Genomic DNA, 52,155 nt, shown 5'->3' on the forward strand with positions numbered 1-52,155 from the left:
TTGAATAGGTAGGGTGAGAGAATACAGCCCTGCCATACTCCTTTCCCAATCTTAAACCAGTCCGTTGTTCCATGGTCTGTTCTTACTGTTGCTACTTGGTCGTTATACAGATTCTTCAGCAGGCATACAAGATGACTTGGTATCCCCATACCACTAAGAACTTGCCACAATTTGTTATGGTCCACACAGTCAAAGGCTTTAGAATAGTCAATAAAACAGAAATAGATGTTTTTCTGAAACTCCCTGGCTTTTTCCATTATCCAGCGGATATTGGCAATTTGGTCCCTAGTTCCTCTGCCTTTTCTAAACCCAGCTTGTACCTCTGGCAATTCTCGCTCCATGAATTGCTGAAGTCTACCTTGCAGGATCTTGAGCATTACCTTACTGGCATGTGAAATGAGTGCCACTGTTCGATAGTTTGAACATTCTTTAGTGTTTCCCTTTTTTGGTATGGGGATATAAGTTGATTTTTTCCAATCTGATGGCCATTCCTGTGTTTTCCAAATTTGCTGGCATATAGCATGCATTACCTTGATAGCAACATCTTGCAAGATTTTGAACAGTTCAGCTGGGATGCCATCGTCTCCTGCTGCCTTGTTATTAGCAATGCTTCTTAAGGCCCATTCAACCTCACTCTTTAGGATGTCTGGCTCTAGCTCACTGACCACACCGTCAAAGCTATCCCCGATATTGTTATCCTTCTTATACAGGTCTTCCGTATATTCTTGCCACCTTTTCTTGATCTCTTCTTCTTCTGCCAGGTCCTTGCCATCTTTGTTTTTGATCATACCCATTTTTTCCTGGAATTTACCTCCAATGTTTCTAATTTTCTGGAAGAGGTCTCTTGTCCTTCCTATTCTATTGTCTTCTTCCACTTCCACACATTGCTTGTTTAAAAATAATTCCTTATCTCTTCTGGCTAACCTCTGGAATTTTGCATTTAATTGGGCATATCTCCCCCTATCACTGTTGCCTTTTGCTTTCCTTCTTTCTTGGGCTACTTCTAGTGTCTCAGCAGACAGCCATTTTGCCTTCTTGGTTTTCTCTTTCTTTGGGATGTATTTTGTTGCCACCTCCTGAACAATGCTGCGAACTTCTGTCCAGAGTTCTTCCAGGACCTTATCTACTAAGGCCAGTCCCTTAAATCTATTCTTCACCTCCACTGCATATTCCTTAGGAATATTAGTGAGCTCATATCTAGCTGATCTGTGGGTCTTCCCTAATCTCTTTAGTCTGATCCTAAATTTGTGATTGGAACTACAGTCAGCTCCAGGTCTTTTTACCGACTGTACAGATGTCCGCCACCTTTGGCTGCAAAGGATGTAGTCAATCTGATTTCGGTGTTGTCCATCTGGTGAAGTCCATGTATAAAGCCGTCTCTTAGGTTGTTGGAAGAGAGTGTTTGTTATGCAGAGTGAATTGTCTTGGCAAAATTCTATCAGCCTATGTCCTGCTTCGTTTTGTTCTCCCAGGCCATGCTTACCTGTAATTCCAGGTGTCATTTGACTGCCCACCTTAGCATTCCAGTCTCCTGTGATGAAAATAGCATCTCTTTTAGGTCTCTTGTCCAGTAGGTGCTGCAGATCCTCATAGAACTGCTCTACTTCAGCTTTTTCAGCATCTGTGGTTGGGGCGTATATTTGGATCACTGTGATGTTAGATGGCTTGCCCTGAATTCGAATTGAGATCATTCTGTCGTTTTTTGGATTGTATCCAAGCACTGCTTTAGCCACTTGACTATTAATTATGAAGGCTACTCCATTTCTTCTGTGGTCTTCTTGTCCACAGTAGTAGATCTGGGGGTCATTTGATGTGAAGTGGCCCATTCCAGTCCATTTCAGTTCACTGACGCCCAAAATGTCTATCTTTAATCTTGACATCTCACCAATGACCACATCCAATTTGCCCTGGCTCATAGATCTTACATTCCAGGTTCCAATGGTGTGTTGATCCTTAGAACATCGGATTCGCCGTTCACCACCAGCACCGTCGGCCGCTAGCCGTCCTTTCGGCTTTGAGCTAGCTGCGTCATCACGTCTAGGGCTAGTTGAACTCATCCTCTGTTCCTCCCAGGAGCATTTTGACCATCTTCCGACCTGGGCGTCTCATCTTCCGATGGTATACCGACATATCTCTGGTTGTACTGATCCATTTAGTTTTCAAGGCAAGAATACTGGGGTGGGTTGCCATTACCTTCCCCAGGGATCGCATTTAGTCTGACCTCTCTGTCATGACCTTCCCGTCTTGGGTGGCCCTTCACGGTTTAGCTCATGGCATCATTGAGGTGCTCAAGCTCCAGCACCACGACAAGGTAACGATCCTTTGCTGAAGAACATTAGCACGTGTTTGCCTAACATTAGCACGTGTTTGAAGTGAACAAGCCCTCAGGTTGAGACTGGTTGTGGTGATGCATCTGTGCAATCTTCTTTGCAGCATCATGGAAGCTCCCTTCTTCTCTGATGTTTTCTGGACCTCCCTGTCTAGCCTTCAACCCAGGAATCCCCAGCTCACAACAATTTACTCCAGTAGTAATTCCCTAACTTGGATTTACAGATTGCTATTCAGTGGCCCTGTTTGCACAACATGCTTACCTGTTATACGGGATAGGGCCAGCATGTCATGCACCCAGCCTATTAACCCCATAAAGGTTAGATTTAGCCCTAAAGTGATCTAGTCTTCCTTGGGGTTAACATAATCCCCTCAGTCAGTTGTGTCATGCAAACTGCTGTCCTGGTAATTAACCAATGCTTACTTCTACTGAGACTGAAAGGACATCCTATAAACCAACTAATCTGGAAGGCATCAGGTTGGGGAAGGTCTGCGGGGGGTGGGGAGGATTCCAAAAAATCAAGATTGTAACTGCAACTGGGTGATCAAAGCCCCATCCCTTTTCTGCATGTGTTGCAGGCATAATGCACATCAAAATGAGGTAGAGCTTCGGCAGATTTGGCACAACCTTCTGAAGAAAGATGAGTATATTTAACAAGGAACAATGAAGACTGTACAAAAAAACACCAACAGCTCCTTACGAAAATAACCTGCTGATCTAATGTTCTCTCTATGGTTGATATAAGCCGCGGGTGGCGGAAACAGGAACAATAGCAGCCTCTCTAGGCAACTCGGAGGTCCTCCTTTTTTGCGGGAGGGAAAAGCAGGGTATAGGTTGCTTCGAGAGGCGAAGCAAAAAGCAGGGAGGGTTGCGCCGAGCGTTCTCGCTTCTGAAGCAGTCATGGCGGAACAGCCTAAGTCCCCTCAAGCGCCTATTAGCCCCATAAAGAACTTCTTCGCGGGTGGCTTCGGAGGCGTCTGCTTGGTCTTCGTGGGACACCCACTTGACACCATCAAGGTGAGGGGGGGAAAGGACTACAAGCCCCGATAGACACTGCGCGAGTGGCGAGGAGAGCCCACTTAAAAAAAAAAAAAAGTCAATGAACTACCATTCCCAGAATGCAGTATGTGGAAGTATTCTCAGAATGGTTTTTCTCCAGGAAAAGAATTTGCGGTCTCCTCTTGCACAGGGACAGACTCGACACACCAGTTTAAATATGTCAAAGACCAGAGGTTTCTTTTAAAAAAAAAAAGTTTATTTACATGTCAGATTTATAACCCACCTTTCCTACAGGAACTCAAGATACATGTATAGTACTTCATCCTCCCATTTTCCCCTGCAGCAACAGCCTTGTGTGGTTGGTAGGAGAGAGAGAGAGTGTGTGTGCGCGCGCGCGCGTTTGTGTATGCCTGTCCAAGGCCAGCCTGAACTACTGTGACTGAGAGAATTTTCCCTGTCTTTATGTAATCCTTGTCAACACACTGGCTGTGGACCTTTGGATCACTACTCTTCATAATTGCTGTGTACATGCAGCAGACTAACCTATGGAACAGTGAATCATAGTTTGCTGAATCAGCCTAATTATTTGTTTTTGCCTAATACAGTGAATCAAAACCAAATTACCCTGGCTGTGGTCACAAACACACTGAGCTACAAACTAGCTCACCCATTTTAGTCTTATGATGGGCATGCCCAGTCAGTTGCTGGCATAATGCACACAACAGAATCTCTAGGCCAGAAGCAGTTGCTGGGCACAATGGTTTACAGGGCACAACTGAAGATGTTGGAATTGACTTTTAAAGCCCCAGGCAGCGGTGGCTCCTGCTATCTAAGGGACCACCTCTGTCCTTAAGGGACCTGCCCAGCTGATAAGATCTCCAGGAGACACCCTTTTGCCTTTCTGGCATGTAGGAGATCGCCTCCTGGTTGTTGTTGTTTTTTTATGTTGTAATCCTCCTTGAGCATTTGCCAGAGTAGAAAAGTGGGGCATAAACTAAATAAGTAAAAAGGTAGAAGGTAATCTTGCCTTTTAAAAAACAGAAATAAAAACATCTGTCATTCTTAGAATGCTCTGCCATTCGGAATTAACACTGACCAACTGATTCTTCTCCTTACAAGTCAGTCACAATGTAATAGATAACCATGTTTCAGACAACAGGTTAATCTTGTTCTCCTTCTATTGTTGTAAACAAATATGGAAAAACCTAGTTCCTGTGCTACAAAGCAATTTCACCATAATCAAAGATTCTTAGTGCAGTGTTGAGCCAAGCAAAATAGTTTGGAGAACTTTATATCGATAGTAATATTGCCATAGTCCCTGATTTGGAACAGATCATCCTCACAAATATTAACGTGGGGAAAATGTTCTCAAGCCAGGAGATTTTTGACAAGAAACATTTGAAAATTATTGAAAGCAAACTATTAAGACTCAAATCCATTTATTATTCAAAACCTTTTTTATACAGATGTGAAAAGATTGGATCTTAAAATGGTACAAGTATCAAATAAACAGTTTCATTTATGTCAAATGTAAATGTTAAAGGCCTGGAGTTAAGTACACTCTGGCAACAATGAAGTTTTCAAATGTATCCCTACAAAGATTTATTAGTCAGTCTTCAGGTACCTTCCAGATACACCATAATGCTGTCCTTATTGTCTTATGCTTGTATTAATTAAATGGGTGAGATAAAGTGTGGTTGAAAATATAATCTGTAAATACAAAGTCAATGATCCATAGCTGGAAGTTGAAGTTTTGTTGTGGGGTAGGCAGAGGGCTTGTGGATGACCTTCTTTGGCACCAAGTAAGCTGCTTTCCCCACCTCATACTGTGTTTTTAAAAAAATATATATTATTAAAAAATAAGAGGTGATATGTTGAAAGTAAACCATCAGCAATTTTTATTAATGCCTCAAATAGTTCCATAAGCATGATACAGTAGTACAGCACAGTACTTTACAAGCACGTGCATCTGCCTAGAAAAAGAACTGAGGTAACTAGGGTTGATGAGAGCTAGTTTGATGCAATGCTTAAAGGCACTGGGCTAGAAATCAGGAGATTGTGAGTCTTAGTTCTGTCTTAGGAATGAAACCAGCTGGATGATTTTGGGCCAGTCACTCTAGGAAGAAGGCAAGGGTAAGGCACTTCTGAAAATGTTGCCAAGAAAACTGCAGGGACTTGTCCATGTATTCATCAGAAATCAAGACTGACTTGAAGGCACATAAACAATGACGACGACAAAAACTAGGATTGATAGTGGGTGAGAGTTCAGGGAGTGTTATCATTACTTTGTAATTGGTTATGTCTCCCATGGCAACTGTTTTGTTCACTTAATTTAAATTAATTTAAGATCCTCAATCTAGGCACTGCTGAACTTCAAACTGACTCTGGGTGGTGTATAATTAAACCAAACAAAATAGAAAATATAATAAAATTATAAAAGATAACAAGAACTGATAGTGAGCCCAGGTAACAACACCCACACCCCCAAACAATCCAACAGTGGTCCCAAGCACCCACGCCCAAGGCCTGGAAGAACAGTCAGGGTTTTAAGGCTTTCTGTAATGCCTTCAGGATGGGAGCTACATGGATCTTGGGGAACCTCATTCCAGAGGTAGACACTGCAACAGAGAAGGCACTCTTCCAGGGTCCAAATGGATGACGTTGTTTAACTGAAGGTTCCCAGATTGCACCAACCCTGTTGGCTTGTACTGGCTGGGCAGACTCAAGGGAGATAGGCAGTCCCTCAGATAACCAGTCCTTATGCCATGTAGGACTTCATGGTCATAACCAGCACCTTGAATTGCACCTGAAGGAAACTGGCAACCAGTGCAGCTTGGGAGGCAGGGCTGTTACATGGGCATATCAAGGCTTGCCCATCATTATCCATGCCACTGCATTCTGGACCAGTTGAAGCCTCTGAGTAGTCTTCAAGGGCAGCCCCATATAGAGCTCAATGCAATAGTCAAGCCACGAGGTGACTAGGGCAAGAATGACTGCCTGAATTTTATCTATAGTGTTTGTAGGTGAAAGGAAGTAAGAACGTTCTGTTTTTTAAAAGACAGAGAATATCCTGTATGTATTGCTTGGTCATATATCCAACAACGAATTTGTTTAGAAGAATGTGATAATTAGTAGAACTCTGGCAATTTGTACAGATACTTTTTTGCCCCATTTCCTGACAGAGGAAAGCAGCATCAATAGGGGCATAATATTACTAGAACCATTAGTGGCAGTATGCAAATTTATCAATACTGTAATTACCCTATTAGGTGGATGTCAAAAGTATTTGGGGTAGACCACACAGGCATGCTCGAGTGCAAAAGTAAAAACTAATTTCTAGTTTTCTTAAATAGATTTCTTCTATGCTCATGGTGGGCATCCTCCAACGTATATGCATGGCTGGAAGCATTTTGGAAACAAATAGCATGATTGAAGCTGGGTGATTTGTTGGCAACATGCTAACTTCCCATTTGATTTTTAAAAATTAAAATAATGTAAATAAAATAAAATTGATGGACCATGGAACCTGGCAGGCAGGCAGGCATCAATTCTGCAGGCGCATTGGTTGAAAGACAGATCTATCTACTGTACTTCCTTGGGCACTGAGATTGTTAGGGATAGGCCATCCAGATAAAGAAGCCTGGGGCAGATCAACTTCCTCAGCTCACCCATCTAGGTCAGGTTGGCTTCCTCATCTAGAATCAAAGCTACTAGCATTCTACATTTCCTACTTCTTCCTAGATCTGAGTTTCAGGAGACACTACATTTAGGCGTTATACTAATCCTAGTAGAGAAAAAAGGCTATTTACTTCATGTCTCTTATCTCTGGAGATCTTCTAGTTGGCCTGAATGCCTATTGATAACAACTGTTTCTCAGATGAACCGTCTTTCTCCCTTCCCCTTCCTACCCCCATTTCATTAAAAAGTAACTGGTAGAATTGAGGAAAGGAGGTCTGTCAACTGTAGAGGGTATTCAAAAGGTCTTGGGATCAATTCTCTGTCTCCAGATAAGGTGGAAAAAAAGACACAACATGTTAACCCGAACCCTGTGAAGCTGCTGCTGGCCATTGAGTGTGCTGAGCTGGACAGACCAATAGCTTATCTCATTATAAGGCAGTTTTCTGAGTTCTTTGGAAAAGAAGAGGAATGGGTGGCTAAATTGGATGCGGATGGCCATCTTCACTTGGAATCAGTCTCCCAATAAATGGACTAAGTAACACAAGGAGATCTTTTGTATTCCTTGCATGTTCCTTATATTTTGCAGGTCAGACTACAAACTCAAACGAAACCTTTGCCAGGAGAGCCTCCTCTTTACGCTGGGACCTTTGACTGTTTCAGAAAGACTCTTATGAAAGAGGTATTTTGCCAGCTCACTTGCGGTGCCTGCCAGAGATGTCATATTCTCGTGTATGTTACTGGAATGAATTTGTGTGGGAATGATACTTGAGACTAGTAAATTCTTGGAGTGTAAGCTCGATTTTTTTTTCAATGAGGAAAACTAACTAATGGTAAGAGGGAAGAAAGCTGCCCAGTTTTTAGGCATAAGTACTTTTAAGGTAAGAGTTCTAACCCTTTGTTGTTCATACTTAATAAACCATGATTTATTCTTACATACGCAAGCCAGAGTATGCCTTGGGTTCATGCATCTATCTCCTCCCTGTTCCTCTATTGTATGAGAAGATGTGGAACCTGCTGTCTTTTTTTCCAAGGCAGTGTTTTTCAACCATGGCAAATTTAAGGTGTGTGGACTTCAACTCCCAGAATTCCTCAGCCAGGAAAGTCTTGTTCCAAACCTTAGAAACAAATTCTTACTAAAATGGAAATGCTGAAGTCTTGTTTTGTTTTGCTTTTTAAAAGAAGCTTAAGGGAGCAAGAGCATAGGTTGGTAGAATACCCCACCCTTGCTAAATATTGTTGTTGTTTATTCGTTTAGTCGCTTCTGACTCTTCGTGAGTTCATGGACCAGCCCGTGCCAGAGCTTCCTGTCGGTCGTCAACACCCCGAGCTCCCCCAGGGACGAGTCCGTCACCTCTAGAATATCATCCATCCACCCTGCCCTTGGTCGGCCCCTCTTCCTTTTGCCTTCCACTCTCCCTAGCATCAGCATCTTCTCCAGGGTGTCCTGTCTTCTCATTAGGTGGCCAAAGTACTTCAGTTGCCTTTAATATCATTCCCTCAAGTGAACAGTCTGGCTTTATTTCCTGGAGGATGGACTGGTTTGATCTTCTGGCAGTCCAAGGCACTCTCAGAATTTTCCTCCAACACCACAGTTCAAAAGCATCTATCTTCCTTCTCTCAGCCTTCCTTATGGTCCAGCTCTCACAGCGATATGTTACTACGGGGAACACCATTGCTTTAACTATGCGGACTTTGTTGTCAGTGTGATGTCTCTGCTCTTGACTATTTTATCGAGATTGGTCATTGCTCTTCTCCCAAGGATTAAATAGTAATCTTTGCACCTAGGAATACAAAGTCTTTCACTGCTTCTACATTTTCTCCCTCTATTTGCCAGTTATCGATCAAGCTGGTTGCCATAATCTTGGTTTTTTTGAGGTTTAGCTGCAAGCCAGCGTTTGCACTTTCTTCTTTCACCTTCATCATAAGGCTCCTCAGTTCCTCTTCGCTTTCAGCCATCAAAGTGGTATCATCTGCATATCTGAGATTGTTAATGTTTCTTCCAGTGATTTTAACTCCAGCCTTGGATTCCTCAAGCCCAGCATGTTGCATGATGTGTTCTGCGTACAAGTTGAATAGGTAGGGTGAGAGTATACAGCCCTGCCGTACTCCTTTCCCAATCTTAAACCAGTCTGTTGTTCCGTGGTCTGTTCTTACTGTTGCTACTTGGTCGTTATACAGATTCTTCAGGAGGCAGACAAGATGACTTGGTATCCCCATACCACTAAGAACTTGCCACGATTTGTTATGGTCCACACAATCAAAGGCTTATAGTCAATATAGTGAATAGTCAATAAAACAGAAATAGATGTTTTTCTGAAACTCCCTGGCTTTTTCCATTATCCAGCGGATATTGGCAATTTGGTCCCTAGTTCCTCTGCCTTTTCTAAAGCATATTGCTAAATATGCTTATTGGAAATAAGCCTTCTTAAATACAGTGCGGATCACTTTCCAGAAAATATACAGAGGACTGTGTTAAAAGGTTTCTTTCATCAGTTAGCAACCGTATGATAAACTGATGCTCATACCAAAGACTTATGAAAAAAAATCTTGCACTTTCCACACATATCTTGCATAATTTCCTTTCATGTGAAGATACCCAACAATTAAATACCTTTGTTTTTAATCATGATCCCCAAGGCAACGCAAGAGCATTGGGCCTGGAATGCAGCAGAGCAGCCTGGAGACTTTCCTTTGGAGGCTGTTCACACTGCCCACAAATACAGTCCATAAGTGATTGGAACCTTTCTTTTTCTAAAGTCTGTTTCTTCACAAGGATGGGCTGCAGATAAGCAATTATGTCTCCTTTTGCAGAAGGGTGTGTGCTGATGGTTCTCTTTCATCACGTCTGTCTGCAACACAGTTTCATTATGTAGGTATGCGTTTGTTGGGTTTTTAACTGCCACAACCAAGACTGTCAAAAATAAAAACATCTGTGATACAATAATAAAGTAATAATAAAAACGGTCCTAAAATATTTAAATATCTCAGTTGGAACATCTGGACCATTCCTAAGGTGCAATCTTATCTAGCTGAAATAACCCTGCAGAAGAGTTCTGTTTCTCTGGGCTCTGCAAGGCTGACACTGTCAGGCTTAGACTGATCTGCACTGGTAAGCAGCTACACAGTCTTGGGGCTGTGATAAAGAAGATCCGCTTCTCACCATGTTCCTTCTAATCACTTAGCAATGGGAGAATGCCAACGATTTTTCCAGAGTTGTCTGTATCAGATGGGTAAACTTGGGTTGAAGAAGGCGGTCTTGCAGATACCTGGCATCAAGCCGTATAAAGGTTTGTAGGTTAAAACCAGAACATTAAACTGCATCCATCTTGGCAACTGAAACAGATTCTGCAGCATAAGGGTTCATGGCATCTAATGCCAGTTAGCACAGAGGCTGCTGCCTTTCATACCAGCTGCAGCTTCTGAATATCTTTAAAGGCAATCCCATGAAGAAAGCAGTAGTTGGACTGGATAACCCTAAACAGCAACTGCTGTAAGTGACATCTTGGGAAAAGACAGGTATATAATTGGAGAATTGAATTCCCTCTGAACTGGGCAGAAACTGCAAGTAATCCTTGATGTTGTTGCAGGTTGGTTGCTCGGCTGCTATTTATATGATTCATAATTTTGTTTTATTGTTTTTACTGTTTTTAATTGTTAGCCACCTGGTCATGTAGTTGAGATGAGCAGCCATATACATTTAATAAATATATAAACAAATAATCCACTGACCTGCTGTTCCTCACAGGGTGTCCGTGGCTTGTATAAGGGGATGGCAGCCCCCATTGTTGGTGTGACCCCCATGTTTGCTGTGTGTTTCTTTGGATTTGGCTTGGGCAAAAAACTGCAACAGAAGACCCCAGATGATATCTTGACGTGAGTAATGAAGTTGTTCAGACTATTTAAAGGATGTGCTCTTGAGGTTTTCCAATCTGCTGTTATTTTTTAAAAATTACTCATTCTAGCATTGCAGCTAAAAATGAAATTATATTTTTCTTGATTATAAATAGTTTTTTTTAATTAAAAAAATAAATCTGGCAAGTTTTAAAGTTCCTAAAAACGTGGGACTGATTATACTGGCTATAAACAGATATTGTGTGGGTTGCTTCTGTGCAGTTCTCTTCCCAGGCAAAACAGATGTCTATTTAGGAAGGAATATGTTTTAGTTCAATATAGTGTGTTACATCATGAAAGGCTTGTAACACTTTCTCTTAATAGTGATTCAGGGTACAGGTAGTCCTCAATTAATGACAGTAATTGGAACTGGAATTTCTGTTACTAAGCGATGCGGTTGTAAAGCATGATGTCATGCAACCACGCCAGTTAGCAATGGAAATTCTGGCACTTCTGGTTGCCATCATTAAGAGAATCACCTCAGGTTGTTCAGCAAGGATGTCACATGGTCACCATTTGCAACCTTCTGACAGCTTCCCCATTAAATTGTAGGAAGCCGGTAAAGAAGGTTGCAAATGGTGATTGTGTGTCTGTGGGGACACTGTGACTGTCTTAAGTACGAGGACAGGTCATAAGTACCATTCGTTCGGCATCATCATAAGTTTGAATGGTTGCTGAATGAGTGGTCGTTAAGCGAGGACCACCTGTATGTAAATCTCATCTTTATACCATAGTAACTGTTCTGCAGGGCCCATTTTTGTGATGTACATCACCCATCTTCCTCACTATGTTATCCATCTGCCCAGCACATTCTCAGTTCTCCAACAGTTAATAACATCCAGGTCAATAGGAATTACCAGATTTTACAAAAATCCATTCTGCTTTGTCTTCAGTTCCTTGCATACTTACTTGAATATTAAGATTTTTTAAAATAGGTACTTCCACACAAACATGTAGAGTCCAGGTCATCTGGCTGTACTCTTAACTTTAGTTAATTAAAAGGGGCTGGTGAAATGAATAGGACTTAATTGTGTATGAATATGATTGTAGAAGTCATACTGTTCCCTGTGGCATGGCATGTTCGTGTAGCTGAAGTTTGGTTAAGGAGGTTTCAATTCAATGGCTTATAAAAACAAAGGGATAAATGAATTTTGTTTGTCTTTATCTCCCTTCTAGATTTGAAATTCTAGTTCAGAAATAAGGAAGATAATGCCCATAGGCATCAGGGTTCTCAGATACCTCCCTTGATGTCCACCAGGTTCCCTACCCTCACTTACTTTTTTTTCCATAAAATTGGAATCTGGCTTACTGCAAAGCACCAACTTCTAGCATCATATTTATTTGTAGCAGTATCTTTCAATACTGCAAGGGTCCCATAGGGATAATAGGCAACAGCCTAGAGGGCTAACTTACCCTTCAATAAATACAGTACTACAACTTTGTTTTACAACTCACCAGGCACATAATGGTAGGCATGTGAATGCACTCCCCATGTTGATGAGGTCCATTATCCTGGGTATTTCTATTCTGGTGTATTTGGCTAGGTTTGGCGTGTTGCGCAGAACTGCAGCCATAGATTCTTTCGCTAGCGCCGGGTCTATGGACGTGAAGAGAGCTGTAACTTCAAATGATACCATGATCTCATCTTCTTCTATTTTTATATTTTTGATTTTCTGGAGGCACCGTAGTGGGGAGTTGATTGAATGTTCACTCTCCTCTGTGAGGTGTCTGAGTTTCTTTGTAAGCTCTTTAGCTATGTTATATGTGGGAGTCCCTGGTAATGATACAATGGGCCGAAGTGGTATGCCCGGCTTCTATATCTTGGGGCGTCTGTAGAAACGTGGGAGGACGGGTCCACTGCTTTTCATCCGCCTCTGTTCTTCTTGTGTAATTTGGCCTTTCTTGGTGAGGTTGTTGAGAATTCTTTTTACCTGGTTGTCCAGTTTCTGTATGGGATTGGTTTTCACTGGGGTGTACGTTTCTTTGTCCTCAGGTAATTCTTTGGCCTTTTGTATATATTGTGATCTGTCCATAATGACAGTGGTGCGACCTTTCTTGGGAGGATGATGATGGTTTGGTCCATCTTTAGGTGTTTGAGGGCTGCTCTGTCCTTTGCTTTCAGTTGGTTCTGTTTCCACGTCCTTCTGATTTGTGGTATGACAACAATCCAACCTCCCACAAGAGAAGCTGTGTAAGAACATTATTCAGACGAGCACTTACACACTGTAGCAACCCAGAACACCAGAAAAAAGAAAAAGAACACCTGCACAGCATCTTCCAACAAAATGGATACCCGCTCAACTTTATCAAAAAGTGCCTCACCACCCAACCCCCTGCAACCTAACCAATGGAAACTATGAAAAGGATAATACTGCCATACATCAGAAACATCTCAGAAACCACCAACAGACTGTTACAACCACATGGCATCACCATAGCACATAAACCAACTAAAACTCTTCAAAGCATATTAAGCAAGCCAAAAGACCCAATAGCCCAAGAAGAAAAAACAGGAGTTATTTACAACATACAGTGCAAAGACTGTAACAGCCACTATGTAGGACAGACAGGCAGAAGACTAGCAGAGTGCATCCAGGACCACCAACTAGCAGTCAGAAGACACGATGAGAGCTCCTTAATCTCACAGCACATGGACAGACTCAACTATAGTTTCAACTGGGAAACTGTGAGCATCCTAAACCAAGCCAAATCCAAAAACGCCAGAGAATTCCTGGAAGCCTGGCACTAGACAAAGCAGCCATCAACAGACACACAGAGGTAAACAACACTTCCACACCATTCAAAAGAGACAATAGAAAAGCCAAAAGACCAGTACACTCCCTCGCCAGCAATCAACACCCAGATATGCAAAAATCAACACTAGGATTAACACCAGATGAACCATCAAACAGTTCAATACACCCAAACCAAGGAACTATTAACTCAGGCAATCAATCAAGCAGCAAACAACAGCCCAATCAAAGAACGCCCAAGGAGAGATCAACACCCCCACCAACACAAGCAGGGCAAGCCACGGTGTATAAAGTGAGAGCAAGGCCCACTCCCTCTTTGCACTGAAGATGTTGCCTAGTCTGGCAATGAAACGTCTGCAAGAAAACAACAAGGCTCAGAGAGCACCAAGGACTCCACAGTTCAATCCTGAGCTACAAATATTTGCTTCGATTTTTCATTTGTATTGGACACATATGCCCTGGCTATGGACATCTTTTTTTTACTATATTTCTGTTGTTTAAAATTAAGCTAAAATCTTGTTAATTCTGGGAGATCTCTACAGGTTCTATTTGTCTTGCTACTTCTAATGAATCCTGTTCTGTGCACAAAATATATAGGAAAACACAGTCACTTAGTTAACATTTAGACAAAGAAGCAGACTGACTTTTATTAAATAGCTTTAAATGATTTATAAATAGCTACATTTGATTTAGAGCAGTGTTCCTCAAACTTGTCAACTTTAAGACATGTGGACTTCAACTCCCAGAATTTCCCAGCCAGCATTAGATTCTTAGCCCCCCATGTCCCTCTCAGATCAGGTTTTCCTGGGGTGGGATTCTAAGCCTCTTCTAGATCTGCCCTTCCGTCTTCACTTCTCAAATCCCTCCTTGCAGTTCTTACCTCATTCTAGAATATAAACCAGGATGAGTTGTGTTGCCATGCTTTGATGGACAGTTCCCCTATCCAATCATCACAGTGTTATAGTTCATATAAAAATACAGTAATGACATATCTCATCTGCTTCTTTCTCTCCAACTATTTTATGTATCTGTATTTTTCTTCCTCTCCAAATGTAGACTAGATAAATACATGGATGGATGGATACATGGAGAGAGAGAGAGAGAGAGAGAGAGAGAGAACGGCAATGTTGGGGTTTGATGCTGGATTCATTCATCATGCAAAGCCATGGCTTGCATTAACCACTACTCATAAAATAAACTCAGTTCACAGATCACATAAATGATAGTTTGTAAGTCACAGTGGCTTGAGTCACACAACATTTGAATGCATAAATAAACAGCAGTATGAGTTAACATGATTCATGAATCATTCTCTTTTCTTCTTTCTTTCCACAGCTTCATAAACTATAGTCCAGTGTGTAAGCAGGAACATCATTCTCTTTAATTAAAGATCGATCACTAAGTGATGGATCTTTCTGTCTTTACCTTTGTTTAGAAAACATAGTTTTTAAAATGTCATTCCTGCTGTTTTAACACCCCCCATTGTTTTCATATAAAACATTAGATTTATTTTGCATATTATTCTGCCTTGTGGACTGCATTTGCCTGGATAAGTTGTATTGATACTTCAGACAAAAGTCTTGAGCAATAATATTTACTTGACCCATGTCTGTTTTGGCTGATTTTGACCAGCTGGAGGAAACTAGAGTAGTGAATACTTCTCCTTGGCTTTTTCTAAAGCATCTGTTGGGATATAAATGGAAAAAAAGAATAATGGCATGATTGAATTTTGCTGAGAACATTGGTTTTCATGGCACATAATTGGAACTTTTGGCTCTGAGGATGGACTATCTTTGTATTTATCTGTTATTTAATTTTTGGCTGAATTTTTTTTAAAATTTCTAGAAAAGGAACTCTTTGGGAGGAAGAATTATTCCTAACCTCTGTCTAATGTAGCCTGGCAAAGACTTACTGCATTTCATATGTTTAATCTATATCCCACAATGTCCTTTCCACTCTGTATAGATATCCTCAGCTGTTTGCAGCAGGAATGTTATCAGGGGTGTTTACCACTGCAATTATGGCACCAGGAGAGAGGATCAAGTGCCTGCTACAGGTAGGAGAAGCGTCACATGCTCTTTGCCATAACTGCACATTATCTTGCTGTCCACATTCTTTATTTATCATTCTTTAGCCAAAGGTTAGCATAGTGTCATATTCATAACAATCTCTTTCGACAGGACAATTTTCTACATATTTCGATGTCCCCATGAGGAGAGAGAGAGAGAGAGAGAGAGAGAGAGAGAGAGAATATGCAAACATGTAGATAAAAGTATTATGTGTGTGGGAGATAGAATGTTCAAACTGCAGAACACTATGTCTTTTCTCCTGGAACCATTGTTTCTCAACCTTGGCAGCCTGAAGATGTATGAACTTGTAACTCCCAGAATTAACATCCCTTCGCCTATAATTTTCTTTTCTGTTTTAGTTCTGTTTTATATAGTTTTTAATGTTTTTTAATTATTATCATACAATGGTTTTTAGGTAAGGATCATTTATATATTTGCTGTTTTATTGCATTGTTGTATGCCACCCAGAGTCCCTCTCATGAGATGGGTAGCCATATAAATTTGATAGATAGATAGATAGATAGATAGATAGATAGATAGATAGATAGATAGATAGATAGATAGATAAGATAGATAGATAGATAGATAGATAGATAGATAGATAGATAGATAGATAGATAGATAGAGGTAGCTGGGATTGATACCTGGGATTGTTCCGTTTCATTTATAGATCTCTTCTAGAGCAGCCCAACCTTCAGTTACCTTAATGTTTTGAATTGTTCGCCTTAATTCCTTGTTTTCCATGTAAACATCCTATCTCTTTATTTGCAGATATATTTTGAAAGTCTTCCAAGGCAAAGTCACAGTTACAATTATGGATAGTGCTCTTCCCAAAACTTCTACTGGGGCTTCTTGAATGGGTAGAGCTGTGAGAAGCCTGCTCTGGGTGCTTAAATGGCTGGAAAAACATTCTGGGAGAGATGGCAGCTTTTGGTTTATTTTTTCAATTTTCACTGTTTTGGTGCATAATCAATAAACCGACTGAATCTCATCCCACGGGCGATTTCTTAGGAAAGGTTTAGATGCACAGAATCATTTCAACAGTAGCTTAGATTTAAGAAGACTGGATTATTTAAAGAATAGTATCTTATAATTGATGAGGCCATCATCCTTGTAATCATTTAGATCCAAGCAACGTCTGGTGAAAAAAAATATGCGGGCCCCTTGGACTGTGCCAAACAACTATATCGTGAAGCTGGCCTTCGAAACGTGTACAAAGGAACAGTGCTTACCCTCATGAGAGGTAACTGTGGAGAATTGTTCTTAAAATCATTGAACAAGAAGAGCCCCCAAATGGCTTCTTTTTGACCCTGATTGCGTAATACACTTGACTAGGTCATGACAGAGTGGTGGTCGGCCTGTCATGCAAGTAGAAAATCTAAATCAATTCAGCCAGTTAACTCTGCAGGGATTAGATTTAGCCCCCAATACACCCAGTCCATGTTTCTAGGATCACTTTTCTACTGCCATTTTGCCTAAACCTAGACACATGGGGGGAAGGGTCAACAGTGAGCAGAAATGGGGGGAAGATGGGTAGGTAGAGCCCTCCAGACTTGTCCATGGGTGTTGTTTATGATCATGCCACCACAGTTGTATTTTCTTTTTTAAAAAAATGCTCCCTCCCTCCCAAAGAAACAGGAACTGAGGCTGGTAGCAGTAGCTTCCCTTGCACTAGCTAGAAGGACGAGGATGACAGCCAGGACATTGAAGAGCCCAGTGTGACTAGCTAATGCTCAGCCAGCTAACTGTGAGGGGGAATGGCAAGATCATTTCGGTTGTGTGGACATGGCTTCTATATCTTATCACAATATTCTCTTTCCACCTTGTTTTCTCCATCAATCAAACCAGGGCTTAAAGCAGCAGGTGGAGTGCATCGTTTTATGCCGTTTTTATAATTCTGCTTACAGGAAGCTGGCAGGATTTGTCCTTGCCCAATTTGGGCTTTTGCCTAGCCCTGCCGTTGTGTCTCTCCTTTCTCTAAATTGCCTCTGTTTATTGGAGCAGATGTTCCAGCCAGTGGGATGTACTTCATGACCTATGAATGGCTGAAAAATATTTTGACACCTCAAGGGCAGAGGTAAGGAGAATGCTGGATTTCTCATAAGAACAGCTAAGAAATTTTTTTTATTCTGGAGTGAGAGCTTCATAATAATAGTTGGTGAGATGATCAAAACATTATTGTGAATAATATAATTTGGCATTTATAAAATGTATTTCTAGGGGTCAAACCAATGCATCTCATAAGGAAGGCTAATAGGTTCATCAGTGTAATGTACCATGGACTATCTATTATGGCACAAGGGCAGAATGATTGGACTTCTATATTGTGATAAGCTGTAGTTTGCTTAAACATAGTTTGTTAAATAAACCAGTTAGCTATGTTCCAAAACTTGCTGACCTAAAACCAAACATTAGGCTTTGACTGAGGGATTATATGGATCTACATACAATAATTAACTTAGGAGCTTTTATGCTAACAACAAATTGCAAAAGGACATTTTCTTCTTTTAGTCCAGTACAGTTTGGAGGCTATCAGCATGGCTTCCTGCTAAATCTGTAGCAATTTGATCTAGATTGGCCAGCACTGACAATGCAAGTCAGCTGTCCTTTTAAATTAAGCTTGATGTGCCATTGGCCACAGGAGTAACTTTTTCTACAGGGATCCTGCAAAGAGGTAGACTTCTGCTGGGCTAATATAGCCCATTTTGGAGTAGAACTGCTGAATGCATTTAAAGGAACTGCTTACTGTGTAACTTTTGCCCTCTCGTGAGTCTGAACAAGATGTACTACATCTTTCTTTTCTCCTACTTTCTTAGTAGCTGTTCCTTTTAATCAATGCATGTTTGCCTTTTTCTGCCTACCCCCTGCTTTCCACAGTGTCAGTGACCTCAGTGTGCCTAGCATACTCTTTGCCGGAGGCATGGCAGGGATCTTCAACTGGGCTGTTGGAATCCCTCCTGATGTGTTGAAGTCACGATTCCAGACAGGTGAGTTAACTAATCCTCTCATAAAGATTATAGGAGGCAGTAGCAGATTTAAAGGTAGCATTTGTGGAGAAAAGTCTTCTGTCTTTTGATAGCTTTAGTCCTTGTTTAGTGACCACTTGCAATGATGAAAAGGAAACTTGGTGACCAATCCTCGCATTTATGACCTTTGCAAGTCTGTAAAGCAAAGGAAGGCTGAAGTAAGATGGTGAGCAGAATTGTGGTTTCACTTAGTGACTGCTTTGCTTAACGACCAAGTTGCTAGTCCCAATTGTGGTAGCTAAACCGAACACAAGCTAGAGCCGCGATTAAGGCCTACCTTGTGGCAGTAAGAGCGGCGAAGCGCCAGTACTTCTCCGCTATTATTGCATCCGCAGAATGCTGCCCGGTGGCCCTGTTTAAGATTACCCGATCCCTTTTAGGGAAAGGGGAGTCAGACTTCCATCTACAGGGCCGTGTGGAGGAATTTTCAAGGCACCTGCAGGATAAAATCGCTCGGATCCGGACCAAGTTGGACTCCAAGTGTGAGACGGAGTCGGAGGAGATACCCAGGGAATGTACTTACCAGGTTATCTGGGACCAGTTTGATCCTGTTGAACCTGAGGAAGTGGACAGGATCCTTTGGACTATAAATGCTACCACGTGCCAATTAGACCCATGCCCCTCCTGGCTGGTGAAAGCAGCACGGGAGGTGACATGTGGCTGGGTCCAGGCGATGGTAAACACATCCTTGAGAGAGGGGGTGTTCCCAGCAGCCTTTAAGGAAGCACTGGTGCGCCCCCTCCTCAAGAAACTATCGCTGGACCCTACTATACTGGACAATTTTCGCCCAGTCTCCCACCTCCCCTATTTGGGGAAGGTGGTTGAGAAAGTGGTGGCGTTGCAGCTCCAGAGGATTCTGGATGGAATGGATTATCTAGACCCCTTTCAGTCAGGTTTCAGGCCCGGTTATGGGACGGAAACGGCATTGGTCGCACTTATGGATGATCTCTGGCAGGAGTGAGATGGAGGCAGTGCATCCATCCTTGCTCTTCTTGACCTCTCAGCGGCTTTCGATACCATCGATCATGGTATCCTTTTGGGTCTGCTCAGGGAGTTGGGGGTGGGTGGCATGGTTCTGCGCTGGTTCACCTCCTTTCTCCAGGGCCAGTCCCAGTCGGTGTTGATAGGGAGCGAGAGATCTGGCCCACGGCCCCTCCTTTGTGGGGTGCCACAGGGTTCGGTACTCTCTCCGCTCCTTTTTAACATCTATGTGAAACCACTGGGCGAGATCATCTGTCACTACGGGGTGAGGTATCATCAATATGCAGATGATACCCAATTATACATCTCCATCCCGGGTGAAGTAAGTGATGCTGTGGCCACCCTTTCCGAGTGCCTGGGGGCTGTGGGGGCCTGGATGGGGGACAACAGGTTGCAGCTGAACCCAGGGAAGATGGAGTGGCTGTGGATTAATGGCTCCTCGATTTCTGGGAAATTGTCATCTTTAGTTCTGGATGGGGTTGCACTGCCCCAGACAGACCCGGTGTGTAACTTGGGGGTCCTCCTGGACTCAAGGCTCCTGCTCAAAGAGCAGGTGGCAGCTGTGGCCAGGAGGGCCTTTGAGCAACTTCGTGTTGTGCGCCAGTTATGCCCCTTCCTGGAGCAAGAGGCCTTTCGAACGGTCACCCATGCCCTGGTTATCTCCCATATAGACTACTGCAATGTGCTCTACATGGGGCTACCCTTGAAGAGTATCTGGAAGCTACAGCTGGTGCAAAATGCAGATGAGTGGGCGATCTTGGGTTTCCCAAGATCAGCACACGTCACTCCTTTGCTCCACAAGCTGCATTGGTTGCCAGTATGCTTCTGGGTCCAATTCAAGGTGTTGGTTACCACCTTTAAAGCCCTACATGGCACGGGTCCAGGTTACCTAAGGGACCATCTCCTCCCATCACATCAACCCGTCCCACCCGGTCGTGCAGAGAGGGCATGCTACGGACCCCATCTGCAAGAGAATTCCATCTGGCGGGGTCCAGGAGGCGGGCCTTCTCTGCAATAGCACCTGCCCTTTGGAATATCCTTCCCCCAGAAGTGAGATTGGCTCCCTCCCTCCTGGACTTTAGGAAACAGTAAAGACCTGGTTCTATAATTATGCCTGGAGCGGGAGGGAGAGTAGCCATTCTTGGGAATGGTTAGTTTCTTAGAAGGACCCAGCTCTGCCTGCAAATCATAAAGAACTTTTAGCCATCGAGGTTTTTATTATATTTATTGTATTTGTATTATAGGGTTTTATATTTTTATATTTTTATCTATGTTTTATTGTAAACTGCCCAGAGTCCCTTTTGGGAGATGGGCGGTGATAAATTTGATAGATAGATAGATTAGATAGATTAGATAGATTAGATAGATTAGATAGATAGATAGATAGATAGATAGATAGATAGATGAGGACTACCAGTATAAGGTGGTCAAAGCAGATCTCATTCCAAATATTTAATCCTTTCCTATCAAGTCAGGCAGAAAAATTGAACTAGAACACTGTTGGTTCAAGCATCTTCTCTACCTAATTGCAATTTTGTATATTTAGAGGTACATGGAGGGGTTGCTGCTAATATCCATGTCTTTCCCTCTCCCTTCTCCCCTCTTCCCCCCATTCTCTGAACTACATTGTCATCCCATGAGAATGCACGGTTGAAGATTAGAGCTTTTAGTGTTCATTTGCTGATAATCTTTCCTGAACCTCTTCTGAAAATCATTCCTGGGCAATAGTCTATGACAGTTTCCGATTTAATCTGGCATTAGATGAGGCACTTACATTTTTCATTGGTGTGTGTTGGCTGTGGCTGGTCGTGCAGAACAAATTCTCATTGTCCTACTCCATTCCCACCTCTCTTCTAATTGCTAGCTTTAATGTGTATGATTCTGGTCACCATGGGAAATGGAATAGACGGGGAGTACAGTACAGTCCTCATTTAGTGACTGCCTTGTTTAGCGACTGTTCGCAGTTGCAACAATGATGAAAAAGTAAGTTTGCAACCATTCCTTGCATTTACGACCTTCACTGGTCTGTAAAGCAAAGGAAAGCTGAAGTAAGATTGTACGCACAGTTGTGGTTTCACTTAGCGACCACTTCGCTTAACCAAGTTGCCAGACCCAGTTGTGGTTTCTAAATGATGACTACCTGTGATCCCATTTTGCATCATATGCATCATGATGCCTTCCATTAATCATTTTTCAAATGAGCTGGTTCTTGTAGCTGGGTTAAGCGTTGAAAATCATACCTTGTCTGGTCAGCTGTGGTGAATGTAGCTGCCTCCAGGCAAAGAATCTGAAAGTTCTGTAAACTGGTATGAAAATTGCTTTTTTCAGGTCGTTGCCCGGATCCTAGTGCCTCACAGGCATGCAAGTAGTGGGTAGCTAGTGAAGAAGAAATCTGAGTTAAACCTTTTCTGGATTCTTTTGAAGGTTTGGCTTAGCATCAATGGCCCAGATGTGCTTTTGGCTCTTTCAGGTGAATTCAGAAAGATTTTCTGAGTCTGCCTTTTCTCTGTGTGCGCTAGCTGCGCTACGATCAGTTTCTGAACCCGCCTTGACCGAACAGGCAAGTGGCTAATTACAAGGTCGCTGTGTTCAAGGTTCTTCATCCAAGAAATGCTGCCTTTTTTTCCTGGGAAGTGCTTCATAGGTGAAAACTACCTTGCCTTTCCTTTTCTTGGTCCTCTCACCCCTACATTTTTATTCTTTTGTCAGTTCTTATTCTGTTCCTCTTTTACATTTGCGATATAGCCTAAGCGCATCGTTGGCTATTGAAATGTTCACTGTAAAGGGAGTGTCTTATATTGCTTTACTGACAATGAGGGTAAGTTCCACGCTTTACAGCTTGCCTGGAACACGCGTTTCTAGTCTCTTACAGGCTAACCAAAAAGAAAATTCCTACCAAATAGATTGGAGGAGAGGGGTGAAGCAACTTGTCCTTCTGCCAGCCTCTTGGCTTCAGTGGTTTTGAACAGGAAGGACTTGTCTTTTTTTTTTTGCATGTGTAATTAGTTACCGAAACCAAGCAGGCTGTTGAAGAGGAAAGAGGTTTCAAACGTTCTCCGTTAAGCCTCTCGCTTGCATGCCAGAAATTCAGGCAGGCTGGTAAAAGCAGGCCTTCTGCAGACCGCAGGGGCAAGGACGATCACCTTGTCTGTGTGTTGCTGGTGCTGCAGAAATGTGAAAATCTCCCCCACACAGTAACTGTTGTTATTAATTGAGGAGCATTTGAGCATTATGGCAAAATACATAAATAAAGAGGAATGGAGAGGAAGGAAGGAGCCTGACCAAAGCTCTTGGTGGGTGAAATTCATGAAATGTATTTATTTTTTTCCGTTCGTTTTTCAACAGCTCCTCCAGGAAAGTATCCAAACGGCTTCCGAGATGTACTGCGAGAGCTTGTTCGAGAGGAGGGAGTGATGTCTCTGTACAAGGGATTCACCGCTGTGATGATCAGAGCCTTTCCTGCCAATGCAGTAAGTGAATGGCGCCTTTAGCTGGACTTCTGCGTTGACTGATAGGTTTTTTTCAGTTCTGTTCGCTTATTGGTCCAATTCAGAAGCCACCTCAATCATCCAAGCAACTCTAGCAAATGTACAGCAATACTAGGACAATAAAACAAGTAGGAAACAGTAATAAGCCGCCGCCACCAACGAAATGCATATTATGGGTAAACCTCATTTAGCAACCACAATTGGGACAGGCAACTCAGTCATTAAGCAAAGCGGTCGCTAAGTGAAACCACAACTGTGCCTATGATCTAATTTCAGCTTTCCTTTGCTTTACAGGCCTGTGGAGGTTGTAAATATGAGGGTTGGCTGTACAGTTACTTTTTAATCACTGAACAGTTGCTAAACAAGTCACTAAGTGAGGTCTCCCTCTACTGTACCAGGGAAGGAAACACCTAGAACCAAGGAATACCATCCCAATATCACTGCAGGGTCATAAAATGTCCTGCCTTGGGGCCTGTTAGAAAGACCCACGTCCTAAGGGTTTTTCTAGACGAAAAAACAGTGTGGGCTATGTGTAGACTTCGGGGTGGATATTATCCCACAGGGCAAGTGTGGCCACACGTCTCCAAAGTCTCACAAGTTGGCCTGATTTAAGGGATGGGACGTGGAGCATGCCTGGATCTAATAGGACAAGCAGACATAACTAGAGAGAGGTGTGCCCACAGATAAGCAGGTCCTGAGCCATGAATGGCTTTTTATCAGTGACAACCAGTGCCTTCAGTATTGTGTGAAACATTTCCATATTGCTGCTGAGAAAACAGCATTAATGTGTCTAGGACAGCCCTGCCAGCATACAGTGAGACTGTTTAAGATCACTGCATTGGTTACCAATAGACTTCCAGCTGAATTCAAAGCGCTGGTGAAGCTCCAGACAGTGTAGCACTGGGATATACAATACCAGGCAATGCCTTGCCAGAATCGAATCTGCCTGCCCAATCCAGATATCTAGAGAGAGCCGGCTGGGAATTCCACCCCTCGAGAGGTACTGTACACAAGGCATGAACCAGATCCTAGGGCTTCTCTGCGGTAGACTCCACTCTCTGGAATAGCCTCCTCCGATAGTACATGCGGCCCCAGCCCTTCTTCTATTTTTCTGTCAGATAAAATCTGTACATTCCAATCTGTCTTCAGTCCTAGTTGACTGTAAGTGTACCTCATAGGAACCTTTGATTAGATTCGCTGTTTTTGTTGCTTTTGTATTTTGTTCCTGTAAGTTTTGGTCTTTTAGTCCTTTGTTGTTCACCACTTGAGTCTATTTGCCTTGGAGTGGGCTACATATATTGTTAAATAAATAAATAAGCTCAAACTTCACACCAAGCTGTAATTATAAGACACAAACAAACCATATTATTTTGTAAATCATTGTATTTATTTATTTTCTATCCTGCCTTTATTATTTTTTTATAAATAAGGTGGTAAACATACCAAATACTCCTTCCTCCTCCTATTTTCCCCACAACAACAAACCTGTGAGGTGAGTTGGGCTGAGAGGGAGTGACTGGCCCAAGGTCACCCAGCCGGCTTGCATGCCTGAGGCGGGACTAGAACTCTCATACCACATCTGATTGGCTCTTGGGCTGAGAGGGAGCGACTGGCCCAAGGTCACCCAGCCGGCTTGCATGCCTGAGGCGGGACTAGAACTCTCATACCACACCTGATTGGCTCTTGGGCTGAGAGGGAGCGACTGGCCCAAGGTCACCCAGCCGGCTTGCATGCCTGAGGCGGGACTAGAACTCTCATACCACACCTGATTGGCTCTTGGGCTGAGAGGGAGCGACTGGCCCAAGGTCACCCAGCCGGCTTAACTTACATTAACTTGTATACAATTTTGTTAATATCTACCTTTAATGTTTTTAAATGTATGCTGATCATTATGTAGGCAAACAAATTACACTGTCTAAAGATGTAAGGTCCCTAGGCAGTCTCTTAGGTCTGAAATGTGGCTGTTGGTCAGCCTTGCACGGAAGAGCAAGCTTAACTCACTCGGAGCAATCCCAAGGAAAGCGTTGCTTGAGAAGAAGTCTGTACCATGGTTTGTGATATTTTTTTGAAGCTCAAGTGTAGGAAGGAGAAAAAGGGTTGGAGGATGCTGTCTTTTTAATCACTGTATCTATCAGTTGGCTATCTTTGTTTTGAAAATAATGTTTACAGTAAGATTTAAGCACTTACACTTCTTACTCTGTGCCAACATTTTGTTTTTGGGGCTCACTTTTCCATTGTAAATCTGAATTCATTCAAGTCTGTAACAGAAATGTGGGAAAATTCAACCTTTAAGCTTTAACTATAAAATTGTTTATAAAGGCGCTTCAAAAGAGATGCAGACTTACCAAATGCAATTGTAAAATATATCCAGGAAGTTTCAAATTGGAAGAGTTTGTGGCAGCTTTTTGGTAATTTTTCCCTAAATGCTATGTAGGTTGGGATCTGATTTAGTATATCTGTCTTGTGTACACTTCCTTGTACGAAGCGAAAAACTGTAAAGAGCATAAAAGTGCACTTTTATTGTTTGGTTTGGCTTCAGACATTAAAAGAAGAGAGCTGTGTTATGGTAGCAAAAAATACCTGGTAGCAACTTTCCTGACTAATAAATTGTATTAAAAGGCATAAGCTTTCGTGAGCTGCAGCTCCCTTCATCGGAGTGTTTCTTTCATTAATGGAAAAGCTCCTTTCCTTTGCAAGAGAGGACTTGAGATCCAGCAGAAACCCTTAACAGACAACTGGAGAAGCTGACTATCATTAATTTCTCTACATAGAATTCAGCATCACTATGCATGCTATTCTGGATGATTCCCCAGTCTTCCACAGCAGCTTTTGAAAGAACAGAAGTAGAATGCCAAAACTGGTGAATTTTTTTCCTTCCTTTGCCTCCAGTAAGAGTCTTTTTGGAGTAATGTTCCACTTGACTGAACGCCTAGCTATTATGTATGCCAATATATTTACTGAAGATATTTTTAAAGGTTAATTACAGTGTGAAAACAGCCCTGTTTTGTTGGTGTTGTATCTATTAATTATGCAACATAATTCATGCTATGAAACAGTACATTATTAATGGAAACCCTTCTGTAGGAAAATATATAAAATGGTCTGTGAAAAATGTGAACATATACAACTTAATTTACATATGTATAATTCTTTCAGGCATGCTTCCTTGGCTTTGAAGTTGCCATGAAGTTTCTTAACTGGCTCGTACCAGGGTTTTGATGACCGATTAGTATGCTCCTCAAGGAACCCGAGGACAAGAAAAAGAACTGCAGAAATTGCATTGGAAGAGAAAATCAGAATTATGAACTAAGCTATAAAGTGACTCGTTTTCTATGAATCTTTTTGCCTTACACTTTCTGGGTGGTGTCCTTTTGCCATTTGGAATCTTAAGCCAAATCTCTTTCTGTGGAGAAATTCAAGAGGAATTCACAATAACATACCTGCCTTCTCAATTCAAAAGTACCAAAGCGGTTATGCTGTTGATAAAAGACCTTACTGCTATTAACAGGTATCAGCTTTTAATTTTTGACCTCATTTTCCTTTGGTGAATAAAGGAAAATGATTTTAATTTCTCTTTTTTATATTAGTAAACAAATGCATTGCTGGTTATTGTACCAAGGGCATTCCAAAAAGCCATGGGATGTTTGGAATTAGCCATATTGTACTTAATTCTCAGGACAGAATTTAATTAATAGCATACACTGATATAAGAACATTTGTAGCATGTTTTGACCGTGTGAGCCTCCATTTATTGTCTTGAGATCTCTGACCCAAAGTCCATGGCATGCAACTGCTGCTTTGAAGAAATTAATGTAAAAAGAAAGCCAACTGGAAGAATATTGCAAAAATTAAAGAGCCTTGAAGTCACCAAATATAAATAAGTCATAAATTAGTGAAGGCCTGCTATGTGTTTGTGTATGATGAAAACCTCAGATAAGTGAAGAGCAGAAACCATGGGGTAAATCACAACCACTTTGGCTGGAATGGGCAGTCAGCATAAAAATACCTTTCTCGAAATTCAAGAGTGGTCCTTTCTGGGTAACTAATAATATCTTGGGAAGCAGCTTCACAAGAGCTGGACAATCTTCTTGTCTATGGCATAACAGATTATGAATGTTGGTATTCCTGGTGCCTAGAGATGTGTAACAATGGTTTCAAAGCAATTTGTTTTCCACCCTAGCAAGCTTCTAAAGTTGAAGGAGCTTGCAATAGAATAACTAATAACTGCCATTCTGTTTTTAAGGTAGTCCTCTTTTACATTCATGTGTGAGTTTTTAAGTACATCCCATGTACAAAGAGAAAAAATAGTATTTACAAAACATCTCACTGGAACATGTTTAGGACTCAATAAAAGTTGTGTATTGGTATTCTTGTTTGCTTTGCATCTTGGAATAGCCATATCAGTAATGGAAACATACCTCTTTTTCATAGCAAAGTTGCATTTTAAAGTATTCTGACAGAGTGGAATGTTCATAAAATTTCATTCTTTTATCCAATTTTGTGGAACATTCAATGCATTTCCATCTTAAATGGACCCTTTAGGGGAATTTCCTGTTTTCCAAAAATATCTGTTTGAGTTTTGTTTTTTTGTGTGTGTGTGTCAAAAGCTCATACCAAGACGCATTGAAAGGATTTGCCGGTGTTGTCACCATTGCCTGGGGGACACCCGAGGGGGTTCCTTTCATGTCCCTGTTATTTTCCCACCGGAGTGGTACCTCTTTATCTACTTGCATTTGCATGCTTTTGAACTGCTAGGTTAGCAAGAGCTGGGACAAGTTGATCACTCCATCATGTGGCTCGCGCTCTTGGGTTTCGAACTGCCCAGCGGCTGACCTTAATGGTCCTCTGACTCAGCATCTTAACCACTGAGCCACCGTGGCCCCTTGAGTTTTCTTGAAATATGTAGTTGTTTGGCTGTGTAAGAACAATCAGATTCTCCCGATATCAAGGGAGAGTCATTGAATACAGTGAAAGGGCTGGTTTGGCTCTACCACACATTATTATGGGATAACTTTGTGAAGGGAGGAGACCCTTGCCCTCAGTCCAAATCCCATTCTTTTGTAGCCCTTCTTCTGGACAGAAAGAAGAAGGGAGTGATTTTGATGTCAGGATGGTGGAACATGAACTCTGCTGGATCAGGATCAGGCTAAGGTCATATATTTAGTGGTACATTTTGTGTCACCTAATGCACTTTATGAAAGAAAAGTCAGGAGTTGTGATTCTTTTTACATGAGCATCTTGAAAAGGGTGCAGGGTTTATGGATGTGCCTCTGTAGGTTCCTCACTGCATGCATGCATGCATGCTTGCATGCATATATACATATAAAAAAAAAATTCCCTTCCCACCCTATGGGTGGTGAGTGTCTTCCTCAACCTCAGGTCCTCTACCAGAGGCCTGGGAGTTTGACGGTTCTGCACAATAACTTAGCTGTTCCTAGCATTGCACTCTTCTGGACAGGGAGCTCTGATGTTGTTCCTGGGATCTGTTGGAGCCACTCTCCCAGCTTAGGAGTCACAGTCTCGAGTCCTCCTACCACCACTGGGACCACTTTGGCCTTCACTTTCCACATCGTCTCTAGTTTCTCTTTCAGGCACTGGCACTTATCAATTAAATTAAGGCCCTGGTATCATATCAATTCCAGGTTCTCTTCATGAGACAAGAGAACCTGGAATTGATTTAGTGAGTGAGTGATAGATTCACTTGAAAACACAGGAAGAGGATAGTCTTTTCTTGGTTTAGATTTCGTATTTATTGTTGACTGACTCATTTTTTTTGCCTGGGATAGAAATGCTCCTTTAAGATTCTGTTTGGAAAGAAGAAAAATTTGAATTCTGTTCCATTTGTTATAGCTTACTAACTGACTAACATTGCTGCTAATTTCTCTTGATGTTGCTTTTTATATTCAGGATAAACTGAAATTAAATTAGTTTCCTCGAATACACTCCATCTGCTCTGCCAAACAAAGAGAATGAAGTCTGCACAAACTGCTTCTGAAATTATGAAATATCAGTTGCTGGCTTTAAAATGCCATACATGTATATAATTTTTCAATGGGGGGGCCTCTTTTAAAATATGAATAAGTTACCTCATGATGCCCAACATTAGCATAATAAGAGGATAGTTAGTCATTGTCTCATTATGTAAGATGAAGTACAGCACTATATTGCCTTTCTCTGCGGTATACTGCGTTATTCAATGCTTAGAGCATCTGGAAAGATGAGTAATTCATTCCCTCCCACCCCAAAAACAGCAAATAGGAGCTCTCTGGGGGTATGCTGAAGTCTACCTCAAATGTTGCTAGATATATCTTTTTTAAAAGTATCTTATTTTAATTAGAAATCTTTGTAATACAGGATTTTGTTAATTTGATCTGGATTTTATTGACCCTGAGCAAAATGTTGCTGGGGTGCCTGTCCATTGGAAGAGTTCCTTTTCAGCCATGGGGAACAGTAGCAGTACTCAAGGCCAGTATTCTTCGTAGCTGAACCTCTCTGCCACTCACATTTGCCACAATGCCTTTGACATAGTCATAAAGCGCATATTGCACAAAGCCGTTTGTGGGATGTGATTGGTCTTAGACTAACATATTGTGGTAAATCTAACCATTGTGGTTTGTTCAATAAGCCATGGTTAAACAAGCTTAGAAGGCTGTGTGGACTAAGTCATTAAATCCAACAGGAGCTCCAAAGCAAACAAATTACCTGTCTCTTTTTAGCTTAGTAATGTTTGGATTCAGCACAGATCAATTAATCTTAGCGCAGCTGAACTAGGCTGTAATTCTGTCCTTTACTCAGTTTAGAGCATAGCCATAACTCTCATGTAAATCAGCCAAAAACTCATAATTATATATTGATCCATTTAACTTACATGCTCTAGTGTAACTATGATGCCTGGTGAGAGGAGGGACAAGTATAAAAATAGTTATACTTTCATATTGTTAGGGAATTTCCATACTGTTAGCATTTGTTATTAAACTCTTGTATCTTTAACATTTACTCCAAATCAACATACAATGGTACATTGCTAAGCAAAGACAATCAGATGGTCTTGCCGAACATCAAATAGAAATCACAATTTCTTGATTTATGCTTTTTTCTCCTTGTTTTATTGAAAAGAATCTTTTCATGTACAGCATCAGTGGAGTTGAAAAAATTATGTAAAAGAAATTTGCAAAAATACCGTAATTCTGTGTAATGTCTAACAGCAGAAATGTAGTTTTCCTAAATCCAAAACTTAGGACAGGTGAAAACAACTTTCATCTAATAAGATACAGTATAAGACAAAAGTAAAGTAATATTCCCTTGGGAGAAGAGCAATGACAAATCTCGATAGAATAGTTAAGAGCAGAGACATCACACTGACAACAAAGGTCCGCATAGTCAAAGCAATGGTGTTCCCCGTAGTAACATACGGCTGTGAGAGCTGGACCATAAGGAAGGCTGAGCGAAGGAAGATCGATGCTTTGGAACTGTGGTGTTGGAGGAAAATTCTGAGAGTGCCTTGGACTGCAAGAAGATCCAACCAGTCCATCCTCCAGGAAATAAAGCCAGACTGCTCACTTGAGGGAATGGTATTAGAGGCAAAACTGAACTACTTTGGCCACATAATGAGAAGACAGGACACCCTGGAGAAGATGCTGATGCTAGGGAGAGTGGAAGGCAAAAAGAAGAGGGGCCGACCAAGGGCAAGATGGATGGATGATATTCTAGAGGTGACGGACTCGTTCCTGGGGGAGCTGGGGGTGTTGACCGACAGGAAGCTCTGGCGTGGGCTGGTACATGAAGTCATGAAGAGTCGGAAGCGACTAAACGAATAAACAACAACAAAGTAATATTCAGGCTGTTTTTAATCTTAGTCCTGGGGAATCTAATGTTTTCCAGAAAAAAAATATTAAGTAAACCAGCACTTGCCTAATTTCTGCCTATCATGCAATTGTTAATAGACATTGGACTCTGCTGATTCATAATATGTTTACCTGTGAAACAGTAAGGTGTGGTTTATTTCATTTCCCATACCTTACAGATTTTATTTGTCTAGTCGGATGAGCTGAATTAAAGTATGCCGCTGTCTATTGGGGGTATGGTGCTTTGGGCAGCATGGGGATGTGTGAATGCGGTCAACGGTTCATACCTTTTTCTGGTATTAAACAGCGGCTATGTGATCCAGGAAAAAGAGTGGCTACTTTAAGAAGCTGCAGACGGGTGCTACATTTGTACCCTGTACATTTCTGCTTTCACATCCAAAGCCCTGTCTGCAACTGGACTAAATTAATAAGATGGACTGATAGAGACTGAAGAACACGGTTTCATATAGTTCTGGACTGCTGCTGTTCCATTCCACATTTCATTTATGGGGTCTGAATTGTAAGATTGAGAGCCAGTTTTGTGTAGTGGTTAAGGCATTGGGCTAGAAACCGGGAGACCGTGAGTTCTAGTCCCACCTGAGGCACAAAGCCAGCAGGGTGACCTTGGGCCACTCACTTTCTCTCAGCCCTAGGAAGGAGGCAATAGCAAACCACTTCCAAAAAACCTTGCCAAGAAAATGGCAGGGACCAGTCCAGGCAGTCTCTGAGAATCAGACACAATTGAACGGATTAAAAAAAAATCGTAAGATTGAGGTAGGAAAACCAGCAAAGTAGCCCTAAATAGGACTGTCCTAAGATCATGCCTTAAGTCCTCACAAGCAAACTTTTTGTGGGCAAAGTTGCTGAAAAGAAAAGAAACTGTTTGAATGCGCCTTGATAATGAGGAGACAAGAAGTCTGGGTCCTTAGTCTGGGTCCTTAGCCATTAACACAAATAATTAGAAAGTTACCTACACCAGCAGTTCCCAACCTTTTTGGCACCAGGGACCGATTTTGTGGAAGACAATTTTTCCACAGTCCGGGGGGTGTCGGGGAATGGTTTCGGGATGATTCAAGTGCTTCCTCTTTTTCCCAACCTTTTATTCTTTTTTCTTTGCACCGTTTGGAGATAGCAGCCAATGGGCTTGCTTTCTCTGACAGGAGGCGGAGCTCAGGTGGTAATGCAAGTGATGGGGAGTGGCTGTAAATACACTCAGTGGCTCAGCCTGTAAATTCGCTGACTCACCCACCACTCACCTCCTGCTGTGTAGACTGGTTCCTAACAGGCCACGGACTGGTACTGGTCCGCAGCCCAGGGATTGGGGACCCCTGATCTACACCATCTGGCTTCCTCCAGACATGTGTCCTTGCGCATAACATTTAGCTTATTTCATCCCAGGACACCAAAAGTGGTATTAACACTGTGAATGCAACTAGGTCAATAAAATATGAAATGGTTGGCAAAAGTCTGCTATTTCCACATACTGCGCTATTCACCATCTCTGGGCAAAGAAAGTTCTAGTTATGGTTGACAGGTCCAGACCCTGCAAAGCAGTGTTTCTCAACCTTAGCAACTTAAAGATGTGTGGACTTCAACTCCCAGAATTCCCCAGCCAGCATCTTAAAGTTGCCAATGTTGAGAAACACTGCTGCAAAGGATCCAGTTTTGAAAAGCTGCTGTCCATCAAATGTTACTCAGTTGTGAGGGGGATGAAAGTCTCAGTAGCCCTTGTTGTGAGCTGTATCCAGCCATCTTTCCTAGAGCATACCTTGATGGAAGGACCAAATTTCTCTCTAGTTTTTAAGGAAGAAAGACACAATTTGGAGTAATATGCATGCTCATCCTATTGTCACCATAGTTACCAAGAAATCCACAGAGAAGCTGAGAATCATTGCTTAGCAACATGATGCTGTTGACTCTTATCTGCTACTTCATTTATTGAATAAGAATCTGCTGGCATCTTTGGGTTCCATCCTGGAATGTAGGATATGTATTTCTCCACTCCTATTGCATCCACAGAATGCTGCCCGACAGCTCTGTTTAGGATCACCTGATCCCTGTTGGGGAAAGGGGGTCTGGAAAATCATCTACAGGGCCATGCGGAGGAATTTATCCTGCATCTGCAGGATAAAATTGCTCGGATTCGCTCTAAGTTGGACTCCAAGCATGAGACAGGGTCTGTGGAGATGCCTGGGGAACGTACTTACCCAGTTATCTGGGAACAGTTTGATCCTTTTGGACCTGAGGAAGTGGACAGGATCCTCCGGACTGTAAATGCCACCACCTGCCAATTAGACCATGCCCCTCCTGGCTGGTGAAGGCAGCTCGGGAGGTGACGTGTGGTTGGGTCCAGTCAATGGTAAATACATCCTTGCAGGAGGGGGTGTTTCCGGCAGCCTTTAAGGAGGCACTGGTGCGCCCCCTCCTCAAGAAACCATCACTGGACCCTACTATACTGGATAATTTTCATCCAGTTTCCCACCTCCCCTTTATGGGGAAGGTAGTTGAGAAGGTTGTGGCATTGCAGCTCCAGAGGATCCTGGATGAAACAGATTATGTAGACCCCTTTCAATCAGGTTTCAGGCCCGATTATGGGATGGAAACGGCATTGGTCGCACTTATGGATGATGTCTGGGGGGGGCGGGATGGAGGGAGTGCATCCATCCTAGCTCTCCTTGATCTCTCAGCGGCCTTCGATACCATGTGGTATCCTGTTGGGTCGGCTCAGGGAATTGGGGGTGGGCGGCGTAGTTTTATGCTGGGTCACCTCCTTTCTCCAGGGCCAGTCCCAGTCAGTGTTAGTAGGGGAGGAGAGGACGGGCCCACAGCCCCTCCTCTGTGGGGTGCCGCAGGGTTCAGTACTCTCTCCCCTCCTACTTAACATCTACATGAAACCGCTGGGTGAGATCATCCGTCCCCATGGGGTGAGATATCATCAGTATGCCGATGATACTCAGTTATAGATCTCCATCCCGGGGGAAGTAAGTGATGCTGTGACTGCCCTTTCCAGGTACCTGGTGGCTGTTGGGGTCTGGATGGGGAACAACAGGCTTTAGCTGAACCCTGGTAAGACAGAGTGGCTGTGGGTTAATGGCCCCTCAGCTCCTAGGAATTTGCCATCTTTAGTTCTGGATGGGGTTGCACTGCGTAACTTGGGGGTTCTCTTGGGCTCACGACTCCTGCTCGAAGAGCAGGTGGCAGTCATGGCCAGAAGGGCCTTTGCACAACTTCGTGTTGTGCACCAGTTATGCCCTTTCCTGGATCAAGAGGCCCTCCAGTCAGTCACTCATGCCCTGGTCATCTCCCATATAGATTACTGCAATGCGCTTTACATGGGGCTACCCTTGAAGAGTATCCAGAAGCTTCACTTGGTTCAAAATGCGGCCAGTGATGAGTGCTCCGAGATCAGCACACACAAACACCCTTACTGCGCAAGCTGCATTGGATTCCAGTTTGCTTCCAGGTCCAATTCAAGGTTTTGGTTATTACCTTTAAAGCCCTACATGGCATGGGTCCAGGTTACCTATGGGACCGTCTCACCCTCATTACATCAGCCCGTCCCACCTGATCATGCAGAGAGGGCATGTTGCGGACCCCGTCTGTAAGAGAATTCCATCTGGCGGGGTCCAGGAGGCGGGCCTTCTCTGCAACAGCTCCCGCCCTTTGGAACATCCTTCCCCCAGAAGTGAGGTTAGCCCCCTCCCTCCTGGATTTCAGAAAACAGCTGAAGACCTGGTTTTGTCGCCTTGCCTGAAATAGGGAGGGGAAGAGCCATTCTTGGGGCTGGTTGATTCCCTAGTTCTGCAGGGACCAGTTTTATGCCCTTAGGGTTTGAATTAGATCTGCCATGGCTTGGATTTTATTGCATTTTATGCTGATTAATTGTTGTATTTATGATTTTATTGAAATTTTAATTTTTTTATTGTGAACTGCCCAGGGTCCCCCATGTGGGGAAGATGGGCGGCGATAAAAAAAAAAATTGATAAATAAATAAATAAATAAATAAATAAAAAAACAGTGAGGTCTAAGAAGACTGCATGTGGTGGAGGTTAGGAGACTTTTGTATTGTAGGTATGTCATGATTGAAAAATCCGCCACAATTAAGAACTCTCCCATGGTCTGCTGGTATTGTTGATTTAATCAATGTTGAATAGGCATTTGTATATCAGCTGGAATGTTTTTTTTAATCTAATAAAGATTGGACAGTAGTTACTTATTAAGAAAGTTAATGTTGCTTAGGGTTCCAGCCATGTTACTGGCAAAATTTTCTCTCTGGCTTATCATGAAAGCACATCAGGTTCTCTGAGACAGAGCTTTTATTTCTGTATTTATTTGTCCCACCTTTACTATTTTTATAAATAACTCAAGGTGGCGAACATACCAAATACTCCTTCCTCCTCCTATTTTTCCCTCAACAACAACCCTGTGAGGTGAGTTGGGCTGAGAGAGAGTGACTGGCCCAAGGTCACCCAGCCGGCTTTCATGCCAAAGGCGGGACTAGAACTCACAGTCTCCTGGTTTCTAGCCTGGTGCCTTAACCACTAGGCCAAACGGGCTCTCCAGGGACTATTTATTTATTTATTTGTGGCAAACATACCTAATACTCCTTCCTCCTCCTATTTTTCCCCCAACAACAACCCTGTGAGGTGAGTTGGGCTGAGAGAGAGTGACTGGCCCAAGGTCACCCAGCCGGCTTTCATGCCAAAGGCGGGACTAGAACTCACAGTCTCCTGGTTTCTAGCCTGGTACCTTAACCGCTAGACCAAATGGACTCTCCAGGGACTATTTATTTATTTATTTATTTGTGGCAAACATACCTAATACTCCTTACATCCACAGGAGTTCTGTGGTTAGTTCTCCAAGATGTTTGGAACAACCTACCTGCTGAGTTCCTTCAAAAACTGTGTGCAAGTGCACCTAGAAGAATTGATGCTATTTTGAAGGCAAAGGGTGGTCACACCAAATATTGATTTGATGTGGATTTCTCTTCTGTTCTCTCACTTTGCATTTTGTAAATTGATAAACAATTACAGTATGTACTGTATTTTTGAAAGCATTCTTCCTTTACAGCATTTTTTCACACCTGCCTAAAACTTTTGCACAGTACTGGAGCTGGACGTGTAACCCTGTTTGTGAAATTGGGCTGGAGGAATCAGCTGGGGTTGTTGCTTCTGTACCAGGCTCCCTGCTGTGTTGCACCTTCCCCGCTCATACACCTCAATTCTGTGGCTGAGTTAGTGGTGGAGTTTCTCAGGTTTATGGCTCTTGGGGTCTTTAACTTGCCCCCATCAACCAGGAGATGATGGCTACCATGACAGGTTATTAATAATCTGATCCAGATTACTGACAGCCCGATGTATATGGTTTTTGTGTGTGTGTGTCACACAATTGATCTGGTCTTTATTTCAGGGTAGTGGTAATGTGATTTGTTGTTGGGGAATACTGACATCAGTCCCTTGTTATGGAGAGATCACTCCCTCTTAGCCGTGGAGTTCTCTGTAGCTAATCCTCTCTGCAGAGAGGAAGGAACTATTTGATCACTTGACCCCAGGTGACTTCCCCTGAAGCTCTGTGCATGACCTGACCGAGGCCTGGGTTGCAGCTCAGAATGAGCAGGTAACAATAGTCTTGGATCAGATCATGCTGTGTGGACTCTGGGTCTGTGGATCCTGGAGCCTCCCCTGGTTTTCAGAGGAACTCTGTGAAATGAAACTATGCAAGAGATGCCTAAAGGCATTTGGAAGAAGAGGAAGAGAAAAATCTAATCAAGGACAGGTTAAACCTTTATTAAGGCTTACCTTGTAGCAACAAGAACAACAAAATGGGCTTATTCTTTGTTCTTATTGTGTCTGTAAGTAGCCAGTCAGCAGTTATTTCAAGTGAGTAGGTCCCTCTTTGGTAAGGGGGCTGGGAAACTCCTGAAATGTTGCTGTGAGGACTACTCTAAGCATCTATTGAACTTGGATCCAACTGAAGTTGGACTCTGGCTGGGCAGGTCCTATGGAATTGAATGAGATATAGTACTGCTTGGTTCTCTGGGAGAAGTTCCAGCCTGTTGATCCTGAGGAAGTAGACAGGAACCTTGAGTCAATGAGTTGTGACTGAAGGATCCTGCCCACTTCTTTAGATCCATGTCCCTTCTGGTGTGTTAAGGCCTCCGGGGAGGTGACATATGGTTGGATCCAAGCTGTGGTGAATGCTTCTTTGCAGGAGGAGAAGGTTCCACCTGCTGTGAAAGAGGTAGTGGCCTGTCTTCTCAGGAACCCATCCTTGGATCCAACAATCTAACCATCCCTCTTGGGGGAAGTTTATTGAGAGGGTGGTTTGCTTCCCTGAACAAGGTGGATTATTTGGACCATTTTCAATCTGATTTCAGGTTGGGTTACAGTACCAAAACAGCATTGATCATGCTTGTGGATAACCTTCGGAGGGCTTTGGATGGGGGTGGGACACCCATTCTTGCCTTTCTGGATCTCTTGGTGGTGTTCCATACCATTCATCGTAGTATCATTCTGGAGCAGCTTATGGGGTTGGGAGGAGTGGGAGGCACAGCAGTTCTCCTCCTTCCTTCAAAGCTGGTTCCAGTCAGTGTTGCTGGAGGTGAGAGATCTAACCCAAGGCCCCAAGGCCTGGCACTCTCTCCTCTCCTATTTAACATATACATGAAGCTGCTGGGCGAGGTCATGTGTCAGAGTGAGGTAGTGCCTAGACAAGCCAGGTCCTTTAGAAGGCCAGTCATGATGCAACCCTATTTCAGGAGATGAAAGAGACAGTTAAACTCCAGAACCACTCTTGTCCCTGTTTGGATGACACCCCAATCAACCAGGGTAGCTGGTTTAGCCTGAAATGTTGTTGTTTCAGACTCAAACTACCTCTTCCCAGTGTGGCGATTTCCAAGATTAGACTGTATTGGAATATTGGCACAGGACTTTTTTTTTTCAGTAAATAAACTCTGAAATTCTGAAAATGAAAGAGTTTCACCAGAGATATGTTCTTTTGATATTGGAGCATTATATCAAATAATGCTATATACATTTTAGCTTTTCTCTTTTAATTTTGTATTTTTTTGTACTTTTTATAATGGTTTTAATGACCTTTTATTTGTAAGCTGCCCAGAGTCACTTGCATAGTGAGATGGGCAGTGTATACATTTGATTAAATAAATAAATAATAAATAAATGATAGGACAGGGCAATAGACATAACATTAAAGATGCTGCAAATTTTAAACATTCATTACTTAGTAAAAAATGTCTTCAGAGGTTACTTGCTGGTTTGTTTCCAGACTCAGTTCAGAGGGCTTGTTTAACTCTCAGTTATTAATTCTCTACGACGGCTCCTTAGAGTCATTTTCAGCCTCTCCCGAGAAGTAGAACACTTCCTCAGCATCGGCTGCCCCCTTGGCTGCTGTCATCTGCTGTGAGGGGGGCGGCGATTTGGCCAGCAGCTTGCCCGCTCAATCTCCAGCCTTGGCTTTTGGGCAATCAGCTGCTCGATGCCCTTCTTTTCCGCATTGTAGACACTGACCCCTCACATAGCGCCGATCTCCCTCCTCTTCCCAGGCTCTATAGCTTGGCCAGGCAGCAGTTGCGGCACTTCGGGGTCCCCTCATGGTGGCTGGTTGTTTTTCAGGTTGTTTGGTTTGCATGAAGGTATGCTGGGTGTGCTCAGCCTTGCCGGCCAGACAGATCCATTCATACAATGACTCTGGGTTGTCCCTACACAACGCCCACCGCAGGATGTCCCGGTTGAGTCCCTCTTTAAACCGTTCTATTAAGGTTGACTGAGACCAGTTGGGGATTTTCCCAGCTAAAGCCTTAAACCCCAGGGCATAATCAGCTACAGACAGTTGGCCCTGGGTAAGATCCTTCAGTGCCTTTTTAGCTCTTGCCTTGGCTAGAGGATCCTCAAAATGCAGCTTTAGAGCCCACATGAAGTCCTCAAAATACTCAAGCTCAGGGGAGTCAGTCTCACTTAATTGAACATACCAGTCAGCCGCTCGTCCCTTCAACATGGTGGCAATGGCAGTTATTTTAGCCTCTTCGGAAGGGAAGTATGGTCCAAACTGCCTCATGTAACTTTTAGCATTAGTGAGAAAGAAAGATAACTTGGTTGGATCCCCATCAAACTTGACAGGAAAGTCTTTCACCCCCACTCCTGTTGGAGCTGAATCAGCGGCTGCTTGAGTGGTTGGGCCCCAGGTTACAGTAGCTCTCCCTCCTCAGGGTGGGGATGCTGGTGGTCGAACTCTGCGGGGTGAAGATTCATTCCAGAGCCGTCTCCGGCCCTGCTCCACCAGCGGTCCGGGTGAGGGGATGGAGGATGATTGCATGGAGCTGGAATCTCCTTCGCGCCTCAGCTGCCCCCCCATGATAGAGACAGGTTTCTTAGCATGTACTCCATCGATTCTATTTTGGCCTCCACCACTCTTAGCCTTTCAGGGGTTTGAGATTCCTCCCTCCCTCGCGTGTTAGGCTGTCTCCCTGTTGATACCGTGGTAGATTCTACGTCTGGGGTCAGTGGGAACCAATACTTCCAGGACGCCTGGGATGCCCCTGGCTGGGGTTCTCCCATTTCATCCCAGGTGATCAATTCTGCGGGCGATTCGCTGGGTGCTGGTTGCTCTGGTTCTCTCCCATCGTCGGATTCCTCCACCTCAGGGCTGGAACTCGATTCCTCCCGGAAATCTGAAGGTTCTGGGGTGAGGCTCAGTTCTCTGCTCTTGACCGCCAACTCAGGCATCAAGCTAGCCATCTCCTCAAGTCCCCCGGTCGTGAGCTTGGACTCGGCCATCGTTAACTATTTTCCCTCACAAGAAACTAATCTTGGTAGGAGCTAACGGTACAACTTTGGTGATTCTCAGCTTTATGTAATGGTTGCCTATTCTAAAACACCATCAGACTCATGAGCAGGATCACAAAGATATCTGATTTATTAAAGAATAGTATTGTCAGGCTCTGCCTGCTACCCAGTAAAAACACGGATGCTAGCATAGGCTTAGGTTCTGGATTTATTCGAGTAACAGTATGCGTGCCCTTTAAGAAAGCTGAGAGTGAGTGGAGCGCGCCGGAACGGGATTTAAATAGCCCTCGCCAGTCAGCGCTCCACCCCTTCTTACTCCGGGTGCGCCCCCGAGCCCCGTCAGTTCCATCGTCGGTAAGTGAGGGGTCGTGGAGCCCCTCCTGTGCTCCGGGTGTTTCCTTGATTGCTTCCCTGGCCGGTGATGGTTCATTGCCGGGCGATCAGGTTCGAAATCTCATTGACAGCTCGGGCGCGCCTCTTGGTCTGGTCTTGTCAATTGCCCCTGGGGTTTGCCAGCCGGTCGCTTAGCCATAGCGCACACTGGGCAGGACGCCACATACGTCTTGATGTCCTTCCTCAGCGAGGGCCACCAAAACTGTCTCCGAGTCAGGTGTAGGGTTTTCAAGAACTCGAAGTGACCAGCCTGTTTGCTGTCATGCGATCTGTTGAGGATCGCCTGCCATTGTGAGTCCGGTACATATAACCTTCCCTCCGCCCATGCGAGGTCCTGTTCCATAGTGACCTTGTTGGGGTTGGCGAGGAACCAGGGGTCAGATTTTAGCGCCGTTGTAAAATCTGCCCATAACCCACCTGGCATTTGAGGTTGCCTGCGTCTAGGGGCAGGTTGTGCCATAGTTGTTTGTGAGGGGGGGGCAGGCTGTCTCCGAGCGCGTCCCCGGGTGACAGCTGCTATACCCAGCTGGGAATCAGAGAGCACCGTCCCTACGATGTTGGAGATAGGCTCCGCATCCTGGGGCAGTTGGGAGAGTGCGTCTGCCAGGAAGTTCTTTTTGCCTGGTATGAACTTCAGCTGGAAGTTGAACCGGCTGAAGAACTGAGCCCAGCGTATTTGTTTGGGACTGAGGCACCGGGGCGTACGGAGTGCCTCGAGGTTGCAGTGGTCTGTCCAGACCTCAAATGGGCAAGTTGCCCCTTCCAAAAGGTGACGTCAAGCCTCCAGTGCTGCTTTAACCGCAAATGCTTCCTTTTCCCACACGTGCCAGCGCCTCTCTGTCTCTGAGAATTTCCTCGAGAGATAGGCGTATGGCTTCAGGATTCCAGCGGAATCCTTTTGCAGCAGTATGGTGCCTATTGAGAAGTCAGAGGCATCCACCTGCACCACAAAAGGCCGTTTGGGGTCCGGGTGAGCTAGAATTGGCTCCGCTGTGAACAGCGCTTTTAGCCTGTCAAACGCGGTTTGACAGGCAGGAGTCCAATTAAGTACGGCCCCTGGGTTTTTGACCTTGCGCGTCTCCCTGATGCCTTTGGTCTTGAGCAAATCGGTTAAGGGCAGGGCAATTTCCGCGAACCCCCTCGCGAAGGACCTATAGAAGTTCGCGAACCCGAGGAAGCTTTGAAGCTGGTGCCTGGTGCGTGGGCGTTCCCAGCTCAAAACTGCCTGAACCTTCATGGGGTCCATCTCTACGCCTTTGTCAGAGATTCTGTACCCTAAGTAGTCCAAGCGCGACTTGTGAAATTTGCACTTGGACAGCTTCGCGTAGAGTTTGGCTTTCTGGAGCTTAGTGAGAACTTGCCTCACTAACCTCTCGTGTTCCCTCTGCGTCCTCATGTAGATGAGGACATCATCCAGGTAAACCAGTACGCCCTTGAATAGATGTTCATGCAGCACCTCGTTGATGAGTTGCATGAAGAACCCCGGGGCCCCCGCCAGACCGAATGGCAGTACCTTGTATTGGAAGGAGCCCAAGGGGCAGTTGAATGCCGTTTTCCACTTGTCCCCCTCCCTGATGTGGATTCTGTAATACGCCTCGTGGAGGTCGAGTTTGGAAAGCACCCTTCCCTTTGACAAGTGTGCCAGCATGTCCTTTATGAGGGGTAGGGGGTATTTGTTGGATAGGGAAGTGGAATTTAATCCGCGGTAATTGGTGCATAGTCTCAGGGTGCCGTCCTTCTTTTCCCAAAATAGGACATGTGCTCCAACCGGCGAGTTCGCTGGTTCTATGAAGCCCCTGGAGAGGTTTTTGTCCAAGAATTCCCGCAGCGCCGCTAATTCTCTCTGGGTCATGGGGTAGATCTTGGGCTTGGGTAATGGGACGTCTGGGAGCAGTTCAATTGTGCAGTCCGTCTTGCGGTGGGGGGGTAATTGGTCCGCCTCCTCTTCTCCGAAGACATCTGCAAAGTCCACGTATTGCTCCGGCATTCCTTCTGGGGGGGGGTCGTGGGTTTGGTCGACGACCTCTGCCCTCCCCACCGTCAGAGCAGATGGTTTGTCTGGTGTCGGTGCCTGGTAGACCCCGTCTTTGAACGTGATGGAGCGTGTCCTCCAATCTATGTGTGGGTTGTGGCGTGCAAGCCAGGGGATCCCCAGCACTACTATGGGTTTCCCTACCTGGGTTATCACAAAGTCTGATTCCTTGTGGGTGCCCATTGTCAGGGTGACCTTTCTGGTCCTCTGGGTGGCTGGTCCCCCCCCCCCCCGCTGTAGAGCCGTCGAGTTGTTGGAACGCCAGCGGTTTAGGGAGGGGGGAGCAGGGCAGCTTTAGTGCGGCGACAATGTCTGGGTGGATCAGATTTCTGGAGCACCCAGAGTCCACCAGAGCCTCGACCGTGATGGCTCTAGAGCCATACGGGAGTTCAATTGTCCCTGCCAGGATGGAGCAATCGTCACTCACCCTGGGGTTGTTGCACCCCTTCTTCACCACCTGCCCAGCGGCGCTGCTTAGAGCAGGTGGGGGGCATTTTCCGCTGGCTGTTCTTGGGCGTCGATCGCGTCCCCTGCGAGGTAGGCATCCGCGTCCTCATCTGGGGTTGCTAGCGCTCCTGTCAGACGTCTGGGGGGGTTGGATGGCTTGTGCGGCGTCTTCGGTGTTGGTCTGGGTGGGCGATCCGTTGTCCTGTCTTTGAAACAGTCCACCGCTCGGTGGCCCATCTTCCCACACCTGGTACATTGCCCGCGGGCAAGCCTCCATTGTTGGTCTGCATGCCAGGTCGGGCCCGACTGTGGGACTGGTCTTCTTGTGCTGGGAGGGATTTTGTCATCTGCGGTCGTGAGCAGGAACGTGCGCTAAGCGTGCTCCACTTTTCTGGCTAGGCAAATCCACCCGTGAAGGGAGGCTGTGTCGTCCCTGTTGAGTGCCCATTGTAGCACCTCCCGGTTAAGGCCACGCTTGAACATGTCGATCAAGGTGGCCTCAGACCATTCCGTGATTTTGCCTGTGAGGACCTTGAACTCGAGGGCGTAGTCAGCCACTGTTTTTCTTCCTTGGCGAAGCGCTTGAAGTGTGCTCTTGGCCCTTTCCTTCACCAGGGGGTCCTTGAAGTAATGTTTCAGCTCAGCTAGGAAGTCGTGGAAATTGGCCAGGGCTGGGGCTCCGGACTTGGACATCTGCACGTACCAATCCGCAGCCCTGGCTTTGAGCTTGGTGGCCACTGCTGAGATTTTGGCTGCTTCTGTGCTGAAGGAATGGCCGTATTGGGCCATGTAGTCCCTCACATTCGTGAGAAAGAAGGACAGGTTCGTGGGGTCCCCATCAAATTTTATGGGGAAGTCTTTGGCGAACCCCCCAATTTGCGGGACCCCTATCTGTGGGTGGTGAGGGATGGCCCCCACTGGCCTGGGGCCACGAAGCCCTGCGACAGAGTCTCGTGCTTGGCCCCTTCCGCTCGGGATTGTTGACGGGGTGGGTAGGGTGCCCCGATCCCCTCTTGCCCCCTGTGCCGCCTCAGTCTTTGAGCGCTCGCCTACTATCGATGACAGGGACTGGAGCATGTGTTCCAGGTCTCATACCTTGGCTTCCAGGGCCGTGACCTTGTCTGGCATGCCCTGGTCTGCCAATGTCAGGGACTGGAGCATGTGTTCCAGGTCTCGTACCTTGGCTTCCAGGGCCGTGACCCTGTCTGGTGTGCCCTGGTCGTCCGACGTCGGTGCTGCCAGATGCTGTCCGGTCTGTAGTCTTGTGCCTTCCTGCTCAGGCGTTTGGGGGTAGTGGAGCCTCCAGGTGGAGCAGGGTGTTCCCGTCCAGGGTCCTGCTCCGCTGGCCCATGTGAGGAGTTGCTGGCCCCCGACTTCGTCTTCCGTCGGGGCTCTCCCATCTGGGTTGGAGCTCCAGGTCTGGAACTGGGGTGCGGTGTGGGCAGGGAGGGTGCCCGTGTCCCATTTCAGGTGCGCCGCCTCCAGCAGCTGTCGGGTCGCCTCTGCCTCTTGCGGGCTGTCCTTCACGCCTCTGGTGCGAAGTGCTGGCTCCATTGCCGTCCCCGGTTCCGTTTTCGCCAGTGGATCTCTCCCGCGGAAAATTTTCGTCCGGTGGAGCTTGGCGAATTTGGTTTGGTGACTCTCAGCTTTATGTCAGGCTCTGCCTGCTACCCAGTAAAAACACAGATGCTAGTGTAGGCTTAGGTTCTGGATTTATTCGAGTAACAGTATGCGTGCCCTTTAAGAAAGCTGAGAGTGAGTGGAGCGTGCTGGAACGGGATTTAAATAGCCCTCGCCGGTCAGCGCTCCACCCCTTCTTACTCCGGGTGCGCCCCCGAGCCCCGTCAGTTTCATCGTCGGTAAGTGAGGGGTTGTGGAGCCCCTCCTGTGCTCCGGGTGTTTCCTTGATTGCTTCCCTGGCCGGTGATGGTTCATTGCCGGGCGATCAGGTTCGAAATCTCATTGACAGCTCGGGCGCGCCTCTTGGTCTGGTCTTGTCAATTGCTTTCTTTGCAACATTGTATCTTTCTCTTCTGTGCCTCCGGCTAGAGTTGATACTTTGTTGCCAGCACCTGTTGCTCTGTTTTGTTACCTAGTTGCCTTTTCCCTTAATCCGCCAGGGACCCATTTCCCTGCATTGTCATGCGAGCCGTTGCGATGTCACAAGCATCGCAACGGTGATCATGACAAGTATGCAGGATCACAAAGAAAGCTGAGAAAGAAAAAAGCGCGCCAAAAAAAGCGCGCCAAATGCAAACTAAAAAACCCTCGGTACAAATGAGATCCCTCCCCCCATAGAATCTTCCCAAGCTCACAATCCCAGGTGCTCCTAACGGCTTCTGATGGTCTGCGGGAAAAGTCCTTGAGCAGAGCACATAACCCGAACACATTCCATTGTAATGAACATAGATACAGAGCTTGGCACAAGGTTTCACAGCAGCTCAACAGAAACGCGCGTCAGCGCCATGGCATGTGAAACGTTACGATGTACAGTGCACATTGAAACAGTGAACATGACACCGCTCCCACAGCTACTTCATTAAACAGAGAGAGAAAAAGGGAGGTGTTGGGAACTCCATTTGCAGAATCCTTCCATTTCATCTAGTTTGGCCAGTATACAGAATAAAACAGGAAAATCCAGCTAGTAAGTGAAGGAGGAGGGGGGTGGAAGAGACAGGTCACAAAATGTTTTTCCCCCCAGAGAGTACTGTATTATGTGTTGTTTTGTGTGGCAACCATGGGAATGAAAACCAACAGAACTTATCCCAACAGAAGGGATTGCATGAGTGGAATGTTCTGATTTATTAAAAATAACATTTGCAGTCCCTTTGTTAACAAAAGGCTATATGGTAAATACGAAGGGTAGGTGGGCAGGGCAATTCTTGAGTAAGGTTGACAGAAGGAAATATGATGACCAAAGTAGAATGAATAGAACGTGCCTTAACAAAGTCCTTTCAGGATGGAACACTAGATGCCAACAGAGTGACATAAAAGCATGGATTTATTTGTAAATGTCTCTGTGGCAGCATAATGTACTTGGTTGTCAAATCCCAAGACTGAAGTCTCTTATTAAATCCAAGTAATGACCCCATCTAGGCATCATCAAGAGAACAAAAGCTTCCTATTCCAAAGGATCATCCAAATGTCATAATTGGTGCACCAGTTGCAACTCTTCCTGGAAGGGAAGGCTTTGTTTCCAGTCACTCAGTCATTAGCCACCTCTCAATTGGACTATTGCAATGTGCTCTACATGGGTTTGCCCTTGAAGAGCATTTGGAAGCTGCAGCTGATCCAGAGTGCAGCTGCCTGAGTAGTCATAGGCACCTCTTGCCATGCTGATATAACACAGCTGTTGTGGGAGCTGCACTGGTAACCTGTTGGCTTCAGGGTGCAATTCAAGGCGCCGGTTATCAAACTTAAACCCTCCATGGTTCAGGGTCTGGATATTAATGGGGCTGCCTTATCCCAATAACATCTGCCCACCCAATTAGATCAAGGAGAGTTAACCCGTTTCCCCATCCCCTTGCTCAAGGAGTGCCATCTGCAGGAGCTGCAGAAGCATGCTTTGTCTATTGCTGCCATCCTGTAGAACAGCATTCCACTAGATAGTCAAATAGCTCTTTCACATTTAGAAAATCTGTTATCACCTAGCTATTTAGACAGGCCCTATCATCTGAATGATTGTGTTTCCTCTCTTGAGCTATTGAAGTTGCTAACAGAGATTTCCCAATTTGTGTTTTATTCCTGGGTCATACATAAGTGATTTTATTGCTCAAGTTAGATGATGTTGATTGGGGATGTCAACCTTCCCAGGCAGACAAGACAGGAAACACGTCCAGATGAACTATATTACTTTATTGTAAGGCTACATTAACAGAATCTTGCAAGGATGAAAGCACAAATCTCCCACCATCTCTTTTACAGTCTGAGAAGTTAGGGAGGGTCCCTTCTGAATCTCTTTCTCTTCCCCTTATGCAGCTGTAGGCTATGCCCTCCTTATCTGACCGTTCCCTAGGCAGCACCCATCTCCCAAGGTCTTTCCCACAAACCATTACAGGGGTTTTTTGTATGTTCAGGGTCTAAGGTGTACTCTGTGTTTTGGTGTGTACATGGATGTGTGTATATATGTGCGTACATGGATAACTAACGTGGTTTAGGGGTCAGAATGTTGGACTAAGTCCTATGGACCCAAGTTTAAATCCATAATCAGCCATGAAACCCACCTAATGACTTTGGACCAACGTCCTTTCAGTGCAACCAGCCTTACAGAACTGATGTTATGGGAATATCATTAGAAGTCTACTACTACTGTATTTACTGAAAAATATGACCCTCAATTTAAGATGATTCCCCCACAAAATTGGAAATGTTGACAGAAAAGACAAAAAATCTGTGAAGTGCTTAGCTTCCTATCTTGTCAACCTAAGCTTGCCAATTCCAGATGAAAGCAATCTTAAGACTTCCCAATAAATATGTGCATGTGATACACATATGTGTGCCTATATGTCTGTTTGTGCATATCTCCATCAGAAGCTACACTAAAAAAATGTGGGGGGTGGGTAGGAGGAGGACCAGAACAACAGTAACAACTGTAATAAGAAAGCATAAAAGCATAAAAGATGCTGAGGCCCTAGAAAGAGGGCAGAGAAGAGCAACAAAAATGATAAGGGGTCTGGAGGCTAAATTCTATGAAGAACGGCTAAAGGAACTAGGTATGCTTAGCTTAATGAAAAGTAGACTTGAGGGGAGACATGATAGCAGTCTTCCAATACCTGAAGGGCTGCCACAGGGAAGAGGGTGTCGGTTTATTCTCCATAGCACCTGAGGATAGGACAAGAAGCAATGGGTAGAAGCTTGTCAGAGGGAGATCCAACCTAGAAATAAGGAAGAATTTCCTGACAGTGAGAAGTATTAAGCAGTGGAACAGCTTGCTTCCAGGAGTTGTGGGTGCTCCATCACTGGAGGTTTTCAAGAAAAGATTAGACAACCATTTGTCCAAGATGGTATGAGGATTCCTGCCTTGGGCAGGGGGTTGGACTAGAAGACCACCAAGGTCCCTTCCAACCCTATGATTCTATGATTCCTATGATTCTAAGAACAATTGTTGTTACATTGCTCAGAAATACATACAATAAATTGTAAGATGGTGGGAAGTTAATTTTCTATATCTCTAATGTTTATTACATTTGCAATGCTATTGCAGGGTTACATCCTTCAATCCTGTAATCTCTGAGTAGGCCATAGCTGTTGTCCTATTGCCTGAAACTAGAATTGTCTGCAGAAAAGTAATTAAAGTGCCCAGCCTCTTGATGAATAAGGAAAACATTGGATTGCTTTACCACGAATGTTGTAAACAAGAAAGAATTGTGGAGAGCCAGTGTAATGCAGCAGTTAAGGTGCTGTACTGTACTAGCAGCAGAGAAACCCAGGCCAGGGAGGACCCAAGCCTCCTTCCCACTCTCTTTCAATCTAACCTGCATGAAAGGTTTATTACTGTGGGAAAAAAATGGAGAGATGGAGTGCTACCTATGTTGACCTGAACTTGTAGAGGCGAGGTGAAATATAAATCCAACCAACAGTCTTCCTATCAATTATGATGGAAAATGGGACTGCAGTAAATTGTGTATGAGACTTCTTGTGTTTGGGGTTCTGTTGTTTTTGTTTTAAATCTGGGAATGCAAGTACAGACATTTGGTTCAATTAAAATTTACTTCAGTCAAGCGCCATGGATCCATATAAGTACAGGTTACAACTGTATAACCACATAGTTCTACTGCTCACTTTCCTTGTCGGGGAGACTGGCTCCTAGAGGGCACTTACAAGAAGATTTCCATGATAGGCCTAATCAGGTCTGAGTGGGAGGCTTGACAGCTGACAGGGTCGGGGGGAACACTGGCAGTGTTGTGCTGTTGACTGCCCTTGATCTATGGCTATCTTGAGGAAAAGCTTGTTTGCTTCATGGAGAGAAAGATTATTATTACCCATGATTTGCAGCTGCTCTAATCACCAAGATGGCCTACAAGCTCATGCCTATGTTTGCACGATACACCTGAATGAGTCAGCTTTCAGCCTGGCAGGGCAGAAATCAGGGATGATCTAGTCAATTGGAGACTGGCCATTTTCGAAGTCCTCCCAACTCCCACCAAGGAGGCTGGGAAGCTGTAATTTTCTTCTAGTTTTCCTCCCTCCAAAATGGGGAAAATGCTTAAAATCTACAGGTAGGATCAATTCTACAGAGATGGAACAGCTTATTGTTTGGGGCTGTTCTAAGCTGTTTTGGTAGGTGGATATGTAGGACAATCCTCTTTCCCTCTTGTGCTTGGACATAGCTAACCAGGCAAAGTTAATCTACCTTTCTAATCCCTCCCTGACCCAGTACTGTATGTCTGAATATTGTCAATCTGTCCACTTTGATGGCCATGTTCTAGCCAATGGCCCCAGACAGAAAGCACAAGTCAAACTGGAGAGAAAGAAATGGAAGAAGGAGAAAGCAGGTCTGGGTAACTTTAACAGGGATTTTTTTTTTTACTGAGTTCACAGATTACACTAAATCATAATGTGATTTTGTTTGCTTTTACATATTGTGTGACTACAGCCATTGAGAACTGTAAACCATAATTTCTGGCATAAAGTGTGTGAACCAGGTCAAACTTATTTAGTGAGTTTTGGATCCACTTAGAAAAGGTCTTTTTGTTGTTCAGTTGTTACGTCATGTCTGACTGTTCGTGACCCCATGGACCATAGCACGCCAGGCCTTCCTGCCCTCCACTGTCTCCCAGAGTTTGCTCAAATTCATGTTTATTGCATCGGTGATGCTATCCAACCATCTCATCCTCTGCTGTCCCCTTCTCCTGTTGCCTTGTCTTTCCCAGCATCAGGGTCTTTTCCAGTGAGTCCTCTCTTCGCATTAGGTGGCCAAAGTATTTGAGCTTCAGCTTCAGTATCTGTCCTTCCAATGAACAGTCAGGTTGATTTCCTGTAGGACTGACAGATTTGACCTCCTTGCAGTCCAAGGGACTCTCAAGAGTCTTCTCCAGCACAGTTCGAAAGCATCAATTCTTTGGCACTCAGCCTTCCTTATGGTCCAACTCAAACAGCCATACATCACTACTGGAAAAACCATAGCTTTGATTATACAGACCTTTGTTGGCAAGGCGATGTCTCTGCTTTTTAATATGCTGTCTAGGTTTGCCATAGCTTTCCTCCCAAGGAGTGTCTTTTAATTTCACGACTGCCATCACTGTCTGCAGTTATCTTGGAGCCCAAGAAAATAAAATCTGTCACTGCTTCCATTTCTTCCCCTTCTATTTGCCAGGAAGTGATAGGGCCAGATGCCATGATCTTAGTTTTTTTTAATGTTGAATGTAAAGGCAGCTTTTGCACTGTCCTCTTTCACCCTCATCAAGGTGAAGTTCCTCTTTACTTTCTGCTATTAGGGTGGTATCGTCCGCATATCTGAGGTTGTTGATATTTCTCTCGGCAATCTTAATTGTGATTCATTCAGCCTGGCTGTAACGGTTGCCTATTCTAAAACACTATCAGACTCATGAGCAGGAATTCAAAGATATCTGATTTATTAAAGAATAGTATGCAGGATCACAGAGAAAGCTGAGAATGATAAAAGCGCGCCAAATGCAAGCTAAAAACTCTTGCTGCAAATGAAATCCCTCCCCCCGTAGAATCTTCCCAAGTTCACAATCCCAGGTGCTCCTAACGGTTTCTGATGGTCTGCGAGAAACGTCCTTGAACAGAGCACATATGTCAGGGTCAGTCTCACTCCGCAATAAGACACAGACTCACTTAATGGGTATTAAGGATTTCCGGTTTATTGGAAGGATGGCTGACAGAACGAAAAACGGGAACGGGGTAGGTAGTGTGAGGGTGCCCCTTTTATACCCTCCTGTGTTGCCCCGGGCTTCCCCACCCCTCAATGCCTCGATCCCTCTTGATGGGACCCTTGATGGCTGCCTGGGCGTTTTCCCCGGTGTCTTCTTTGTCTCCCTGCGACGGTTGTGTCCTCCGGGGCACCATGTGCTTCTTATCTTCATTCCTCTGACGTCTCTCCTTTCAGTTGCTTATGGGTCCATGGGTGTGGGTGCCTTTGGGTGCTTGCGTTAATCCCTGGTTTGATTATCTCCTTCCCCTTTTCCTTAATGATCATGATCCACGTTGTGAGGCTCTTTGTGCCTTGCAACAAGGTCATGACAACATAACCCAAACACATTCCATTGTAATGAACACAGATACAGAGCTTGGTACAAGGTTTCAGAGCAGCTCCTTCCCAAATAGCAACGCGCGTCAGCGCCATGGCATGTGAAATGTTATGATGTATACTGTACTTTGAAACAGTGAACATGACATACTGCCCCCCCAAAAGAAAGAAAATACTAAGCTGCAGGCTTCAAAGGGTAAGCAAGGTTGAAATGGCGAACTAAATCAGGAGCATTAACATGGCGGGCAGACACCCATTCAGGATGAGGAAAGTGTTTCCATCGGACCAGATACTGGAGGGTGCCTCGAAGCTTGTGAGAATCAACGACGTCCTTGACCTCAAAGTGCTGTTGGCTGTCAATCATGATCGGAGCAGGAGGAGGATGTTGAGGATGTGAGCGGGAGGAGTGGTGGACAGGCTTGAGCAAGCTGCAATGGAAAACAGGGTGCAAGCGTTTCAAATTGTGAGGCAGGTTCAATTTAACAGTAACTGAATTGATAAGACCAACAATAGGGAAAGGACCAATGAACTTGGGAGCAAGTTTTTTAGAGGGTTGTGGTGACTTGATAAATTTGGTAGATAGATACACCTGATCCCCAATCTTGAAGTCGTGTTGCAAGGAACGATGCTTATCAGCTTGAAACTTGTAAGCAGCCTGGGCATCAGCCAAAGCTTGTTGAATTACCGGCCAGGAATCAGCCAGCTTAACAGCCCAGTCAGATGCAGAACATGTTTGGGAAGGGGGTTGTGGCAGTTCAGGGATGGGAACAAAGTCATGACCAGAAACCACACAAAAAGGGGTTTGCCAGGTACTTTGATGGACAGCATTGTTGTAAGCCACTTCAGCAAAAGGCAGTAACTCCACCCAATCGTCCTGATGGTAGTTGATGTATGCTCTAAGAAACTGTTCAAGTGTGGAGTTTAAAATCTCAGTAGAACTGTCAGCCTCAGGATGGGAAGACATGGATAGCACTTGTTTGGTGCCAATCAATTTTAAAAATGATTTCCAAAACTGGGAAGTAAACTGTGTCCCGTGGTCACTGACCAAACGGGAGGGGCTACTGTGGAGGTGGTAGATGTGGATGAGAAATAGGCGGGCCAATTGCGGGGCTGACGGGATGGATGCACATGGAATGAAATGAGCTTGTTTGGAGAAAAAATCCTTTACAACCCAAATGACAGTTTTCTTCTGACTGGGAGGAAGGTCCACAA

The 52,155-nt window shown here is 44.4% G+C and overlaps 1 protein-coding gene across 1 annotated transcript; it reads left to right on the forward strand.

The window, feature by feature from the left end:
* The first annotated feature begins 3,148 nt into the window (after positions 1-3,148).
* SLC25A20 (solute carrier family 25 member 20) lies at positions 3,149-27,581 on the forward strand. Its single transcript, XM_063291478.1, has 9 exons — positions 3,149-3,346; positions 7,593-7,685; positions 10,752-10,879; positions 15,616-15,706; positions 16,845-16,962; positions 17,724-17,796; positions 18,597-18,706; positions 23,072-23,196; positions 26,371-27,581. The coding sequence occupies exons 1-9, from the start codon at positions 3,230-3,232 to the stop codon at positions 26,431-26,433; spliced, it is 918 nt and encodes a 305-aa protein (XP_063147548.1). The 5' UTR covers positions 3,149-3,229; the 3' UTR covers positions 26,434-27,581.
* The last annotated feature ends 24,574 nt before the right edge of the window (positions 27,582-52,155 follow it).

Source organism: Candoia aspera, chromosome 2, assembly GCF_035149785.1.
Source record: "Candoia aspera isolate rCanAsp1 chromosome 2, rCanAsp1.hap2, whole genome shotgun sequence".
Lineage (NCBI taxonomy): Eukaryota > Metazoa > Chordata > Lepidosauria > Squamata > Boidae > Candoia > Candoia aspera.

What these genes read in the sequence shown, in the direction of transcription:
- SLC25A20 (XM_063291478.1), top strand. Translation starts at nt 3,230, where the DNA reads ATGGCGGAACAGCCTAAGTCCCCTCAAGCGCCTATTAGCCCCATAAAG. An exon ending in ACCCACTTGACACCATCAAG is followed by an intron (nt 3,347 to 7,592) that starts GTGAGGGGGGGA and finishes TATATTTTGCAG; the next exon opens with GTCAGACTACAAACTCAAAC. An exon ending in GAAGTCACGATTCCAGACAG is followed by an intron (nt 18,707 to 23,071) that starts GTGAGTTAACTA and finishes GTTTTTCAACAG; the next exon opens with CTCCTCCAGGAAAGTATCCA.